This window comes from Arachis stenosperma, chromosome 1 (assembly GCF_014773155.1).
Source record: "Arachis stenosperma cultivar V10309 chromosome 1, arast.V10309.gnm1.PFL2, whole genome shotgun sequence".
Taxonomy (NCBI): domain Eukaryota; kingdom Viridiplantae; phylum Streptophyta; class Magnoliopsida; order Fabales; family Fabaceae; genus Arachis; species Arachis stenosperma.
The window spans coordinates 12,329,194-12,401,282 of NC_080377.1; the positions used below are offsets into that span (position 1 = coordinate 12,329,194).

Sequence of the window (72,089 nt, forward strand, 5' to 3'; positions counted from 1 at the left end):
CTACACTTTAAAACCGTTCTATTAGATGGTTTCAGACAACAGTTTTTACAGTGTTGCTGATAAAGTTCAATTTTTCATTACATTATAGCAACAAAATAAAACCGTTCTCTTTGACTATTTTAAAGAACGATTTTATAACCATTACAACAATTGTTTATCAAACAATAATTTTCTAATATTATATAAATAATTATACAAATTAAAAGATATATATAAAAATAATTATAAATAATCATACAAATTTAAACAATTTTTTCTATAAATACTAAATTTATAAAATACTTAAAAACTATTGTTATCAGTATATAACACATATTATTTTTAGAAAAAATAAAATTAAAATAAATTTTAACAAATATTATATATTCTTGTTATAAATATATAACGTAACATCTTGCATTTTTGAAAATCTAAATATGAATAAATTGGGATTTTATCTTATTAAATTTAAACTTTATAATTTTAGAAATTATTCTATTAGAAAATAATTAAAGAGATTCAGAGATAAATTCATTTTGAATAAATAAATATTCTTAAGTAATTTTATTATAATGGAATATTTTGTATAATTTTAATAATTGAAAAATAAAAAAGAATTGTACAATTTAATTTAAGTAACTTTTATTATGAAAAAGTTATGACTTATTATTAATTTGAACTCCTTATTTTATAAACTAATCTATTAAGAATAATTAAATTAGTTTTATTAATATTTGGAGTTAAGTTAATTAATATTTTTGTGTAATTTTTATTAATTGATTATTTCATATAACTTAAAATTAAAGTTCTAACGATAAAAAATGATGAAAGGTTATATTATTTAATTTAAATAATTAATATTTTTAAGTTTAAAATTATATTTTATAAAATGTGATTAATAATTTATTTTATAATTTAAATTAAAAATAATTATTTTAACTCATTAATATATTGATGAATAAACATTTTAAAAATTATTTTTACAATATTAAATTTAAATTCTAAATTATTATTTTATCTCAAATATTTTATAAAATTATTATATTACTCATATATATTTTATCATAATTCTAAAATTACCAAATAAAACCCTAATTTTAAAAAATTCCAAAATTTGTTACCGTGAATCCCTAAACACACATTAACAAAACGAAACAGAAGACGAAACAAAAAGAAAGGGGGAAAGAAAGAAAAGGAAAAAAAGAGAAGGGGGAATCAGGGATGAAGAAGGGAAGGAAAGGGAGAAGAGCGCGCCGTTGCTACGCCCTGCCCGCCTGTCGCCGCCGTTCCGTGGAGCAGCCGCCATCGTCGCGCGAAACGAAGGGTGTGGAGACGGAGAAGAATGCGCGCGAGAGAGGAGAAGTAGCCACCATCGTCGAAGACTCCATCACCGCCGCTGAAGGTCCTGACCGTCAAGCTCGTCGTCGCCGTTGCACCTCCCATCACTGCCGCCACTGAGGAGCTCGACGAGAGAGAAAGGGTTCACGCAGAGAGAGAAACACGATGAGGGAGGAGGAGGTTGCCTCTGTTGCTGCCAAGCCGTCACTGGCGGGGTTGGGTTCGCCGTTGCCATTGAGCTGTGTGCCGCCGTTGGTGTCTGGATCGCCACTCTGTTTCTGCTGCAACTCGCCACTGTCCTGGTGAGCTTTACCCTGCTAGTTTCTTTGTTGTCGCCTAATATTGATTTTAATGTTGATTTGGTATAATGCTGTTCTGATGTTGATTTGGTAACTGGTTATTTAGAAATGCTGTTGTGATTTTATTTTGATTTTAAGATTGATTTAGTATGTAACTGTTTCTCTGGTAATGCTGCTCTGATTTTGTTTCGATTCCAATTGCCCTCATACTCAATTTCACCAAACTAGACATATACTTACATTGAAGCAGCTTGGTCTGATCATTGGCAAAGGTCAGTTATTCATTATTATTGGTAGCTTGACAATGTGGTTTAGTTCTTTTACTTTCATATTCATTGCATAGGACAATAATTTGTGCATTTTTTCCTTTGAATCTACCGCTGCTTGTGCAATCTGATGATGAGAAGTTTTTTTAATGGTCAAGTATATGGCTAAATTCTTGCATAGGACAATAATTGGTTTCCATGTTGTGTTTGTAATTGAAACGTCCAAATTTAATTAAGTTTGTATCCTTGAAAGGCCAGCGTGGAAGGAAGCTTGTGCTACTCTTCAAAAGTTCCTTTCAGGTACAAGTTGCTCAATTTGTTCTTTTCTTTTACTTTGTTTCCACATTCTAATTCCTTAAACGCTACACTTTCACTCCCTTTCAGCCCAAAACCGCACTTCTCCGTCACTTGCTCTGCCTCTTCTTCCGGTACCACAGCTTTTCCTTCTTCTCATTATGCTCTTCATTTTGTTCAATTTAACTTCTTTTTCTTTTTTATTTTTCTTTCAGTTCATTTATTTTTTGAAGTGGTAATGTAGCTACTTTATCTGTGTGATAATAAAGGTGATGTTGCTGGTTTCTAATAGCATTCGGTTTTAACAAATTTGTTGCTTTAGATAGTGGTGCAAATTGTTATAGGGTTCTAGGAGAGGGTAATTCAGGTATTTTTGAGTCTTTTTCATTTAAGCAAGAGAAATTCATGATTTTTGTGGTGATTTTGTCTTCAGATCCTCTGCTGGTGAAGGCTGCTAGAGGAGAACCTGTTAGTCGGCCATCAGCATGGATGATGCGCCAGGCGGGAAGGTACATGGCTGTTTACAGAAAGCTTGCTGAGAAATATCCATCCTTTCGAGAGAGGTCGAAGACAACTGATCTCATAGTGGAAATTTCTTTGCAGCCTTGGAATGCCTTTAGGCCTGATGGAGTGATCATTTTCTCTGACATCCGTACGCCTCTTCCTGCATTTGGGGTCGAATTCGACATTGAAGACGTAAGGGGTCCTGTTATTAGTCCCCAATACGTTCTAAGGAGGGACTAAAGGCTCTGCATCCAATTGACCTGGAAAAGCTCAGTTTTATTGGAGATTCACTCAAGATACTGCGCAAGGAGGTAAACCTAGTTGCATTACCGCTTCTATATATCATGGCTATCCTTCAAAGGAGCCGTTTTCCTTACTTATTGCTTTTTACTTAGGTTGGTGGTGATGCTTCCGTTTTAGGTTTCATGGGAGCACCTTGGACAATAGCAACATATATAGTGGAAGGGGGTACAACACGCACCTATACAACCATTAAGAGTATGTGCCATACAGCACCACATTTATTGCAGACTCTGCTCTCTCATTTGGCGCAAGCAATAGCAGATTATGTTGTTTTCCATGTGGAGTCTGGGGCTCACTGCATACAAATATTTGATTCATGGGGTGGACAACTACCACCTGATATGTGGGAACGCTGGTCAAATGCTTATATCAAAGAGGTAATATAGAAATAGTTCCCATTTATTTTCATCTTATTGAAATTGTGTTCTAATTTTTCAAACTATTCTATTTGGGATCCATGTCATAGCAAGCTTAAGTGTATGTATTTCAACTTTTGCTTATTTGTTTAGTTGAATCTTTGAACTAGACAAACCATGTGTCGCTTTCAAAGGTTTGCAATGATTACAGGTTTTGTTTTATGTTAATTATTGTTTTGTTCCAAGCTCTCATGATTGTCATTTGGTTGGTAAATAATAAGATGAGCTAAGAGCTTGTAATTTGTAAGCATCGAGTGGTAAATAAGCTCACTGGATGTTGATCTTGGTCTTCTGAATTTCGGAGAGAAAGTCCAAATCAGAGGCTACACCTACAAACTTTTTTATTTAATTGAAACTATGTTGCTGTTAGTGCATCATCATAATTTATGAAACATAAAATATTTGCGAATTGAACGTTGGGCGCAAGATGCTATTGTTCCATATTTTTTCCTCTTTTGCCATGTACTGATTTCTAAACATCCAGATTGTAGATTTGGTCAAGAAAAGATGCCCTGAGACACCGATTGTTCTTTATATAAATGGAAATGGTGGCCTTCTTGAGCGTATGAAAGATACTGGAGTTGATGTTATTGGGCTGGACTGGACTGTGGATATGGCAGATCGAAGATCAGATTTAAGATTTTTTCTAGTTCTTTATGTGGAGCAGTTGCCATTGAAGCCAAGAGAGTCCACTCAAGCTGAGTTACCACACCAACTTTGTTGAAGAAAAATGAAAAAATTGCTACCCTTAGGTTATAGTATTATGGTATTTTGAAAAATGATGATGATATAAGTAAAAGTAGTTATGACCTAGATTAGTATTATGTTATTTTGCAATGATATATAATGTGATTGTGGATCTTACAACAATTTTTGTAAGTCAAATTTGATGATAAATGTTCAATTAGTTTTCTTTCGTAATTTCATTCAAATAGTTTAGGTTATTAATAATGCTAAATTAAAAAAAAAGTTGGAACTAATTTCATTATTCATGAGAAAATTCTTGTAAATAAAGAATTATATTACAAAAAACCGTTGTCAAAAGTAACAAAAGGCAATGGTGTTAAAACCGTTGTCAAAGACAACTATAAAATGGCAATAGTATTAAAACCGTTGCCAAAAAATAACACTAATGGCAACGCTTTAAAACCGTTGGCTTAGTGAATGATAAAACTACAACAGTTTAAAACCATTGCCTATCCAGTTATGGTTTTAAACCGTTACATCATGAAAGAGAACGGTTTTAAACCGTTGCCTATCTAGTAACGGTTTTAAATCGTTCTTTAAAAATTGTTGTCAAAACCGTTGTCTATACCAGTAACTTTGGCAACGGTTTTTTTGTTATCGTTGCCTTAGGTAAAAAACCGTTGCCTTTGAGCATTGGCAACGGCCGCATATACCACAGGTCAAAAACCGTTGCCTAAAGTTTTGGGAACGATTTTTCAATCTACGGCAACAGTTTTTGACCGTTGCGAAAACCCTTATTTGTTGTAGTGAAAGTTTAATAAAAAACTCAAAGCAGAGGTCTTACAATCAAGTTTGGTTTGGGAAACCCTCTTCATCATTCGTGAGTAGAGCCTTTCGAGCTGTGGAATGCTGTAACCGTCACTGCGCTCGACAAAAAGCTGCTTAATAGACTGCAATCTTGTTGAAAGTTCAGTATCTAATATCGTGGCAATCTTCAAGACTGCTACCATGAACACTTTCATTTGTACCCGTTCCATGCAAATTCCCATCAGTTGATTGGGTTTGACTCTTGGATGGTAAAGGATCTTGTCCTGACTTATCTTTTGCTATTTAAACCCAATTTTGAAAACTTCATATGATCAGTATTTGATTAAAGGAAAACAGTGAACGATCAATTGATAATTTGCAACCAAGCAACACGGAACCCAGCGTATTTATACGCATGCATACAGAAGTGGTAACCAAATACTAAAAGGGAGTAAATGGAATCCAGAAGTTCTATAGATTCGTCACTGATGTAACATTCATGATTATCATGCCTCAGGTCCACTCATGATGGCTAAAACACCATTAATATTAGGTACAATTCGAATGATTTCCAGATATTATAATTTATTAATTTTACATTGGAACATAAATAACAAGCATACTGTAAATGAATCTATCCATACCTCCACGTGCAACATCAGAACTCTTCTTAGTGTGCTTCAATGCTTCATAGCTCTGATCCACACTAACCTCTGGTTCGACATTACGAAGTCGAGCACTCAATCTAGTGGCAGTTCCCAGTTGTACAACGGGAGTAGCAGGGAATGTAGACCCCCTTAATTCATTAGACAAATGCACCGGGCCACCTTGGGCAGCAATCTTGTCACAGTATGCAACTAATGCTGGATCCATCTGTGAGATCATCCCATGCACCTGACAAATGTAAAGAGGAGAAAAAAAGAAGCAAGGTGAGTCCACAACTGAACATTTATAGACACTAGTCATCAGCACAAAAGCTCCAGCTCAAAACTAATCATAAAAGGAAGTTCATTTATACCACATCACCGAGCTAACAAGCTCTACTCACAATCCGAGCACCGTTGTAACCCTCTCCATTGTAAACCTGTGTGGAAAATAAAAAAGATCAATTTCAGATAATAAAGCACTCTCAATCATTTTCAACTATGTCACATCACAAGAATGGACATTGGATAGGACCCAGCCAAGTTAAAGGCCACATGATGCATACCTTTGCATTGGAAACAATAAGATCAATGTCCTGCAGGAATGCAGAATGTGTAATATACCAGCCATTATCAACACGCTGTAACATGGTTACCATGTCCATCGGGTTCTGGATAATTGAGTGATAGTTAGGAGCATCTTCGTCTGAGACTGGATAATGGAAGAGATTATATCGCTTGTCATATAATATCCTGCCACAGAAACAGAAGAGACAAAATCAGAGAGCCAGAGAGAGAAGCTTTATGTGTTCAATTAAATATGACAATGGCCCAAGTGAAGCCAAGAATTCATGAATTTAGAACATATCAGTTGCACTTGCTTACTTGCAATGCTTATTCGTCACATACTCACATTAGTTATATCAATTTAAAACAATTTATAGATATTTTGGTTGGTGTATTTTAGATAGCATTTAGAGCTTGGTTAATAAAACAAAACCCATTAAGGACTTTAGGATCATTCTGCAACAATGTCATTAGAAGTTTAAGACATCAATCAGACCAAGAACATGCCAAAAGGTTAAGAAAAAAATGTTTTGAGAATTGCATAGATCTAGTAACAAATCTGGCATACTAAAGCATCCACAAGTATGTTAACCTAAGAATCGTTTAGGAGTCATGTAATTTATTTACTTAAAGGAATCACACAAGCTAGTGTTAACCAAAACATCACCAATCATGTTCTTGTCACTCCTTTTAAAGACATAAGCATGAGCCCACAAACCCAAAGACAAAGCACCCAATCCAGCACAGGAACTAATCACACTTTGCATGGTGTAACCGTCAGGATCATGAATCATCTGCATCTCACAAAACATTCTCAATGCAGTGTCATACTCACCAGCACTTGCATAAGAGTCAATCATGATGTTCCATGAAACCTCATTTCTTTCGGACATTTTCTCGAACACCTTGTGTGCCAAGTCTAGAAACCCACAAGTTGCATAAAAATGAATCAAATTGTTACAAATATGAGTATCCGATTCAAACCCAAGTTTCAATACATGAGCATTCACCTATTTTCCTTCAGAAAGAGAGAACAAGTAAGCACATGCCTTTAATACAAAAGGGTATGTGTAATTATCAGGAATAACCGCTGCACTTTGTTGTTCTCGTTCCATCATTAACATTACTTTGTAAAGTTCTATGGACTTGTGTTTTTGGTCTGCGGTTCTAGCATAGGCTCTTATGAGTGTGTTCCACGTGAAGGAAAAAGGAAGAGAGATAGCGTCAGTGACGATGAAACAGAGCTGCGCAACGGAAAAAGGAAGCAAGCCTGGCGACGATCAAACCGAGCTGCGCGACGGTGCTTTCAAAGCTGAAACAGTAGCTGCACGATGGTGGAACAGAGCTGCACGATAACGATGGTGGCTTCGAAGCTCGTTTTGGCGACGGCGGCTGGAGATGGACGGAGGTGAGGGAGTGAGATCGATGACGGAGAGAGGAAGGAGGAGCTCAGGGTGATGGGAAGGATGGGTTCGCGTTTAGCCATTGTGTGGAGCTAAGGTTGCTGGGTTGGGTAATTGGCTAGGGCATCCCAGTAAAACGATGGTGTCTTGCTTGCGACGTACAGTGAGACAGATGAGAGAGATCGAGGAGCAGAGAGAGACAGAGAGAGAGGATAGGAAGAGGAAAGAAGAAGATGAAGAAGACGGAAATCTCTATAGGCATGAAGGAGAAGGTTTCTGAACTCGGATGAAGAACAATTTTGGTTTTTTGTTTTTTTAATATGTTTAACACAAATGAAAAATAATTTTGATTTTTTGTTTTTTTAATATATTTTTGTTTTGTTGTTTCAATTATTTTAAACTATAAAATTAGAATTAATTGAATTCTAAAATTTGATTAATTTAAAAGGGTATTTTTGTCTAATCAAATAAATAAAGAATGTTTAAGTCTTTTTATAAAATTAAATAAATAAATGTTTTTTATTTTTATTTAATTAAAAGGGTATATTAGTAAAAGTGCTGATATAATATATATTTAAAAAAGAAAAAATTAAATGCTGATGTAGAAAAAAAATGTCACATAATTTATTACTATTTATCCATATTTTAAACGTATCGGTATGTATGAATTTATCATCGTACCGTAACAAACACCTTATTATTAATTGTGTTTGTCACTGTCTACAAGTTAAATAATTGTGTTTTAATTAGCATAATGTTATTAGAAAAATTCCATGTCACTTTAATAAGCATGCTCTAATTGACTTCTAAATCAATTTTATGAATCAATTGTATTACTTTCGTTGAATATGATTGTGGCTGATTATTCCTTCAAGGTCCATTCATCATGATGAAATGCCTTTGATTAATTAAGAATAGCGTGCGTGGTCGTTAATTATATTATTAGAAGACTAATATCAAGTAAATGCTTGAAAGAATATTAGAATATAGATTGCATCGACCCCCCAAAAAATTACTCTACCTGTCCCTGGATATTTAAACATCTACTTTTGTTTCTAGAATTACAAGTTGGCCATTTTAATACAAAAAATAGTCTCAAGAGATATATTTTTTATTTTTATATGTCCCAAATACCCTATAAAAGAAATTAGATTTCAGTTTCTTGATTTGAACAAAACAAAGATCAATTCCTCAAAGAATTCCAATTTTTTTAAATAGCCCAAAAATAAATATACTTATGCTAAAAACTAAATTCAATAATTTCATCTTTTTGTGTTCCTTTTTGTCAATTAATAAACATTTATTTGTAGGTATATAAATAACACAACTTTATATAAGTGATGAATGCGGCCAACATGCTTTATTTGAACAAAAATAAAAAAGAATGACTTATTTTAGTTGAGGTCGTTATTCATTCTCCGGTATTAACAAATCTCTAAATTAAAGTGACAATACCAAAAGCTAAAAAAGGTGTCTTAAAAGAAAGTAACTACATGTCTACATGGTGAAAGATTTATTATTTAGCTTGGTTCAGTCAATAACTTTTTAATATTTTATTCCCATTCTTCTTGAATAATCTCATATATGTCCCTCTACAGTCCTCCACCATTGTCTCTAATTTTTCCACTATTCTGGCTTAAATTATTCTAGCTGTCTCTAAAATGTTACTCAATTTTCAGTTAAATTTTATATTTATTTAAAATTTTCCTATTATATTTTTATAATCTAAGTATTTCTAATTAGTTAACATATAATCAACCAAGTTTCTTTAATAATTATTTAAATTATAGGTAAATACCAAATTGTTCTAAAGAATTTCAAATCAAATATCTTAATTTCTAATAAAATTTTATTATTCCAAAAATTTTCAAAAATTACTCCTAGATAAATTAGTACTTTTTTATTTTACTTTAATAAATTTTTTAATATATATGTTAGCTAGTCAAATAAATTTCTAATAAATTTTATTATAAAAATATTAAATCTTAAAAATATTATTATAAAACAAAATAATTCTTTTACCGAAAGACAAATCCATCTTAAAAATTTTCTAAAATAATAAAAATTTGTTAAAAAACTAAAATTTCTCAATTTAAATTCTTTAAAAACCAAAATTACTCTATTTTTATAAAGATTTAAAGTATAGAAAACTGACTTTTAGTTAGTCAATACTAAATAACTTTAGAGTTTATGATTTATAATTTAGGATGCAAGACTAAGAGTTTATTATTTAAGATTTAGAAATTAAGATAAACAAAATCATTTTAAAAAAATTAACTAACGTTAGCTATAAAAATTGATTCCCTAACTTATATTACTCTTTTATATTATTAATTAGGATTATTTAAAATTTAGAATATAAGATTTATTGTCTAAAGTTTAACCAACTCTATTTTTTTAATAAAAAATATTATTTGCACACTAAAATTAACTATTAAAATTAATCATCATATATTTATATATAAATATATAGTTTAATTTATTTTTAATATATAGTTTATATTCTAATGTATATCCTATTTTAATTAGTGACTAATTTTAATATATATCTAATATGATTATTTTTTTAATACTATGTATAAAAATATATTTATTGGCCAAAAATAAAAATATTATTTATATATTAAAATTAACTATTAAAATAAATTATTATATATTTATATATATATATAATTTAACTTGTTTTAATATATATATATATATATATATATATATATATATATATATATATATATTAATGATTGTTTTTAGTAGTTAGTATTAATGTACAACTAATAGCGACAAATATTGGCTCAAAAAGATAAGTTTTTTGGGTTAGGTAGCATTCTAAAATTTGCTTAAAGAATCCATATTGACATAAACATAGTAGACCGTGTACGCTGATTAACTCTTCTATTCACACGCACTAATTTAAATATAGAATTTAATCGCATGCAAATGGTCAATAAGTAATGCATGTTTGACCCACTGTTAATAACTTAAAGCATCTACACCAATTGAATTATAGATACCCTCTTTTGTCTTCTTTAATTTTCATGCTTCATTCTATCACGAGCTTCAATATAATTTTTCTTCTTCTAAACTCTACTTTGAGTTTTAATTTCATTGCTAGGTTAATAAGTGATGGCACCAGTTCTCTTGCATGGAGACATCGACGTAACCGTTTCCGAGGTTCATCATCCCCACGCCCTTAAATCGGTTTGTCCTGTTTCTATGGATCCTTAGCTCTATACCTCTCTCAGTTTATTTTCTTTTCTTTGCATTAATCTCATTCATATATAGTATATGGGAAATGTTTGATTGTTTTACTGATTTTAAATTTCATTGCTATTTTAAATGTGGAACTACAATAAATTAGTTTGAGGTCATACTTACGAAATAGTCAACACATTTATTTGCTGGTATTTTCATATCTAATAGATAGATCAAAATAAAATTATGTTAAAAATGAAATACCAGTGACCCTTCATGCAATGTTAATAATTCCATGCACGTTGTTGTTCAATTCCAGGTGCACCTAAGCGTTTATTTGGATAATGTAAAAATGGAAGAGAGGCGTATAAAAAACCCCTCTAATAATCCCAAATTAGAAGAGTCATTTCACATTCGGTGTGCCCATATGACATCAAATATCATATTCAGATTGGAACGCCAAAGCAGGTCCAAAACTGCCATTGGACAAGCATATGTGCCTGTTAACGATATCATAGATGGTGCTCTATTTCAAAAAGAGGTTGAAATGGTAGAGGATAAGGCCCAAAAGCCCATAGCTGGAGGTCCAATGATCCGTCTGAAGCTACAATTTTCTGATGCTAAACTACATCAAAACTGGGCTCAAGGTATCAAGGTTCCTGGTTTTTCTGGAGTTCCTCGTACTTTCTCCTCACAACAAAAGGGATGCAAGGTATATAACTACTATAGGAAAATATTGAATGAGAAAGTTGATAGAGAATAATTGATTTTGTTGGTAAAATTTAGATGTGATATATTTTAGTCTCTGCTGTCAGTTTGTTTGGTTAGATGCTAATGTGACAAGTCAACATGTTGAAACGTATCAACATTATAAAAAGTTAACCCAGATTAAAAATTTAAAATAACAAAATTTATTATTTTTTACTAATATTTAATCAATTTTAATAATATAAAAATAAAATATTAATTTTAAATATGAATCAATATTAGTAAAAAATATTGACTGCTTAATATTTCTCAAAAGTTAATACCATAATTTCCTTAACTATGATCATTATATGTATAATAAATTTTATTATTTATGTTAAGTATACTAAAATCAACAATTAAAATCAGTTATTAGTATAAAATTAAAATATTATTTATATATTAAAGTTAGTCATTATATATTTATGTATAATACATATATTATTTAGCCTATTTTTAATATATATTTTATATTAATAACTGATTTTAATAACTAATTTTAATTAATATTCACATAACTTAGTTGATATAAAATATACGCTGTAATACAAAATATAGTATTAAAAATGAATTAGATAACATATATTTATATACAGATACATAAAAGTTGATTTTGACTACTGATTTTAAAGACTTTTAAAATTCTATAGTAAACTAATGTTTATTATGTAAAATATTTTCAGGTTACTCTTTACCAAGACGCTCATGTCCCAAATGATTTTGCCCCGGAAATATTGCTTGATCAAGATAAGACTTACGAGGCTCAAAGATGCTGGGAAGACATGTTTGATGCAATCAGTGAAGCAAAACACTTTATATACATCGCTGGTTGGTCTCTTTACACTGAGATTTCTCTTATAAGGGATCCAAATAGGCCAAAACCCGAAGGACAAGTAACACTTGGCAAGCTGCTCAAGAAAAAAGCAAAGGAAGATGGAGTAAGGGTTGTGCTGCTTCTTTGGAAAGATGGAGTTCCAATTCCATTCATTGGAAAATTCCTTTCAAATTTCATGGGAATCATGGGTACTCATGATAAAGAAACCCAAGCCTATCTTAAAGGCAAAAATGGTATACATTGCCTTTTACGCACTCGTGATAGTGATAAATTCAGTCATCACCAAAAGATTGTGGTGGTGGATGCTAATATTAAGCTGCCAAATGGAGAGGAGTCAGATCAAAGAAGAATTGTGAGTTTCATTGGAGGTATTGATCTCTGTAATGGAAGATAGGATACTCCAACCCATTCACTCTTTCGAACCTTGGACGCGGAACACAGTGAAGATTTCCATCAACCAAGTATTCCTGGCTCCACAATCAAGAAGGGTGGTCCCAGAGAGCCATGGCATGACGTGCATTGTAAGCTTGAAGGGCCTATTGCATGGGATGTTTATGACAATTTTGTGCAGAGATTTCACAAACAGGGCATAGAGGGCGTGCTTCTTTCAGAGGAAGAGCTTACAAAGTTCAACATTAAACGATCTGAATCTCAAGTAATGGACCCTAATGATCGTGACACGTGGAATGTTCAGTTATTCAGATCCATAGATGACACAGCTACTCTTGGATTTCCAGAACCTGCTAAAAAAGCGTTTGAAGCTGGGCGTGTCAGTGGGAAGAATAAGATGATAGATCGGGGGATTCAAGATGCTTATATTCAAGCAATTCGGCGAGCAAAGAATTTCATCTATATTGAGAGTCAATATTTCATAGGAAGTGAATTTGATTGGAGTCTTGATGTGAATGACACTGTTAATGGGGCTTTGAATCTGATCCCAATTGAGCTTTCACTTAAAATTGTTAGCAAGATTAAAAAGGGGGACAAATTTGTTGTGTACGTTGTGATTCCGATGTGGCCGGAGGGTCACCCAAATGGCAGAAAGGGAGACGTTCAGACCATGTTGTATTTTCAGAGGAGGACCATAGAGATGATGTACAGACGCATTGTTCAAGCACTTAAGGAAAAGGGGAATGCAGCGGATAATAAGAAAATTAAAGAAGAAGCCCGGAAATATTTGTCATTCTTTTGCCTCGCCAATCGAGAGGTAAACAAGGGTGGAGAATATGTGCCTCCACAAAGCCCAACACCAGGTTCTGATTACCACAAAGCCCAAGAGGCCAGACGCTTCATGATTTATGTACATTCCAAGATGATGATAGGTAAGTCAATCAGAAACTAAACAAAACTTTGGTTTGCTGAGTTGAAGTTGTGATGCTTGATATGGAATTTTCCCCCCCTTTGTTTCTTATTTAACAGTTGATGATGAATACATAATTGTTGGATCTGCTAACATCAACGAGAGGTCAATGGATGGTGGAAGAGACACCGAGATTGCCATGGGAGCTTATCAACCGCACCATTTGGTTACGAGCGAGGGTGGTGCGAGGGGTCAAATCCATGGCTTCCGCATGTCCCTATGGTACGAGCACCTCGGCATGCTTGAACACACCTTCCTCTTCCCTGAAAGTGAAGAATGCATTAACAGGGTGAATGATCTTGCTCAACGCACCTGGAACTTGTATTCTGCAAAACCGAATGATGACCTTCCCCGCCATCTGCTCCGCTATCCTTTTGACATTTCTGATGATGGAACACTCACAAACCTCTCAGGATTCCAATTCTTCCCGGACACTAGTGCTCCTATTCTAGGCCAATACAAGCCTACTGTGATTTCTCGCTTCGTTCCACGTATGGTGTTTGAGAAAGCATAGTAAAGATTGCATCCGGTCCTATTCATTATTCCCAAGGATAAAACAATTTCTATCCAAGAAAATGGAAATAGTCAGGACCAAATTGGGTTTTTATTCAAAAAAAAAAATAAGATTTTTCCAGGTTCAAAGATTGGGTCTTTATTGTAAAGAAAAGGTGACGTTATTTATTATGGAAGTCGTAAAAATACTTTTTCAGTGAAGTTTATCCATGTTATTCAAACTCTTCACAATGAATCCATTTTCGTGGTTTATATATTTTACATAGTAATTTTGCACGACTTAATTGTTTATTGTAAATTTTAATTAATGGACCTATAATAAAAACAAAAAACTACATGCAAGGAGGAACTTGTTAAATGAAAAAGTATCAGGAGGAGAAACGAATCCAGGACTTTGACGATCAATGGAGAGGCCAAAAATTAAAATCTTATATAATCAAATATAATGTTATATATTTGATAATAGATATAATTATAATTAATTTTTTAATTAAAAAATTAATAAATATTTATCAAATATAAAAATTATCTCAATTTTTATAATTTTTCATGATTTTATATCTAATAAAATATAAAATTATCTATTTTTAAATATCTTGTTAATTAATTTACTTTAGTAAGTATTTATGTGCAGCAAGTTAAATTTTTATGTTTTATATCATTATAAAATATGACTAAATAATATAAATTAATTTCACTAACAATTTTGTTATGTAACCTTAAAATATATTAAAGTATTTTTATATAATAATAGCGATAAAAATTAATAGAAAAACAATAAAAAATAATAACTAAATTGCCAATTAACAAAAGAACAATATAATTATAAATAATATTAAAATATTTTTTATATGATTATAGATATTAAAATTAATTTTTAAAAAATAAATATAAAAAAATTTTAAATCAAATAAAAAAATATAAATAATATAATTATATGTGAAGAAATTTAAAATCTAATACATAAAAAATAGGGTAAAAAACTCAAATGAGCCAAGGAGAGCTCAAAATTACCTAATTAAGCCAAATGAAAAATCAATACGTGAATCAACCAGGACGAATTACTATATAATTCGAATCAATATGATTCGAATTTGATTTGCATGTAATTCGAATTGATATGATTCGAATTACTAGGAAGCCAACAACTGAATGAAGTTCGAAACAACTTGTTTCGAATTACACCAAGATAATTCGAATTAAGTTAATTCGAATTACTAGGAGAAGTGGCTATTAGAGGGGTTCGAATCAAGTTGATTCGAATTAGGTGAAATTGGAGTTGCATAGTAATTCGAATCAAGTTGATTCGAATTACAAGGGATTCGGCTATAAAAGGAGTTCGAGCCAACTTCATTCGAATCACTTTCTCATTCTCCAACCCCACCAAATCCCAGAGAAAAAGACCAACGTTCAGTACGAGTGCGACCAGAGCGGCTGTTTCTGTCGATGGGGGACGATCCGGGAAGGCTTTATCGTTTGGATGGAGTAGCTCATATCGCCGGTGTGATCAATGACGAGGTTAGTGGTTTATGTAAGCGGCTTATGATAACGGTATTTGTTAATGGTTTTTTATAATGGTTTATGTTACTGTTAGTGGTTTAGGATAGTGGTTTAGGAAAGTAGTGTAGGGTAGTGGTTTTTGTTGATGGTTTTTGTTAATGGTTTTTGTTAATGGTTTTGTTTTAGCGGTTTATTGTTAATGGTTTTTGTTAATGGTTTAGGAAAATAGTGTAGGCTAGTGGTTTTTGTTGATGGTTTTTGTTAATGGTTTTTGTTAATGGTTTTGTTTTAGCGGTTTATTGTTAGTGGTTTTTGTTAATTGTTTAGGAAAATAGTGTAGGCTAGTGGTTTTTGTTGATGGTTTTTGTTAATGGTTTTTGTTAATGGTTTTGTTTTAGCGGTTTATTGTTAATGGTTTTTGTTAATGGTTTTTGTTAATGGTTTATTGTTGATGGTTTTTGTTAATGGTTTTTGTGAATGGTTTTGTTTTAGCGGTTTATTGTTAATGGTTTTTGTTAATTTAGTGGTTTGTGCATCTGTTCTAATTATGCGGTTTATGTACTGGCCAGCCTATGAAAATAAACCTGAGAATCGTCAACCTGTCCCCCAACTCGAACAGGGCAAGTCCTGAGGACGGCTACAGTGCCAGGCATCGTCAGCTGAACTCCTAAAACCCACCTAGGGAGCTCATTGTACGACTCGTCCCAGTCCCCATATATCACGGCAACGGCCTTCTGCTTCGCCATCCATACCCTCCTGTACGTAGGCCTGAACCCAAAGTGTGCGGCCGTGGCATTTTGGAGCACCTTGATGTTCACACCTGCATCAGCCCTAACCATCGGCATAACGAAGGTGGATATGACATGGTAATCCAGACTCCTATGGTCGCTGGAGATGGAGCTGGCAAGACATGTATGCGGTCCGTTGTATCGCTTCACTTCCCAGATACCATTCCGCTGTCGGAGACTCAACCAAATTAGCCATGTGCACCCATTTCCAAACTCAGAACACTTTCCCACATACCTGCGGTAGTCAGACTCAACGACCTTGTACTGGACCCCTTGGCGGATACTGTACGTCTTCACACTCAACAGCGCCTCATCTTTATCCTGAAATTGTTGGCCAACCTGGAACTCGTTCATACCGGCAGACCCCTCGGTATCTCTAGCACCAAATCCTGAGGCCTGCAGAGCATTGTCGTCCTGCCGCATGGCATCCAGGTCCAATAAGGAAAAATGGGGTGGATACTGCTGTGTGCCAGAACTAGATCCACCTGTAGCCCTTGTCGGAACAGTAGTTCCAACATCATCGCCGCTTTCATCAGCGATCATATCCGGCTCCACGTCATCGTCATCTGGATCATCAAACAAACCATCACCAACACCAGCCGGTGTGGGACAATGTACCTCGGTGGGAATATGTTCCCCATACCGAACCTCGTCTCCAACATTGCCGCTCAGATCAACGGCAAACGAAGGGGACGCAACAGGCTGCATCGGTGGCTCATACACAGGAGCAGAGGATGAAGCAACAGCAGGTCTCGAGCTCGAGCCGGCAACCGCGGCTATCGTAGTGGCATTCCGGTTCGAACCACCCGAGCTAGATACCACATCAACCAACTTTGCCAACAGCTCTGGTGTCCTTACCTCGGGAAACTGCCTACGAGAAAGAAACATAACCTGCAAGTCCTCGTCACTACCGATTGTGAAACAATCAAACTTCACGGTGTCATGGAGCACCGCTGTTGGAATGCGGTAGAAAAACTTCTTGACCCTTTTAACGCCTTCAACACCCAGCTTCTCCAGCACAGAGCTAACAAGTGCATCGCAGGTGGTTGTCGGCGTCACGATAATACATAGGGGATCCTTATCAGTGAAATTCACGCCGGACCGAGTTTTTCTCTTAATCGACCCTCTGTAATGTACCAGAACTAGGAAACTCTCCTCACTAGCCATCTCACCGCTTTGTTGAGAGCAACATGAGTTCACAGCATATATATACAGACCTGGCTCGCACTATATATACATAATTCGAATCTATATGTTTCGAATTATGTAGTGTCACAACCTAACCTAGTAATTCGAATTAACTAGATTCGAATTATTTAAGTGTAATTCGAAACAACTTGATTCGAATTACTTAACAATGTGCCTTCATAGTAATTCGAATTAACTTAATTCGAATTATCTTGGTGTAATTCGAAACAAGTTGTTTCGAACTTCATTCAGTTGTCGGCTTCCTAGTAATTCGAATCATATCAATTTGAATTACATGCAAATCAAATTCGAATCATATTGATTCGAATTATATAATAATTCGTCCTGGTTGATTCACGTATTGATTTTTCATTTGGCTGAATTAGGTAATTTTGAGCTCTCCTTGGCTCATTTGGGTTTTTTACCCTAAAAAATACTAATTCTTTTTATTATTACTATGCTATTAAATTTTACTCTATATAATACATCTATTATAATAATATATGAGTTTAAAATTTGTTGAGAAACTAAAGACACTACATTCTCTTTGAGTCTATTCCTGTGACAAAAGCCAATATTTTTATTAAAATTTAGTCCATATTTAATTATTAAAAAATATATAATTTTATATTATTAAAAATATTAATAATAACTAATTGGTAACTACAACTTATAAAATATGCTAATTTTCTAACATACATTACTGTTTGTTAAATATCTTCTACATTTGGGAAAAGTACGTACATGAAGTTAAGTAATCCACTGAGTTAATAAGTCACCATGTCGTATTGGATCATGCATTTTAAGCAACTGTACTAGATAATATTATAGAAGAGTTGCACCCAAAGAGGAAAAAATAATATATAAAATTAAAATTAAAATTTAAAAAATAATTATAGAAGAGTATCTCCACTTTCCAGAGCCATCTCCACAAACAGAAAAAGAAATAGACATGATGACAAAATTACAGAAAAGAATGCCACAAATAGAGAGCACGACGCAGTGAGAATCATGACACAGTGAGGTGTGACGATGCGGTAAAAAGGGAGAGCGGCGAGAGGGTGGCTGCAAAGAGGTTGGATAGAGTATGAACAGCGTTAGGATTAGGAGTTTTAGGTTTCTATATATATATATATGTGTGCGTGTGTGTGAAATGACTAAAAACATATAAGAGAAATAAACTATTAAGGACAATTCAATAAATTTATGAACTTTGGGGATTAGCGGGGATGGACGGGGATCACTACTCGGGTTTCTGCGCCTGCCTCGAGAGAATTTTGTCCCCTATCTCCATCTCCACGGAAAAAATTTTCCATAGTCGGATTCCTATTCGAAGCAGTCTCGGGGAATTTTGTCATCCCTAATATCAAACACGGTAGAAATTGACCCCAAAAATCTACAAATATCTCGCTACATCCAAATTACAATAATTATGACTGAAACGGTTTCGATTAGGAAAAAGATTCAGAGATTGGAGGACTAGAGGAAGTTAGATCTTTTAAAATGAAAAAATTAGTAAAGTAATATTAATTATTTTTAAATTAAAATAACAAAACACACTTTTTTATAAAAAACATTATAAATTTAATGGTGATTAAATTTTTATTTTATTATTTTACTAATTTTTTATTTTAAAAAATATAAATTCTATACATGTAAATCTTAATCTTCGAGAAATGAATTGCGACCGTTGTTGTACATTCACTGAAATTGAAGACAGCGAAATATGTGACTGGAAAAAAATACAAAATAATAGTTGGTGATGTTGGTTTGACAGAACTGTAGAAGAGAGAAAGAAATGGTAGATTTGGAAGAAAGATCACTGACTGTTAACTCATGATTTTAACAAGAAGACAAAATTGAATTAGTTTTAAAACATTTTAAACTTAGATAATTCTTAGACAAAAAAATTTGTATAAAGAAAATAAAGAGAAGTATATATAATTTACTTTAAAAGATTAATAAATATAAAATAACACGTTTTTTTAAATAGATATCTAACTATTTATCAAAGTAAATATTTATTTTTTTATTATTTTCCTCTTCAACATACCATACACCTTTAAACTTTGGGCGATAAAATTAAAATTTTGAATAAATATAACATTCATATTTTTACCTATTAATTATTATTATTTTTAGGTAATTCTGTCTATACTACATCCACGATACATAGTCAATTTCAAGCTCCGAAGAAAGAGAAAGATTTTATAAACTTAGTCAAATCTTTATGATATGGATTAAAAATGTTATTGTGTTAAAGTTAGGTCGTTGTCCAGAAATAAGGTGTTGTATGATTCGTATGTAATATCAAATGAGTAAGAGCCACTGCATCGGTATTCAGGTATAGTGTTAAATGAGTAAGGGCTCCCGTATTTTCATAAACAGACAAGGGTAAATAATCTAATTTACAAAGAAAAAAGTAAAGGTACAGGTCAAAGTAACAGAAAGTTGAGATTTGAGAAATGAAACATAGACACTCTAACAGAAAAATCTATGAAGGTAGTGGATACCATGACAAAGAGAAAAATTAATATCATGTAATATGTGCCTACAAGAAACAAAATGGGTCGACACAAAGGTTAGGGAGTTAGATACCTCTAGATTCAAACTTTGGCATACAAAAAAGGTGAATAGTAGGAATGAGATAGGTATTATCGTAGATAAGTAGCAGAAGAAGGACGTAGTGGATATCAAGAGGGTGGGTGATCGAATCATCTCTATCAAACTTATGGTGGAAGGAGATACTTTTCATGTGAATAACATCTATGCACTGCAAATGGGTTCAGACAAGGAATGTAAGATAATGTTTTGAGAGGATCTAAAGAGTTTAGACCAAGACATACTTTTGGGAGATAAGATTTTCTTAGGAGGAGATTTAAAAGACCACATTGAAAGAGAAGTGATTGGGTATCAAAATATTTACGGAGGTCATAGTTTTGGGGTGGTCAATACCGAAGATAAAACTATTTTGGTCTTTTTCTCAACCTTTGACATTCTCATCGTAAATACATATTTTAAAAAGAAAGACAAACATCTTATAACCTATAGGAGTGGCATGACAAGCTCTCAAATTGACTTCTTCTTGTTGAGGAGAGTCAACTGAAATTTTTGCATTAATTGTAAAATTATTCCGAGAAAGAGTTTAACAACACTACATAAGATGCTCATTATGAATTTTCACATTGAGTAAAAGTTGAGAAAAAGACATCATAGAAAAAACCCAATGACGAAGTGGTGGCAGATGAAAAAGAAGTTTTACAAGACGGGTAAGAAAAAAGGCAAAGTGGGAAGGGGATAGAAGCACAGAAGAGATGTGAAAGGAGATGACAAAAGTTGTTAGAAGAACAGCAAAAGAAAAATTTTTGTTATCTAGAGAGATAGGACCAAGAGACAAGAAGTTCTATGGTGGTAGAATGCGAATGTATAAGAAAAGATAAAGACAAAAATGTAGTGCTTTAAAGAGTGGTATTTGTGCCATAATGTAGATAATTGGAAAAAATATAAGGCGACTAAGAAAGAGATAAAAGTGACTGTAAGTGAAGTAAGAACAAGAGCATATAAGAGTCTCTACTAGTCTTTAGATACGAAAGAAAGAAAAAAGATATATATATATATATATATATATATATATATATATATATATATATATATATATATAGCCGTGAAAAAAAAACGAGAGACTTTGATTAAGTTAAGTGCATAAAGAATAAAGACGAAAAAATTTTAGCTCAAAATAAAAAGATTAATGAAAAGTAAAATAGTTACTTTTACGAATTATTTAATAAAAAACAAAAAAAAAACTCTTTCAAATTTTGGTTGATTATGTACGAAAAAAATCAAACTTTCAACTCTTCATGATTTTTGTAAATTCCAAGATGATGATAAGTAAATAAGAAACTAAACAAAACTTTCGTTCGCTTTAGCATTAAATTTTTTCACTCTCAAAGTCTCGCTCTCTGTTTATTAGCATATAATCATGGAACAAAAAAATGAAAAGAAATGCGTTTTTTCAATCAAAAAGTTTTTTTTTTTTAAATTATATTAAGTATACACTAGATAAGGATAGAGAGGTGTTGGATCAAGAGGAGAAGATTAATGAAAGGTAAAAGAGCTATTTCTACGAATTATTTAATGAGGGACAGAAGACTCTTCCGAACCTTGGTCGGTTATGCAAAAGGGAAGAAGATCAAAACTTTAACTACTATCGAAAGATTCGAAACTTCGATGTAAAAGAGGCTCTAAAACAGATGAAAAATGGCAGGACAGTAGAACCTGATAATATCCCGACTGAGGTTTGGAAGGACCTTGGAGAAAAAAATATCAACTGGTTAACCAAGCTTTTTAATGAGATTTTAAGGTCAAAGAAGATGCCTGGTGAGTGGAAAAATAGCACATTGGTACCTATCTACAAGAATAAGGGAGATATACAAAGTTGCGGAAACTGTAGAGGGATAAAACTCATGAGTCATACCATGAAGTTATGGGAAAGGGTGATAGAACGGAGGTTGAGAAAAGAGACACAAGTAACAGAGAACCAATTTGAATTTATGCCAGACAGATCTACCACTGAAGTGATATACCTATTAAGAAAGATGATGGAAAGGTATTGTAGTAATAAAAATGATCTACATATGGTGTTTATTGATTTGGAAAAAGCATATGATAGAGTGCCAAGCGATGTCTTATAGAAGGTTTTAGAAAAGAGGAGAGTAAGGATCACATATATGTGCAATTAAAGACATGTATGATGAGACCACAACTAGTGTGAAGACTCAAAGTGGTGTGACAGAGGAATTTCCTATTGGTATAGGATTACACCAAGGATCATCCTTAAGTCCATACCTTTTCACATTAGTCTTGAAAGTACTCACAAAGCACATCCAAGAGCCTGTGCCATAGTGCATGCTTTTTGGCCGATGATATCGTCCTTATAGGAGAGTCAAGGGAAGACCTAAATAAGAAGTTTGACTTATGGAGAGAAGCTCTAGAAGTGTATGGTTTGCGCATAAGCCGTAGTAAGACGGAATATATGGAATGTAAGTTCAGTTTGAGAAGGAAAAACCCTAATATAGAGGTGAAGATTGGAGAAAACATCTTACGAAAAGTTAAAAGTTTTAAGTATCTTGGTGTATCATATAGTGGAGAGATTGAACATGATGTAAATCATAAGATCCAAGCTGGTTGGTCAAAATGGCGGAGTGCATTTGGTTTTATATGCGACCAAAAAGTGTCTTTAAAACTTAAAGGTAAATTCTATCACACCGCTATAAGACCGGCTATGCTTTATGGTACGGAGTGTTGGGCGGCCAAAGGGGAGCACGAACATAAGCTAAGTGTGGCAGAGATGAAGATGTTGAGATGGATGAGTGGTCATACGCGATTAGATAAAATAAGGAACGGAGATATAAGAGAGAGAGTTGGAGTAGCACCCATTGTGGAAAAGATGGTTGAATCGCGTCTCAGGTGGTTTGGACATATGAGAAGAAGACCGATAAAACACCCAGTTAGGATAGTGGATGAGATGGAAAATGGACAAGGAGCGAAAGGAAGAAGAAGACCTAAGAAGATCATCGATGAGGTGGTCAAACAAGATCTACATGTAAACGATCTCTGTGTAGACATGATACATGACAGAGCACAATGACGTCATTTGATTCATGTAACCAACCCCACCTGGTGGGATAAAACTTTGTTATTGTTGTTGTATATTAAATATACACTAAAATTAATCACTAATATAAAATATACATTAAAAATAATTAAATTATACATATATTTATATATAAATATATACCAACTACTTTGGTAATTAATTTTTTATATGCACACAATATTTTTGTATCTTTTTATATCCTCCATTTTTATAAAAAAGATCATGGATAAAAAGTAAGATAGGATAAAAATTTGCTTCTTGTGTCAAAAAATTTAAAAACAATTATGCATTAAGTATTTGATTAGATGTGATTAAGTTGATAAAAATATTTTTTTATTAAAAAAATATCTTTTTTATTTTTTAATATATTTAAAAAAAATTTAATAATAAAAATTTTTAAAAAATATAATAAAAAAATATTTTTTTAAAAATTCACACAAATAAAAAAACTTATCCAAACACTAAAATTAATGCAAATATCATGTCTCTATTAAATAAATTCCCGGTATATTTTTGTAAATTCTAAACTTTCAACATGGACTTTTTTTTTTTCTTTGCTTCTTATGTAACAATTATAGAACATGCTATGGCATTGCAAATATGAAAAGATGCATCCAAATATGTGTTTTGGGACCGTTATCACCCTACTGAAAAAACTAAGAGCATTCATCAATTTATCTGAAAATTACTTTCCAACAATTATAGAGAATGCTGTAATTAATTAATGAATGATGCATACATATTCTTGTACCAAGCTAGGACCTCATTAAGATTTGTTATTAATTGTATTTGTCACTGTCTACAAGTTAAATAAGTATGTTTTAATTAACTTGGTGTTTATTAGAAAATTTCCCTGTCACTTTAACAAGCATGCTCTAATTGACTTCTAAATCAACTTTATGACTCAATTGTATTACTTTCGTTGAATATGATTTTGGCTGATTCCTTCATGGCCCATTCATCAAGATGAAATGCTTTTGATTAATTAAGAATAGTGTGGTCGTTAATTATATTATTAGAAAGCTAGTATCAAGTAAATGCTTGAAAAGAATATTGGAAAAACTACTCCACCTGCTCCTGGATATTTGAACATCTACTTTTGTTTCTAGAATTACAAGTTGGCCATTTTATATTATCTGATATAGAATATTCTCAAGGGATATCATTTTTGTTTATATGTTATTCCAAATACCCTATAAAAAAATTAGTTTTCGATGTCTTTTTTTTTTTTTTTGTGACTATTCGATGTCTTGATTTGAAATTAAATAACAATACATTGAAAATTCAATTCCTCAAAGAATTCCACTTTTTAAAATAACCCAAAAGTAAATTTACTTATTTCCGTATATTAAAACTTAAATTCTAAATCTTCATCTTTGTGTTTTTCTTTTTGTCAATTAATTTATTCACAACCTTTTTTCTTTTTCAAAGAAATAAGACAATTTTATACAAGTGAATAGGTATGGGGAAAACTGTTTGATGGGCCTTTTCCAATGAGGCCGACATGCTTTATTTGAAGAAAAATAAAAAAGAAAGACCTAGGTGAGGTCGTTATTCTCCCGTATTTAACAAATGTCTTAATTAATTTGGGTTGATCGAATAGATTACTCATTTGTCTACTTAAATAAATATTAAAAATTTAAATTTCATATTATATATACAATAACTCATAGTTATTAATAAATTCTTAAATAGAGCTCAAATATATAATAAATTAATCTTTGACTTGTCAAAATAAAAAATACTATTAAAAAAAATTAAACAATACCTAAAGCTAAAATGGTGTGTTAATTAAGAGAAAGGGACTACATGGTAAAAGATTAATTATTAACTTAGTACCCTGTTGCAGCTTAGCTTGATTCAGTTAATAATTTTATTAATATTCTATTCCCATTCTTCTAGAATAATTTTATTGCTGATTGATTAATCTTCATTGTAGGACTCATTTGGTTTGGTATTTGTTACGATGGGTAACCGGAGATTAATAAGATGGATGGCTTTGGTTGGCCCAATCGTCCGCGTATGGTGGCTTCCGAGCTGGTTTGCACGTTGGAGCCTCCTTCCGACTTGTGCTCGTGAGTGAATGGGGGGGTGGTACCTGCAAAGACACTCCGATGCCTAAGTTAGCAAGGGTGTGAGCAGGTCTAGAGAGTATTGGGCTTAGAGATACCTGGGAGGTGTCAGTGTATTTGTAGTGGTGAGCCAATAACCACCGTTGGAGTAGTGCCATATTTTTAGGGTGTTAACCGTCCCATTATCTTAGGGAGGTTAAGATATGGCTTGATTAAAGTAGTTGGAGAGATTTTAGGGGCAGTTACTCATTTGAATGAGTGCTTATCTGCCAGCTATTCTCCGTCCCGACTTCTTGGGAGTAAGTCGGGTTTGACACCGACTTCTAAGTGTGAAGGTTGGTGTTTAGTAAGGCTCGATCCTCTGGACTAGGCCTCTTATTTGGACCTGGGCCTTTATTATTGGGCCAAGGTAGGAACAGTGCCCCTACTTGAGCCCAAGATCTTTATAGGACTTGGGTTCAAGTATTTTACTCGAGATCGTAGTCGACTTGTTGGAGGACCGATGTGATTTTCTGAAACCGACGTGACTTTCCGTGTCTCTTCGGTTCTGACGGTTACGTCTAATCAAGCGTCGTGTCCGTTAGGGATGTGCGTAGACTTTGGTAACGGTGCATTCTCATTAATGACTGCCCCGCTTTTACCATTATGCCCCTTAGTATGTTTATAAATACTTTCCCTCTCTTTCATTTTTTCGTTTCTGCAATTTTTCAAATTTCTTCTTGCTTTGTTCGTGCTTCATTCTTGCATTCGGAGACCTCTGCTTCTTTCAACCTTCGGTTTCGGATAAAGGTTAGCGTTTTACTTTTATGACATGCTTTGTGATTGCATGCTTTTATTTTCTTTAGAGAGGGAGAAGTGACGTTGTAGGCTTTCGTATCCCTTTAGGGACTCTCGTTTTTTATTCTTTTTCCTTTTTCCTTTGTAGGTTTTCGTCGTGTTTTTAGAAAATGTCTTCTGTAGAGGCTCTTTCTCAATGGGTTGATGTCACAGTCCTAGGAGAGGAACCTTTGGTTGATGCGGAGTTTATTACTCGTCTTCGTACTCACCACAGGATTTGTGTTTCTGAGGATGACGAGCCGAAGTATGAGTTGGTAGTCCTGGGTCCAGAAGACCGGGTTTGCTTTGGGAGGGCTAATGAGACGTCTTCTCATTTCTTCTTTATGTATGAATGTATGATCACCCGTCTGGGTGTCTTCCTTCCTTTTTCGGATTTTGAAATGTCTGTTTTGCACCACTGTCGAGTTGCCCCTACCCAACTTCACCCCAACTCTTGGGGTTTTCTGAAAATTTATCAATTTATTAGTCAAGCTTTGGACTTCCCGACTTCTTTGAGGATTTTCTTTTTTCTTTTCCACATGACTAAGCCCTTTAGTGGGCTAAACAACAAACAGCAATGGGTGTCCTTCCGAGCCATACAAGGTCGGAGGATTTTCACCCTTTTTGACGAATCCTTCCATGACTTCAAAAATTATTTTTTCAAAGTGCAAGCTGTAGAGGGTCACTACCCCTTTTTTCTGGATGATAACTCTTCTCCTCGCTTTCCCTTATATTGGCTGGAGGCCTCCCCTTGTGAGAAATATGGTCTGGACGACCTGGATGAAGTAGAGGTTGCCATTGTGGGGTTCCTCCGAGAAGTGTGGGGGAGGGCCCCATATTTGGATACTAAGAAGTTTCTCCAAGGGTCTCCGACCTTTGTCCAGGCGCAGCTAGGTAGCTTTTTCTTGTTTTTAAATTTCCGACTTATCAACTGATCATTCCGACTTGTTTGATTCTTTAGCTATTGTTTTTCTTTTTCAGAAATGGCTAAAACAAATGCTCAAGAATCTTTCCAAAGAGTCCAGGAGGCCAAGGCCAAGTCTCGCGCTCGGGCCGGTGGTGCCAGGGTTATCTCTCCTCCTCCTCCTCCTCGGAATGTTGGGACTCTTTCCAAGCCTATCGTAATTTCTTCTTCAGCTCCCCCTCAGTCGCTCCCCGTTGTCCGACCCTCCCCTGATCCAAAGAAGCGCAAGACTTTGGAGTCTGGTGCTTCTGGTGAGGTTAAGGCGGATGCTATTGAGTTTGTCCGAAAGAATATCTATCCCCATGTTCGTATAGGCATGGATGATATGTCTGTTTGGGGCCACCTTACCACGATGGTCGAGGAGAGTCTCAAGGCGGCGGGGGTTTGTGGCAAGCTCTTGGATATCTTTGAGAAGGCTCCCCTCGGCTCTTTAGGGACGACCTCAAAGGTCGAGGAGCTAGAGGGAAGGCTTCGCTCATATCAGGAGCATGAGGGGGAGTTGAAGAAGGAGATTGCCAAGCTGAGGGAGGAGAGAGATACCTTCCGGGAGAAAGGGAAGGCTTTGCAGGCCCAGTATAACATGGAGATGGAGTTGAGGAAGACGGCGCAGGCTAGCTATCAAAGCTTATTCAAGGATCTTGTGTCTGTGAAGAATGATCTGCTGAATTCCCGGAAGGCATATGATGAGTTGGAGAACTCAATTGCTGATGGCGCCGAGGAGTCTTGGAGGATTTTCTTGGAGCAAGTCAGGGTGATTGCTCCCGACTTGGATCTTTCTCTTTTACATCCTGACAAAGTTGTTATTGATGGTGCCATCGTGGATCCTCCTGCCCCCGTAATTGTTTCCGAGTCAGAATTGAAGACTCGGGGGCAGAGGATTATTGAGTCTCCTCCTCATTCCAAAGACGCTCCGGGTTCTTCAGCAGTTCCTCCGATCTCTTCCTCTCCCATGGATACCTCTGGTGGCGCTCCTCCTGATTCCGGTGGTGGTGATCTTTCTAAAAAATGACTTGTGGCTATTTGGGGTCCGGCCTGTGGGCCCCCGTTTTTTAAACTCTTTATTTATCTCTGGTTTGAACAATTTTCTTTGGCCCTTTGAGGCCGTAAACAAAATATTTTATGCGTGCCCTTTTTGATAAGGGTTTTAACTTAACAAAATAAATACCCTTTTTTGGATAAGGGTTTAAGTTACCTTATGCGTGTATGATTTTCTGAATTCCCCTTTACCTTTTCTTGAAAAACCTTTCTTTTTGCTTGTTTGTTTTTCTGAGTTTTTTTGTTTAAGGGCTTTTGGGACAGCCTTTAAACTTCTTCCTAGGTTTTCCTATCTCTTTTCGTTATCCCTCATACTCAACTTAGTTTTGGTGAGTTCTTATGACTTAGGTTATTTTTGCGATGCGTTTTTCTTCTACTCGGTCCTTCATTCCGATTTATGGATCGAAGTATTTCCGAGCTTTTCTACTCGGGATCTCGTTTCGACTTATGAGTCGGATTTGTTCCCGAGTTTTTACGATCGACTTCTTATAACCTCTTTACGCCGACTTGTACCTCGTCGTTTTATCCTGACGACCTTTTAGGTCGGTTCATGGAATTTTCACGTTTTGTCGAGCTTAAGTCGGCGCGTTTCGTAGAAAGACTTAAAAATAAAAAATGAAAAGGATTTTATAAGAGATATCGTAGATGAAAAAAGATCTTTATTAATCGGGGAGGTACCTTTTTTGCTACTAAAGGTCTTGATAATTTATTTCCCTTAGCCTCTACTATGATGCCTCGTTAAAAACCCTTCTCCAGAAAAAACCCTTTTGGGAAAAAATCATGAAGTTGGGAAAAGAGTACATCAGGGAGTAGAGTTCGCTTTTAACTATAGTACCTTTTTATGTTACAAGCATGCCACGACCTCGGGAGCTCAGTGCCGTTCAGGTCGATTATTTTATAATAACCTTTTCCTAAAACTTCATTGACTTTGTATGGTCCCTTCCAATTTGCGGCGAGCTTTCCTTCTCCTGATTTGTTGACTCCAATGTCGTTTCTGATTAAGATCAAATCATCTGGAGCAAATGTTCTTCGAATGACTTTTTTGTTGTACTTTGTAGTCATCCTTTGCTTCAACGCTGCTTCTCTTATCTGGGCATCTTCTCGGACTTCGGGGAGCAGGTCGAGCTCCTCTTTTTGCCCCTGTATGTTTCCGATCTCGTCGTGGAGAATTACCCTTGGGCTTTGCTCATTGATTTCTATTGGTATCATTGCCTCCACACCATAGACTAGTCGGAAGGGTGTTTCTCCAGTGGCGGATTAGGGTGTTGTCCTGTAAGCCCATAGCACTTGAGGGAGCTCTTCAGCCCAAGCCCCTTTTGCTTCTTGCAGTCTCTTCTTTAGTCCTGCCAGTATGATTTTGTTGGCTGCCTCGGCTTGCCCATTGGCTTGTGGGTGCTCCACCGAGGTGAACTGATGTTTGATTTTCATACTGGCTACTAAGCTTCTGAAGGTAGCATCGGTGAATTGGGTTCCATTATCCGTAGTGATGGAATAAGGTATCCCATATCTTGTGATGATATTTTTGTAGAGGAACCTGCGACTTCTTTGAGCGGTGATGGTGGCCAATGTTTCTGCTTCTATCCATTTTGTGAAATAATCTATTCCCACGATCAGGTATTTGACTTGTCCAGGTGCTTGGGGAAAAGGACCTAACAAATCCATTCCCCATTTTGCAAAAGGCCATGGAGAAGTGATACTGATAAGCTCTTCTGGTGGAGCCACGTGGAAATTTGCATGCATTTGACATGGTTGACATTTTTTCACAAATTCTGTGGCATCTTTCTGCAAGGTCGGCCAATAGAATCCGGCTCGGATTACTTTCCTGGCTAGTGACCTTGCTCCGAGATGGTTTCCGCAGATCCCACTATGTACTTCCTCCAGTACCTCGGTGGTTCTTGAGGTCGGTACACACTTTAACAATGGTGTTGATATCCCCCTTCTGTAGAGGATATTTCTCACCAAGGTGTAGTGTTGTGCTTCCCTTCGGATCTTTTTAGCTTCTTTCTCCTCGTTAGGGAGCATGTCGAATTTCATGTATTCAACTAAGGGGTTCATCCATCCGAGGTTTAAACCGACTACCTCAAGTACTTCTTGTTTATCTTTTATTACTGAGGGTTCCTGGAGGGTTTCTTGGATCAGACTTCTGTTGTTCCCTCCTGGTTTGGTACTTGCTAACTTGGATAGGGCGTCTGCTCTGCTGTTCAGATCCCGAGTTATGTGTTTGACCTCGGTTTCTGCAAAGCGCCCAAGGTATTTCAAAGTTTTTTCCAAGTACCTCTTCATATTTGGGTCTTTTGCCTGATACTCTCCACTTATTTGGGAGGTCACCACTTGCGAGTCGCTGTATATCATCACCTTTGTAGCACCGACTTCTTCTGCTAGTTTTAGCCCCGCAATCAAGGCTTCATATTCTACCTGATTATTTGAGGCTGGGAATTTAAATTTTAGAGAAACCTCTATCTGGGTTCCTCTTTCATCTACCAATATTATGCCTGCGCCGCTTCCCGTTTTGTTGGAGGATCCATCTACATAGAGTTCCCATGTAATTGGTTTTTCCTCTTGATCCCCTGCGTATTCTGCAACGAAGTCGGCGAGGCATTGAGCTTTGATCGCTGTCCGAGTTTCATATCTTAAGTCGAACTCGGAGAGCTCTATCGCCCATTGAACCATTCTCCCTGCAACATCCGTTTTTTGGAGGATTTGCTTCATGGGTTGGTTCGTACGGACTCTTATGGTGTGAGCTTGAAAGTAAGGCCGTAACCTTCGCGAGGCTACTACCAAGGAGTAAGCAAACTTTTCTAGTTTGTGGTACCTTAGTTCGGGGCCTTGTAGAACTTTACTGATGAAGTAGACTGGATGTTGTCCGACCTCGTCTTCTTTTATCAGGGCTGACGAGACAGCCTTGTTTGCTACGGACAAGTATAGGACGAGGTCTTTCCCAGGTACGGGTCGGGTTAGAATAGGAGGTTGGCTTAAAAACTTTTTGAACTCCTGGAATGCCTCCTCGCATTCAGGAGTCCATTCGAACTGGCATCCCTTCCTTAATAAGGAAAATAGTGGAAGGGATTTCAGTGCTGATCCTGACAGGAATTTGGAGAGGGCTGCAAGTCGGCCATTTAACTGTTGGACTTCTCTCAAACAAGTCGGACTTTTCATTTCTAGGATGGCTCTGCACTTGTCGGGATTGGCTTCGATCCCTCTTTGTGTTAGCATAAATCCTAGAAATTTCCCTGCTTCCACTGCGAAGGCGCACTTTGCGGGATTTAGTCTCATCCCGTGCAACCTTATAGTGTCGAAGACTTGCGAGAGGTCTGTCAAAAGGTCGTCTTCTTTCTTTGTTTTTACCAGCATGTCGTCGACGTATACTTCCATTAGACTCCCCAGGTGAGGGGAAAACACTTTATTCATCAACCTTTGATATGTGGCCCCTGCATTCTTTAATCCGAATGGCATGACCACGTAGCAGAAATTAGCTCTGGGTGTGATGAATGATGTTTTCTCTTGGTCTGGCTCATACATTGGGATTTGATTATATCCCGAGTAGGCGTCCATAAATGATAAGTATTGGTACCCCGAGCTAGAGTCTACTAGGGTATCAATACTTGGCAAGGGATAAGGGTCCTTAGGACATGCCTTATTTAAGTCGGTGTAGTCGACACACATTCTCCATTTGCCATTCTGTTTTTTGACTAGCACTACATTGGCTAGCCATGTTGGGTACTTAACTTCTCTGATGAAGCTAGCTTCCAGGAGCGCCTGTACTTGTTCTTCCACTATTAGGGCTCGTTCTGGGCCGAGCTTGCGTCTTCTTTGTTGTACAGGTCGGGATCCTGGATAAACCGAGAGCTTGTGGGACATGAGCTCGGGGTCAATCCCAGGCATGTCAGAGGCCTTCCAGGCGAAGAGGTCGAAATTATCTCTTAGGAGCCTAGTCAACCCTTGTTTTAGAGTTTCCCCTAGGTTGGCTCCTATATGAGTGTTCTTCCCTTCCTCTTTACCAACCTGTATCTCCTCGGTTTTTCCTCCTGGTTGTGGTCGTAGCTCTTCTTTGGCCCTTGCGCCACCGAGCTCTATTGTGTTAACTTCTCTGCCCTTTCCCCTTAGGTTTAGGCTTTCATTGTAGCACTTCCTTGCCAACTTTTGATCTCCCCTTACCGTTGCTATTCCCGCTGAGGTCGGGAATTTCATGCAGAGGTGAGGAGTAAATACCACTGCTCCGAGTCGATTGAGGGTAGCTCTGCCGATTAGAGCATTATATGCTGACCCCACATCGATGACTATGAAGTCTATACTCAGAGTCTTTGATTTTTCCCCTTTTCCAAAAGTAGTGTGAAGGGGCAAAAATCCTAGTGGTTTTATTGGCGTGTCCCCTAATCCATATAGGGTGTCGGGGTAAGCTCTTAATTCTTTCTCATCTAACCCTAGCTTGTTGAAGGCGGGCTTAAAAAGGATGTCCGCCGAGCTTCCTTGGTCCACCAGGGTTCTGTGGAGATGGGCATTTGCTAGGATCATGGTTATCACTACTGGATCATCATGTCCAGGGATTATTCATCGCCCATCTTCTTTTGTGAATGAAATGGTAGAGAGGTCGGATGGCTCTTCCCCAACTTGATAGACTCTTTTGAGATGTCTTTTGCGAGAGGATTTGGTGAGTCCTCCTCCCGCGAACCCTCCTGAGATCATGTGTATATGTCTCTCTAGTGTCTGCGGTGGTGGGTCTCTTCTATCCATGTCGTCTCGCTTTCTCTTTCCGTGGCCGTCTGACCTTTCTATGAGATATCTATCAAGCCGGCATTCTCTAGCCAGCTTTTCTATCACATTTTTAAGGTCGTAACAGTCGTTTGTGGAGTGACCATATATCTTATGGTACTCGCAGTAATCGTTGCGGCTTCCCCCTTTTTTTATTTTTAATGGGTCTAGGGGGTGGCAATCTCTCAGTGTTACAAATCTCTCTGTATACGTCCACTATAGAGACTTTCAGAGGAGTATAAGAGTGATATTTTCTCGGCCTTTCGAGACCGAGTTCTTCTTTTTTCTTGGCTTCCCTTTCCCTCTCTTTTGTTGAGGGAGGGGGTCCGGGTCGCCAACTCAGGTCTCTTAATTTGGCATTTTCCTCCATGTTGATGTACTTTTCAGCTCTTTCCTGTACATCACTCAAGGAGGTGGGGTGTCTTTTGGATATGGACTGCGAGAAAGGACCTTCCCTAAGTCCATTGACTAAACCCATTATTACTGCTTCGGTGGGTAGGTCTTGAATCTCCAAACATGCTTTGTTGAACCTTTCCATATAGGTTCGTAAAGATTCTCCGACCTCCTGCTTTATTCCCAGGAGGCTCGGTGCATGTTTCACTTTGTCTTTCTGGATTGAGAACCTCATCAAAAACTTCCTCGAGAGGTCTTCAAAACTAGTAACCGACCTCGGGGGGAGGCTATCGAACCACTTCATCGCTGCTTTCGATAGAGTGGTCGGGAAGGCCTTGCATCGTGTAGCGTCGAAAGCGTCAGCTAGGTACATCCGACTTTTGAAGTTGCTCAGGTGATGCTTCGGATCCGTGGTCCGGTCATAGAGGTCCATGTCAGGGCTTTTGAAGTTTCTCGGAACTTTAGCCCTCATGATGTCCTCGCTGAAGGGATCCTCCCTACCTAAAGGTGGTTCTTCGTGTTCATCGCGGGAGTTGCGACTTTTGAGGGAGGATTCCAACTGTAAGAGCTTTCTTTCTAACTCTTTTCGTCGTTCCATCTCCTCTTTTAGGCTCTTTTCAGTTTTCTTTTGTCGCTCTCGCTCCTGCTCTAATTGCTCCAGGCGGCTGTGGACTAATCCCATGAGTTCAGTTACATGGGGTGGTCCTTCTTTTTCTGATTCGCGCCCTTCTGAGGAGTTCACCTTCAGATTCTTTATTCCGGAAGTGCCTTCCCTGTGTTGATTATCGATTTCTTGGTGGAGGGTGAGGTCCACATCATTGTTGCCTGTGTCCAGATTCTCTTGTTCAGAATCTGTCTCCACATGGCCTTCTTCGTGGGATCTAGCTGCCATCGTTGGATGATCTTTCAGGTCCCCGGCAACGGCGCCAATGTTACGATGGGTAACCGGAGATTAATAAGATGGATGGCTTTGGTTGGCCCAATCGTCCGCGTATGGTGGCTTCCGAGCTGGTTTGCACGTTGGAGCCTCCTTCCGACTTGTGCTCGTGAGTGAATGGGGGGGTGGTACCTGCAAAGACACTCCGATGCCTAAGTTAGCAAGGGTGTGAGCAGGTCTAGAGAGTATTGGGCTTAGAGATACCTGGGGGGTGTCAGTGTATTTGTAGTGGTGAGCCAATAACCACCGTTGGAGTAGTGCCATATTTTTAGGGTGTTAACCGTCCCATTATCTTAGGGAGGTTAAGATATGGCTTGATTAAAGTAGTTGGAGAGATTTTAGGGGCAGTTACTCATTTGAATGAGTGCTTATCTGCCAGCTATTCTCCGTCCCCACTTCTTGGGAGTAAGTCGGGTTTGACACCGACTTCTAAGTGTGAAGGTTGGTGTTTAGTAAGGCTCGATCCTCTGGACTAGGCCTCTTATTTGGACCTGGACCTTTATTATTGGGCCAGGGTAGGAACAGTATTTCTATCAGATACAGACTAATAATATTAGGGCCGAAGTAATTTGGATAGATTGTCCCAAGAGTTTATAATTACCGTAAATGTTGGAAATTGAGAGATTATGTATATGTATTTTGAACTCAACTTTTTATTAATAAAACTAAAAATAAATAAATATCAATTAATTTCATATTTATGATTATTACACATTTATTAAATAAAATTATAAATTAATAGTCACATTAAAAATTATTAATTTACAATATTATATAAATTTCATGTAACGTTATATAAGATATTAAATTTAAATAATATTATATGATTAGTAAATATAATTATTTTTTACTAATATTTCACCAATAATGATTTGTCTCATATTTATAAAAAATTCACAAAATAATATATAGTTTATAATACTTATATTTTTGAATTTTACATATATAAAATAATATAATTTATATTTATATTTTTTAAAATATACACACATAAATTAAAAAATTATTTATTAAAAATAATTTAATATTTATATTAATCAAATAATAACAAAAATTATTAAAAATTACTAGCTCAAGAATTTTTTGATAAATTTTGTATTTTATATAATGTTTTATATATAGTATTTGATCTCGAATTTACTTAACAGTCAATATTAAAAATAGATCCTCTTTATTTTTTGTCAGTTAAAAAGAGTAAATTATAATTTTTAATCTTTTAATATTTTTTTCTCTTATATTTGAGTTAATACTCAAAATAGCCCTGAAATTTGGATACAGACTCAATTTGACTCCCAAAATTTTAATTGACTCAATTTGAACCCCCAAATTTGAATATGTGACTCACGTTAGCCCTTCTGTTAATCTTCGTTAACGACACGCTTATCTGGAACGTTAAGTGACACATGGAGTTGACAGGTGGCCTTATTAAACGTTGATGACATAGGAAAAAAATTTTTAGACTCAATTTAGCCCCCATTTTAATGAATATAAAACTCTAACAAGTGCCAAATTCCCAAATTGATATCGTTGTTTAGGTGTTGGAGAAGATGATGAGGAGCACCAGCCAAGGTTCCGGAAGCTGCAACAGATCTCATTCACATGGAAGTTTGGAAAGGAATCCAAATCGAGCTAGATCTAGAAAGGTTCCACACTGGTGTGGTTGTGGAATGCGTCCTGTTCTTCGTTGGTCTGGAACATAAGCGAATCCAGAAAGACCATTTTTTGGATGTCCAAATTATAATGTGATTTCTTGAATTGCTTTCTTCTTGAATTTACTTCTTCTTTTTGTAATACATGCATAATTTATTTTGTGGTTATTGTGATAGACATTTGGAAATAGATGGTGTGGACTTTTTGTGTGGGCAAATGGCGTGGAAGAAGAAGACATGATTGGTAGACATAAAACTGAAAATAGCATTGAGTATTGGAAGATGAACGTGGGTTGGAAGATTAGTGCAATAGAAGCTGAAATTCATTAGTGGAGGTGGAGGTGGAGGCACCTACATGTAATTAGAAATATTTGATAGATGATGAATAAACACATAAAATATTTCTAAATATAATTAATTAATGTGTTATATATTGGTACATGCTCTATAATTTGTGGCTGTGAAATAGTGGGTTGGGTGATGTCAATCTCCGAAACTTGTGGAGCATCCACAGTTTGTATACCAGTAGTTGTCGCAGCATCATCGGGTGCATTTGCATTAGCTCCATCTTGGGATTTGGATTTAGCTACAACAGCTGCTGCTGCAGCAGCAAGAGCACTTGCAATATCATCAGCTTTTCTATGAGCACAACTTCTTTTAGTGTGTCCTTTAACACCGCAGTAGGTACAAGTAAATTCTTTGTAGATTCTCTTTAACTTTGTTGCAGTTTTAGACTTCTTACTGCTCGAAGGCTCCTCATCAGCGTCCTTTCTCCTTTTCTTCTTAAAGTTTCCTGGCCTTCTCCTAGTTTTAGGTGCTTGAGGTCTGTTGTATTCAGATTTTTCCCACAGTTCCTCACTCGGTATTGGATTTAGGGAATGCATGTATGTAGCCCTATATGCCTCCATAGTCAACCAATGATGACAAAAGTTTTCAGGATTTTTATTTATCCTTGAAATTGCTGCACATGCATGGACACACGGCATGCCTACAGATTCAAATTTTAAACTACACTGCCATCATTCTTTGTAACAAAGCTGCCTCCATGATGATAGACAATGGTTATCAAATCATCCATCTACAAATATAATTCAAACAATTAACAAATTAACTTCAACATCCAAGGCCTTTCATATCATGCATCAGATGATTCTACATTAACATGCCAATCAATATTTTTTCAGAACAGAAAATATAAAAATTCATATATAAAATTTATCCGTGTAACAACAGCTACACAATTTTTTGTTGTCCATAATTAACAGCTCTGCATTATTACATTGACAAGTATAATCTATTTACTCATTCATGAATTTTTCATTTTATATTTTCAAAAAATAACTCAGCTATTGAATCATTTAGAAGAGTTGAAGTAAAATGCTAACAGACATCTCAAATTGAAACAAGTTGAATTTGTACTCTATATGTACTCTATAGTACATAATTTCAACACTAAGTGCCAGTACTCATAACTCTCCTTACTAGCATGTTTAGTATAAATATGTCAGAAACAAATGATTCAACTCTTCTAAAAATGATTCAACTCTAATTTATATGTCCTTTCTTCTCTATAACACAGTTAACGTTAATCATAATTAGTCTTTTAAAAGAAAAAAAACCCTAACAGAAAAGGATCAATAACTAAAACTATCTTCTTTCACAATGGACCCAATCCATTTGAGTATCAAATAGAGCACAAATTAATGGCCTGTAAACCCCAACTAAGAGAAAACAGAAAACTTAACATTGAACCCAAATATAGAATGCTTGCGTTACTAACCTTTTTTGGAGAAACAGTGGTGCGCAACTTCTTCTTTCTCGTGCTAGCAAACGAGAACGTGTGTGACAAAGCGAGAACCCTACACTAGCAGCAACATTGATCTATCCACAGTATGTTGCATGCGAGAGAATGAAGAAGAAGAAGAAGAGTTTCCCTATTTTGACTGGTTTGATCGTTGGTGTTGTTGAATTTTAACCTCAGCATAGAAAACGCTGTCGTTTGAGGAGAGATTACCCGCCAAGGACAAAACGACATCGTTTAATAAGCCCACCTGTCAAGCCCACGTGTCACTTAACGTTCCAGGTAAGTGTGCCGTTAACGGAGATTAACAGAAGGGCTAACGTGAGTCACTTATTCAAATTTGGGGGTTCAAATTGAGTCAATTAAAATTTCGGGGGTCAAATTGAGTCTGTATCCAAATTTCATGGGCCATTTTGAGTATTAACTCCTTATATTTTTCTCTTGATCCTAGTTACAAATAGGGGTGGCAATAGGTAGGGTAGGGTAGGGTTTGGAGCTAACCCTAACCCTATCCGCGAGTTGAGATTTTTATATAAACTCAACCCCACCCTAACCACGGGTTGAGAATATCTCAACCCTAACCCTGCCCGCTCTTAACCTGCGAGTATCCAACCCTACCCGTGGGTTACAAAAAAAGATGTAATATTATTATATAACTTTATGATAAGTTAAAATAGAATTGATTTTTATGTAAAAAAAGTTTATTAAATTATCAATTAATAATCTTCTTTTAATGACTAAAAATCTTTTACATTTAATGAGAGGTCTTTAGTTCAATGTCCATTTAAAATATATTTTTATATAAGTATATAACATATACATATATAAGGTGCGGATTAGTCGAATATAATTGAGACTCAACCCACACTCTATCCGACCCACACGAAAACCCTACCCACACCCTAATTTTACTTGCAGGTTTAGTGATGGAACCCCAGCTGCTACATGGGACTATAAACGCAACCATTATTCTTTCGGGGTTCCAAAATATGGAGATCAGAGGCTTATCATGGTTTGCCGTATTTCTAATATGCTCCTATATGGTTTTTTTTTTTTTGTATTAAAACTATAATTATTTATGTATTTTTTATATTAATTTAAATTTTTTTAAAAAAGTAATACAAAGATATGATATTTATTAGTACTTTTATATAAAAGTTTGAAGTTCAATTTAAATTGATTTCTAAAAAAATAATTTAGGATAAAAGAAATAAATAAATAAAATAAATAATTATTTTTTATTATAAAAAATTTAGACGTTAACAAAAATTAATCATCAAAATTTAAAATTAATATTATACCTATCAAAAATTAGTTTCATTTGACAAAATTAACTAATCATTAATTTTTTATTGATTCCATTCAAAAATTAATTAAAATACTTAAACTACGTACACCAATATATTTTATTATCTTCAACTTTTTAAATCATTTATTTATTTATTAAAATTCCGAACGATACTAATTTATACCATCACCATCATACTACCACCATATTTAGTTTATCCTAGTATAGCCATAGTTTACAAATGTAAGGCACATTTTGTCCGCATTATACCTAGACTAATTTTACGATATTTTTTGTTTGGTATTTAATTTTCGTCTAATTTATATTTATAATAAATTTTAAATATTTAAAATTTTTTAATTTTTATATTTTTATATTTAAAATAAATTATTTAACTTTTTTTAATAATAATAAAAATTTAAATATAATTAACTTTATATAAAATTAATAACTAAAATCTATTAAATATTTAATTAATTTAATTAAGTTTTTATTTAACAAATTTTAATTATCAAATTTACATAGAAATTAAAATTTTTATCTTAATCTATATCTTAGAAGTTTCCTCCTATTTAATGTTATATATATAGGGTTTGATGATCTCGAGTTCAATCAGCACCAATCCGGTCGTAAGTCAAGTCAGAACTCTCTCTCTCTCTCTCTATTTTACCGTGAATTTCTCTTGCAGGTTGAGTCATGGAAATGGAACCGCAGCTGCTACATGGGACTATCGAAGCAGCCATTTCTAAATTCCAAAATATTGAGTCCCTTTTAACCCGTCTCTCGGTTTGTCCTATTTCTCTATATATGCTCCTATTTCGTTTGTTCTTATAAAATCACTTATATATTCTGATTATATAATGGTCTTATACTTGCTTTTGTTCATAATTGGAGTATTCACACTTTAGCTAATTCTATACACATTTCGATGGACATGGACTATATATCTTATTTTGCTAAAAGGAGATCATTCTAGCTGATATAATAGTAAGGAGAAATGGAGCGAGATAGAAGGAGATATTTTATTGATTTCGGAAAAAATATTTTGTTTTAATTACAATTAACATGATATAAAATACATTTTTATTATTAAATTAGTTAATAATACACCATATATAAAATCAAACAATGATAATCGTTATACATACACAATAGGCTATCTTTGTTCTATGTCTAGAGTGGCTATAGGTGGTTGACAACTAAAAACTAAACATGTGAAGGATAGAATTTCAATTGATCACAATATTGACCAAGTCAAAAGCATGGTAAATTTGCCAATCTTGCAGAGTAAATGTTTTAGAGAGTTTAAATTACAAGTTTTTTTTTTTTTGGCCATTGAATTTTATTACTTGGATCCCAGGCGAGTACAAGGGATAATAAACATCTTCTCGAAAAATTAGTTTAATTTTTGGGTTCACCAAGGATCGAACTTTTGACCTTTTGGATCTAGTGCTTTAATACCATGTCATGATACCACTCATCCCAAAAGTTTCAGCTAATAGGAAAATGTAACACTAATAATTATATCTCTAATACTCTATAAATTTCCATTGTACACATTGTATAAATATCTCCTCATACTTTCCCTTATTACTTATGTAGTAGTTTTCGTGTTTGAGAGAAGGAAAATGGAATATTTTGCTCAAGGTGTTTGCTCCAAGTACCATAGCTAATTAATACATACCAGTACCATAGAAATGAAGATGATACGTGAGTCATATTAATTATCTACATCATCTTTTATTTTTATTTACTTTTTAAATATATATCATATAATAATTTATACTAAAATTTCCTTGCTATTAATTACGAAATAACTAAAATATCATTTGACTAGTTTTATAATAAAAATAAAAAGTTTGTTTTATAAAAACTCTTTTAGTTTATTTTATAAAAATAGTCTTTTAGTTACTTTTTAAAACTAAAATAATCTTTTAAGATAAATTTTGCTCAATTATATTATAAACCAAAATTTTAATCTAAAAATAATTAAAATATCCTTTTAGTTAATTCTAATACAAAATTACTTCTTTAAGGATAAAATTAAAAAAAACTGAAATAACTTTTTATGATTAATTTTACTTACTTTATTATAAATAAATTTGAATTTAATTTTAAAAAATTAAAAAACTCCTTTTAGATTAAAGTTCTTTAATGGTATTGAAAATTAAAATTTGACAATAAAAGACTACTTTTTGTAACGGAATAAATTATCAATTTTATGGCCAATGTTTGGGATAAGTTTTAAAATTGTCCCTAATATTTAAATTATCTTATTTAAGTTCCTAATGCTTTAAAATCATCTCAATAATGTCTTATCGTTAGTGACCTATTAAGTATTAACAGAATTGATGGTAAGACAAAATCGAGACGATTTTGGGTAAACAGTTTAATTAAGCTTCTTTTAGAAAAAACCTAAATAATAAATACTTATATTAAAAGTAGCTTATAAATAAGTTATTTTGTATTTAGTTTTTAGTCTTAAAAGTATTTATTTTCAAATAAGAGTGATAAAAAAATTTTATTATAAGAGAAGTCATTTTTTTAACTTTTTCATAAATATTTAAATAAATTTTTAGAAAATTACAATTTTATTTTAAAAATTGCACCAAACATTAATGTTATAAATTTTCAGAAGTTAAAAGTTAAAAAAAGTTACTTATAGACCTATCCAAACAGACCCTTAAATAGAACAAAAATGTTAGGAACAAAAATAATACATTTCTTTTAGAAGAATTACTAAATCAAGTAAAATAAAAGTAAATTTTAATGATTTTATTAAGAATTTAAAATTTTTACTCATCATAAAATATTTATAAAATCACTAGTAGATAAATTTTAGAAAAAAAAAGAGTATGATACATATATAATAAAGTATAAATTATATCTTTTTGTCTTTAATGTATCTAATTTTTTTAATGTTTAATTTAAATGAACTTTATTTTTAACTTTAAAATAAATTTTAATTTTTTCTTTCAATAATATTAATTTTTTATAGTGCATAATTATTCAATTATTTTTAATTACATCTAAATAAATTACTACTCTTAATCAGATTATTTTCAATATATGTAAATTTATTTATTTTTTATTTTACTCTTAAATATTTTTACTCATCATGAAATATTTGTAGAGTAACTAGTACATAAACTTGTAAAAAAAAAAAGAACATAATACATATACAATAAAATATAAATTATATCTTTTTGTCACTAACATACCAAAATTTTATGTTTAATTTAGATAAACTTTATTTTTAATTTTTAAATAAATTTTAATTTTGTCATTCAATAATATTAATTTTTATCGTAGATAATTACTTAATTATTTTTTAATTATATCTAATTTAAGTAAATTACTCTTACGCACATTACTTTCATTCTAAATAAATTTATTCTTAATCACATTACTTTCATTCTAAATAAATTATTAAGACTAAAATAAAAAAATAAATTAAATAATTATCTATCATAAAAATATTAAAATAATTAAAGAAAAAAACTAAATTTTATTTAAAAGTTAAAAATAAATTTTAATTAAATCAAACATTAAATAAGTTCGATATATTAAAAACAAAAAGGTATAATTATACTTTATTGTATATGTATCGTGATTTTTTTTCTTTTTCTTTTTCCAGAAGTTTATATACTAGCTAATTTATAAGTATAAGTAAAAATATTGAATTTGTAATGTAATTCGTTCTCTTAAAACTCACTATCATTTTCTATAAAAAATATTAATTTTAATCGATTCAAAATCCAATTTACTAATTTTTCAATCGAACCTATTTGTTGAGTATAATTTTGACAAAAATAACACAGTTTAACTAACTACATATGTTAAAGTGTAATCGATAAAAAAAAATTTTATAAAAAAAATACCTTTAAGCATCTTTTATGTGAATGATGAGTAGCTCCCTTCTTAAAAATAGGCGAACAAAGGGTAATTCACTTGTGGTTTTACCTTTTAAGTATGTATTCCTCGTAATATTTTTATTTTTTTATTTTTTTATTTTTTTCTCTATTAGAAAACAAATAATTTTCATTCTCCTCTCGCTTTTGAGTAAATCCCCATAATAGTCCCTGAGATTCGGGTCGTTACCCAATGTGATCCCTAAGATCCCAATTGCACCATTATAATCCTCCAGATACGGCTCCGGGCACCATAATAGTCCCTGGACAGTTTTCCGGTGATGAGTCATCACCGACGATCTGATGTGTCACGAAGTTGCCACGTTGGATTAAGCCAAAACGCAGCGTTTTGGGTTGGCGCCCCAACTTGACAAAAACGTTGTCGTTTGGCCCAAAAAAAATATGAAACGCGCTATATCAAAAACACACTATCTCCTCAGTTGTCTTCTCCACTTCCACCCTCTGTCTTCTTCTTTTCTTCTTCTTCTTCCTCCTCTCTTCATGAATGCCATTACGTTAAGGTTCCTTTCTTGAGATTGAAATTCTTGCAATCAGAAGACATCAAAATCAAGTTTCATTCCATCATTTGTTTCCTCCTTCGTCAGAAACAAGAGGTTCTGCTATTTGTAAAGGTAATTTTTTTTATTCTTTTTTTTGCAATGCATGATGATTTTTGTATAACTTGTGTTGTTAGTATGGTTGGAATTATGATTTTTTTTGTTCTGTTACTATGGTTCTAGGGTTTGATTAGGTTGGGGTTTTCATGGGATGATCAATTTGATTATGGTCATGCTCTGTTTGAAAATAATGCTCTTTTACTTCTTTAGGGTTCCTTTGGTGAGGTTGAAATTCTTGCAGTTAGAAGACATCAAAATCAAGTTTCACTCCATCATTTGTTTCCTCCTGCGTCAGAAACAAGAAGTTCTGCCGTTTGTAAAGGTAAATTTTTTTTCTTTTTTTGCAATGCATGATGATTTCTGTACATGCTTGTGTTGTGAGTGTGGTTGGAATTTTGGTTTTTTTTTCTGTTACTATGGTTCTATGGTTTGATTAGGTTGGGGTTTCATGAGAAGCTCTGTTTGATTATGGTCATGCTCTATTTGAGAATAATGTTCTGTTTTATAGTCATAAGTGTTCTGTTTGATAAAACTTTTATCTATTGATGTCTAATATCTGTTTGATAAAACTCTTATCAGTTCTTATGTATAATGATGAGAATTTTTAAAAGATCTATTTAACTTAAGCCATTTTAATTTTATTAGAAGATTGAAAATAAATAGCAACATATTACTAGAAAAGTATACTCTTTATTAAGTATGTAGAAGATGTGAAGGAACTTGAAACATACATATTCAAATAAAAATTCCATGTCTAGCTATGAGTCAATATTATATTTGTTACATACTTATTATGGGATTGCCAACTTGCTACCAGAGGACAAAATACAAACTGACTCTTAAGTTAGGCCTATCTATATATGGTTATGCACGTTTGTTTTCAATTTTGTTTTTTGTTTTTTAGATAAGTAAGAAAAATGAAAATAAGTGGAAACAATCTTATTTAGTTTTTCAAAACATGTTTCAATTTAAAATATGATTTATTGTCACAAAAATTGAAACAGACACATACAGAGTACAGCACATAAAACTGAACTTTGTTATTCAATTATTTAATTTATATATAATACATATTAAAAAAATAAAGAGTACATACAGAGTACATACATACAAATATATTTGTATAGCTGATTTTTGTGTATTTAAAAAAAAAATAAACCTCACAATTATGAACTTACGTTTAAAGGTTTAATTAAACAACAATATTATATTTATCTTGTACTAAATAAAGTAACTATATCCGGCAAATAATTATGTAAATAAGACACTAAAATCTGTTTGTGTACATGTATTTTTCTTTTTTTTTTTATTCAGTAGTTAGTGTAAATAGGACAGAAAAATTTATTTGTGTTTATCTTGATTGTCAAGTAATGGATTTTGAAAACTTTTTTTTTAGATGGAAGAGATGTTGGATATTATGTTTCATCACGGGGGTGATTTCAAAGAAGATCAAGAAGGAACAATGGTATATTATCCGGATAATAAGGCTTGTTTAGGTGACCTAGATGTGGATACGTTAGACGTCTTCTATCTAAGGAACTACCATAAAAAGCTTGGTTATGATGGGGAGGGTGAGTTTATGTTAGGGACTGTTATGGTGATCGACCATGATTGGTAGGGACTAATACACTTTGTGTTATTAAATGACCATGACTGGCAGGGACTAATATCAGCAGTGCAAGAAGTGATGCCCAATGTGCACCATCGTTTTTGCGTCTGGCATTTGTGGAGAAATTTTAACAAGAGTTGGAAGGATTTACAACTAAGGGGGCTTTTGTGGGAATGTGCAAGGGCAACAACTCATCAAGAGTTCAGGGATGGAATGGACAAGATAAAAAGACTAAATGAAGATGCATGGGCATATTTTGTAATGCGGACCATAGCCAAGAACAAGGTGAAACTAAACAATCACACTGGAGTGCTCACACCGGTTATAAAGAGTCGACTGGAGAAAGTTAGAAAAGAATCTAAGAATTGGAAGCCTATTTGGACAGGGGACAACGGATATGAAAAGTTTGAGGTGCATGGACACCCAACTAATCACGTGGTGGACTTAGGAAAAAGACTATGCACTTGCCAATTTTGGATGCTTACAGGTTATTTGCATTGCTGTAATAATTTTTTTTGTGCTATAGTTGTAATCTGACTAATGGTATATGACTGAAACCCATGGTTGTTGTGGCTGTTGTCTGTGTGCAGGTATTCCTTGTGTGCATGCATGTGCTGCACTGTCTCGGGTTAACAAGCCACCAGAAGACTTTTGTCACCGCTTGCTAACAATGGAGTCATACAGGGAAACATATAATTATCATATTAATCCAATACCTGGACAACCATTATGGGAGCATGCAGAAGAATGTAACAGGCCACATGCACCAAAAATAAAGAGGAAACCTGGAAAACTACAGATGAAAAGACGGATGGATGCTGATGAGAAGGGTGGTGGAGGATCTAAAAAATCTAAAGCTGATCCCAAGCCTCAAAGTAACAATGGAGATAATGTTCATCTAAAGAGGCAGTTGGGCCCCTTTACTTGCAGTTTCTGTGGTGATAAAGGACATACAAAGAGAGGTTGTAAGAAGAAGAGAGCTTGTGATGCTGCTGCAGCTGCTGCAGTTGCTGCTGCTGCTGCTGAGGCTAATAAGAAGAAGAAAAATGAAGGAGGTGCCCCTACATCTGAGCAGCAACTTCAGCAGCCTCAAGATGATGGTAACCAACATGATGGAGAAGATAATCCTGTTGTGCAGTCTACTGAGATTGGCCAAGCCACTTCTGATGCACAACCTGTAGAAATAGATATATCTCAGCCAACTATTTCTGATGTAGAAGATTCTCAAAAGGTAACTTCCTATTTACATTTCTTAATTTTTTTCTGATTCAAGTGAATCATCATTTATGTGTAATGTAAATAATTTCTATCTAGGATCATGGAATAAAAAGGCCTTCAAAATTATCACCAAGGAGAAGATCCTCTCCACTAGCAACTTCTGTCCCAGTGAATCCCATGCAGGGTGCTAGTTCAGGAACTGCAACAAGACTTGTCAATTACATGAAGTTCATCCCAACTCCAGGATTTAAGGCTCCAAGAAAGAAGAATTGAAGACTTTAGCTTAATATGTATAGGGCTATCTGTTTTGATGTTAATACTTTTTGCTAGACAAAGACTACACAAGGAAAAAACAATCCTTTATGTTTTGCTGTAAAGTCCTCCCTTTTGAGGCAACTTTGTTTAACATGCTCATGTTAGATGGCTGTCCTTTGTGTTATGTGACTAACTGTGTTAAGTTGAACCATTATCTTAATACAATTATCTTTTAAGTTTGAACCATTATCTTAATTCAGTGTTGGCTAGTTTTCAATCACTTATGCTGCCTTCTTTAGCATAATACTGTTTTAATTAATTGAGTTATCCAAGTTTATATTCCATCAACAAACACTATTCAACAGTTTCTAATACCATAATCATGTTATTATTTTTTACATATTGTTCATTCAATGAATACAGGGTACACACTACCAACTCTTTTAACTCAGGCTTTACAATACAGGATAACAATTAACACAATCAATACAGGCACAACTAATACCAACAATTGGTTAACCAATTTTTGATTCCGGACATCTTCTTCTAATCTCCCAAGCCTCCAATCAAAGTTCATCTTCACTTCATGATTATCTCCATAAGATTCTGGTTTCTCAACTGCTTCATCCTGTGCAGTATCTGCCCACACAAAAAGCCCACACCATCTCTTTCCACTTGTCTGTAATCAAGCAAACATGTAACATGCTCAAACTTCAGGGAAGAAGAACAAGAGAAGAACAGTCAGGTAGGAAGGAACAATCATAACAACACAAGTAATACTGATAACTCACATTATAATTGGGACAACCAAAAAATGGTTTATTTGGGTTTGAATCTGTCCCAGACCACCTGAGAACTGGCCGGCAGCCGCAACCGCACCATTCCGGCACCCCGGATCTTCTGCTCCTGCTTTGCGTTCTCGTCCGAAGGCCACTGCACGGTGAACTAATAGAGCTTCCAACTCTAGTGCTTCCACCACCCATCATGGATATTCACTTCCAGCTCCAGGAACAACAGCAACAACAAAAATGGAAAAAGAACGATGAAGAAGAAGAAGAAATTAACTTACTGAACATTTGGAAATTTAGGGTTAAATATAGGGGGAGGGACCACATTGGGTATAAATTGAAACTATGCCAGCTCAACTAGCCGTTGGCACCATCCAGCGTGGCAAAACGAGGCCACGTCAGCTACTTGTTGATGACTCATCACCGGAAAACTGTCCAAGGACTATTATGGTGCCCGGAGCCCTATCTGGAGGATTATAATGGTGCAATTGGGATCTCAGGGATCACATTGGGTAACGACCCGAATCTCAGGGACTATTATGGGGATTTACTCCTCGCTTTTGGGACAAATGTGAATGTCGCGGAATAACCTCGACATCAAAGTCGGGATTATTAATTAAGAAAGTTTAGGGGTCAATTTTATTAAAATTTGATTAGTATTTAACTAGTAAAAAAAATTAAGTAATTTTATATAATTAGATATAATTTCACATTAATAAAATATTAATAATAATTAATTAATTATTACAAATTACAAAATTGGTTGGATCCCTAACAATCCTCTTATTAATTTATTATTGACTACTACTGAAATTATAATTCTAATTCCATTTACATTGTTTTGCTTCAGCTGGAGGAATTCATGGAAGCAGAGTGTGGTAATAATGAAGGAAATAAAATACTCTATGCAACCGTTTATCTGGATGAAGTAAAAATGGAAAGCAAGCCTATAACAATAAAGGACCTCCAGAACACTAATACATGGGAAATGAAGTTTAAATTTCATTGTGCCCAAAAGGCATCACATGTCATATTCAGCATCCACTTTGGCAAGGCGCTTAACGGTCGGCGAAATTCAATTTTGGAAGCAAAAGTGCCAGTTGGGGATATCGTCGACAATGATGGAGATGGTCGATATGGATATCCAGTCGATTTGATTGATCCACGTATGAACAATGATGACGTGGAAGATGGCGAAGATGATGCGGAAGATGGCGAAGATGAAGAAGATGACGAAGATACAAATTTAGATTCAGATCTACTGGGGCGCATCCACGTGAACCTGAAATTCACTGAAGCTAAACTGCAAGTAGGCATCGGAAGTCCCGATTTTGAAGGAGTTCCTGGGACTTGCTTTGCACTGAGAAAAGGATGCAAGGTTACTCTTTACCAAGATGCTCATATCCCAGCTGATTATGTCAATGAAATGACCCAGGCCGGACTCGTGAATTATGAGCCGAAGCGATGCTGGGAGGACATATTTGATGCAATCAAGAAAGCAGAGAAGTTCGTATACATTGCTGGCTGGTCTCTTTACACTGAAATAACCCTCTTAAGGGATCCAATAAGGAGGGCGGTGGAAGAGAGAAAAACTAAACTTGGAGAGCTGCTCAAGAGAAAGGCTGAGGATGGTGTCAAGGTCGTCCTGCTTCTTTGGGATAATCAAGCAAGAAACTGGCCGATTCCGTCAGCAATACTTGAATACTTTGGATCCGTCAACACTCACCATAATGAAACGCGAGATTATTTTCAATACACTCGTGTGTCTTGCGTTTTAAGTACTAGGAGCACTGCGTACAGTCATCACCAGAAATTTGTGGTGGTGGACAAGGAGTTGGAGTTGCCTAGTGGTGAGTCAAAGAAGGGGAGGAGAATAGTGAGTTTTCTTGGGGGGTTTGATCTCTGTGATGGTAGATATGATACACCAAGGCATCCACTCTTTTGGACCCTGAATGTGGGTGGAGAACACAATAAAGACTTTCATCAACCCAGCATTAAAGGCGCTAAGATTGAAAAAGGTGGTCCTAGGGAGCCGTGGCATGATGTGCACTGTCAGCTTGAAGGGCCTGTTGCATTGGATGTTTATGAGACTTTTGTGAAAAGATGTGAGAAGGAAGGTAAACAACATTTACTTGTTCCAGAGGCTGACATTAAAGGACTCATCCATGAGGCGTCTTCAGAGGAAAACCATGAGTCCTGGAATGTTCAGTTATTTAGATCTATTGATGACAGAGCTGTTTCTGGGTTATTAGAAACTGCTTACAGAGATGGAGATTTCAAAATAGATCGTAGCATCCAACATGCCTATATTGAAGCTATTCGGCGTGCAAAGAATTTCATCTACATTGAGAATCAATACTTCATAGGAAGCAGCTTTGACTGGCCTGCCCATAAGTTAAACCCTAAGACACTTGGTTGTTTGAATCTAATCCCAAAGGAGCTTTCTCTTAAAATTGTTAGCAAGATTGAAGCTGGGGAAAGTTTCACCGTTTATGTTGTGATTCCAATGTGGCCAGAGGGTCTCCCTCCTAGCCCTCTAGTTCAGCTGATGTTGGATTTCCAGAGGAGGACCATAGAAATGATGTACAAGGACATTATTGCTGCACTCAGGAGAAAGAGGCCTGGAGTAGATCATAAAGAAATCGTAAACGAGGCTCGAAATTATTTGGCAATAGGGAAAAAGAAACACATGAGCATAAAGCAAAACCAAAATCAGGTTCTCATTACATGAAGGCCCAAAGAGCTGGTCGATTTATGATTTATGTGCATTCCAAGATGATGATAGGTAAGTTTGGAACTAACTTGGAATATTTTGTTTATATAATCTAATCTTTTTTTAAATGATATCCATTGACCAACTTTTTATCTGCCCTCACGTTAAGTTCAAAGTTGTAATATATGTTTGAAATTGAAGTGAGATTTTGATATGCCCTGTTACGACCAAGTGATAAGTATTATTCTTTTGTTTTTGGGCAGTGGATGATGAATACATAATCATTGGATCTGCTAATATCAACGAGAGATCAATGAATGGTGGCAGAGACACTGAAATTGCTATGGGAGCTTATCAACCCTCCTATTTGGCAACCAATAAAGATGGTGCAAGGGGCCAGATCCATCGCTTTCGCTTGTCCTTGTGGTACGAGCATCTTGGCATATATGAAAAAGACACTTTCGTCAACCCTAAACTTGAACGTTGTATTAGGAGGGTCCATGAGCTTGCTCAAAACAATTGGAACAACTATAGAGGACAACCATTTAGAGCTTGTGGCCACCTCCTGCGCTATCCCATTGACATTTCTCCTGATGGAAGTATCACACATGATCCTGAAATATTCCCCGACACCCATGCAAGAATTCGAGGTAGTCAAGACTTAGATCGTTGGGTGGTTCGCAAGATAAAGTGGCTGCGGGACATACTGGAGAAGGCCTAGAATGACCCAAGAATTGCTTAGCGAAATTCCGCTTTGTACCTGCTGTCTCCCAAGAATGTGGGGTGGGTTTCGACTTAGATATCGTTGGTTTGTTCACTCGGCTTGGTTTGTTTCTTGTTTTCGTCATGGTTATTGGTGTCCGGTTCAGCCAGCTTTAGTGCCTTCCTAAATCTTAAGTTTCCTAATAACTTTTGTAAGGGTGTTAACAGTTGTTTACCTTACAAAAACATTTCCGTTTTTTGTATGTGTGCTTACTCTATTGTCATCATCATTACCATGTAATTTAAGCAACTACGATGTTTGTGTGTGGAAATTAAATTAAAGCAGGGTTTTTAGTGAGATCAATGAAGCGTTCAATGAATTTGACTCATGGTTAGTGTTTATGACCCGTGAAGCACGAGATAAACTCCGCATATAATTTTACATCGCACAAATTAATTTTAAACAAAAAATTTGACAAATCAAATTTGTCTTTAATATTTTACAATATATCTATGAAATTAGTCCGTAGTATTTTTAATTTTATTTTTTTTAAATGATTTCATAGAGAGACTGAATTAGTTGAAATTTTGAAAGATAAAAGTCATGTTCTAATAATAATATTCTGATCAATTTATTTTATTTTTTGTGAATAATTAATTTTCCTTATATTTGGGGAGAGAAGACTGATTATTGTTTCTTTTTGTTAAGAACTAATTATTTGATAGAAAAAAAATTATAAGAAATATTTGAAAATCTATTAACACCTGTTAGCCGAAATAATTACTTTCGAAAGTTAAGCCAATTCAAAACGTTGGTAAAGTGTCAAAATGGAAGCAGAGATTAAAAGAGATACACGTGCAAGCATTAAGTGGAAATTGTTTGGCACGGATTCGATAGAAATTGAGTTAAGGATTTGTTAGTAACGTTTTTGGGCAAAAGAGCGAGAAAGGTTACCCAAAATTTCACACACAAGGCGGTATTATGTCATTAATGGTCGGTTATGGAAATGGATTATAAATATTAGAAAGTCTTAGAAAATCGGGGTTGGAACTTTTCTCCAGAAATACACTCAAACACACTCATATCTCAGCAAATTCTTGAGTCAGCATTCGAGTTCGATTTCTGTAGGTTCCTTCCATATCTTTATTTATTTTTTCAATTTACAATTTTAGCAAACTTTATTTTTCTTATTGAATTTACCTTTCAAGTAATGTTTAATTTCTTTGCCCAATTTAAGTTCCAGTATCTTTAATCTTCATGTCATAAGTCCTTTGATTCAATTGAAGGCATTTTTATGCTTTATTTAAATTCATTGCAAACCTTTTTATTTTCGATTTCAGCCAGTTTATTTTTCGAAAATCTTATTTTACACCTTTTGAACCTTTTACTTTTCGAAATGCTCATCTAATTCAAGGATCTTTGATGCACTTATAAAAGAAACTGATACCTGCAAAAAAGAGTAGGTTTCGCTACCAAACCATTAGAATCGAACCACCATTGATTTGTTAAAAATCGACAAAATAACAACATTTCATTTAAGTTATAAAGTAATATCAATTAAATAAGCTAATTGATTCCCATAAAATATACCCCTTTTTTGTTTTGGTTTTTATATGAGAAAACGAGATTTTTTTTTCATTATTCCAAAATGTTATGCGACACAAAAATCATCAAATAAGTTACTATATGTATTGTTTAACTCTTTTTCAATGTGTATTTTATATTTCAATATATATTTTATACGAGGAAGAGGAGGAGAACGAGGTGGAAGAAGAGACAGAGACCGAGGAGCAGGAGGAGTAAGAAGAGGAGAAGAATAAAGATAATGATTACATGAAGGCGCAAAAAGCTAGGCGATTCATGATTTATGTGCATTCAAAGATGATGATAGGTATGTCAAACATTAAGCAATTTTACAAATTAAACTGTCAAATGATTGTGAAATACAAAATTTCATGTTGGGATGGCTGATTTTTAAGCTGTTTGATGTATGTCTGAAGTCTAAACAGATCCTGGTTTTGCTAAAATGCTTCTGCACTACAAAACATGACAGTTTCAAGCACAATATCTCAAGCTTTGATTTGAAATTTTGCAATTTTTACAAAACTGTATCATTATTATTCAGGGAAAGGTTGTTACCTTCATTGGATTTTCTTCTTATAGAGTTTTATGAGATAGCGTTTATATAAACTACTCTAGGTGGTTTGTTACTGTCGTTAAATATTTATACAAGTTTATTCAGTGATGATAACTTATTGTTTTGGACAGTGCATGATAAATACATAATCATTGGATCTGCTGATATGAACGAGAGGTCAATAAATGGTGGTAGAGACACCGAAATTGCTAATGGAGCTTATCAAGAATTCAAGATATAAGCGGGGTTATGAACTTATGATAGTCTTTTCATTCGGTATTCTCTTTGCTGTTTTTGTTTTCGTCTCTGGATTTTCACAACAATCAAAGTATTTAAACTGCAGCAAAGTTATTCGTGTTTGTTTCTCTTTCTTTTAAGTTTTGTCTTACTAACATTTTGTACGAGTTTTTCTATCTTTAGCTTAATAACGTTTAATCTAAAATACATAATATATTTGCCTTTTTCGTTATTTAATTTTAAAAAACATTTATTTTATCATTAACTATGTTATTTCAAGCACTACAAACTACATTTTCATATGCTAAAAGAAAGAAAGAAATGGTTGATTTCAAAGAAAAAATGTTGACTAACAAGAACAATTGACTCTTAATGATTTTAACCGCAGGACAAAATTGAATTAGTTTTGAAACATTTTAAATTTCAGGTGATAAAATCCTAAAATAAAAAATATGAATAACATAACATTCAGATTTTATCCAAATATGATTATTTTTAGGTCAAAAACTCCTTTTTCTCATGTTTGCCGAACATTTTGTCCATAAAATGTATCTATAGCATTAATACCTGACAAAAGCGCTTTGTTGTTCTCAACTGTAATACCAGACATAAATTAAACTAAATCGTAGCAACTTAAACTGACATAATGACCAACTGCATCTCCACTTCAGCAAAACCCTCTTTGAAATCATGTAATCAAATTACAGAACACAGCCTTTTATACTAATGTAGAAGACCATTCATTGTTTCTGAAAGAAACCCCCAATTGTTTCACCCATACAAAACATATACATGTATAATATTATTCCACCAATCTTTCACACTTGCGTTGACATCCGTCCGAAATATCCACACAGCTAAACTGCCACAAGACAGACTACAAAATTGCATCCTTACTACTCTAACATCCTTACTATACACAGTAGAGAATCACCGAGCCAGTGACGAAGAAAAAAGAAAAGCAAACAACCAACCTAGAGAAGTTTGTTCTGAGCAACAGCCTGGCATAGTTCGTCCTCATAGAAGAGAACTCTATTAGAAGCCAAGGACTTGCATAGGGGCTTTGCTATAACTGAAGGCACCAAACAACGAGAAGGGAAAGCTGGTTCCTTTCCCTTCTCCCGGAAAAGAACAGCAGCAACCTGTCGCATCTCAGAAAGTCTAAGGCGAGATAGTGGTCGGGGCCCATGTCTTGGTGCTTTAGGTGTATGTGGGCTTGCAATCCTCACTCCCTTCCCATCAACCTTGCTGAAAATATCATGGAACTATGAACAAGACGGGCATAAAATATTTCAAGAAAATAGCATGTTGTTAAAAGTACATACCACAGAAAAGGCCAATGCTCAATAGGACGGGGAGTCATGGTACTTAACATCTCTTGCCGAGAGCGATCTGGTGTAGTATAATTGAAGTAAAACTGTCTTGCAATCACAACCTAATAACATTCAGAAGTTTCCCATTAAACAAAAAACTGAACCATGCAGGCTAGTCATAAGCAAACAGTAAAGTTATATACACAGCAGAGACAAAACTCACCGCTTTTCTAATTCTCCGAGAAACATGGAAGACAGCCCTCAGCTGGTCATGATGCAGGTTGCATAGTATTTTAACCTCAAATTTATAAAAGAGGGTCAACACCACAGATGAAATAGAAAGCTCAACAAAACAAGAGACCCAGACTTATGTATTTTAGAATGTGCATGCATGTGCATTTAGCTGTGCAGTTTTCTAAATCTTTACTAAATTCAACAAAGCCAATTAACTCCTGATAACATTTCACAAGCAGTTAACACCTCCAGACAAATACACACACGCAAAAATAAAAAATAAAAGAGAATTATAAACAAAGCATCAAGTTACATTAAATAGAAAATCCCAGCATCATCTATAGTCTTCAGCATCAATACAAATCACAAAATCAGCCAAAAAGAAGCAATCCACATCATCAATATCAAACGAGCTAGATATTAGTGTCTCATTACTTACAAATATAGACAAATCAGAAACTGAAACCCAACAGATACAAATACATATAAGACATTAGTGGTAGAAGTAATAAAACTAAAAACTACGCTAAATATTTGATGGAATATAACAAATTTTGATATTTTTACATTATGCTATACTCCTAAATCTCCAAAACCAACTAGACTCAATATAAATAAGAAATAAACATTAAGCCAAAAAGAAAAACGTGAGTAGAATTATACCAACAAATCCATGGGAAGACCCTCAAGGCGAGACTCTGATAAGCAATCCTCAATGCGAGGAGTCTTTGGTGTTCCCAGGAAACCACTCTGCTTAACCGAATTCACAGGGGACAGCATCTGGGGACTTTTATCAAACACCTTGCCCTCATTCCCCACATCACCTCCAATCTGCGCCTTCCTTGAACTCAACACCGCCACCCTCTTCTTCCCAAGATCAGTGCAGCCATTTGCAGCACTGGAGGCTGACGACGACGACACCAACGTTGAAGAGGACTTATTGATCCGAAGCTGAGCTAGAGTTCCTGGCTTCAGGTACTTGTTCCCCGAGCTCCTCAACTGCCTCTTCCCTTTATTAGCCTTCCAATTCCTCTCCTTCGGAGATGCCTTTCCCATAACTTCTTATTCTCCTGATATCTAAACCCCAAATCTACAATCTTGAATCCAACTACCTCGAATCAACCGTCGATTGATTCAATTCAACCTGCAAAAAAAGTCAACAAAGGAACAAACTTCAAGTTAGGTTATTAACCAGCTGAATCGAAACAAGTGAAAAAAAAAACGAGAAATTCGAAACCGGAATCAGAGATAATGAAAATGATAGAAACTTACATGAATATAAATAAGAGTACGAAGGATCGCACAGCCAAAAAGGGAAAAAATTATGCTTCCCGGAAATGAATTGAGAAATGTAGATTGAAAACCTAATTGAGGAACAGCAGCAGAAGCTATCGAAGCTAATCAAACGAAGCAGAATAGTTAGGAAGCTAAGGCTTTCGGAGTAGGCGGAATCGGAATTGGGAATTGACGGAGCAGAGAGAAAAGGTTAGAGAGAGAAAGAGAGAGAGAGGGAACGAAGTGAATTGGGGCCGCTAGGGTTTTAGTTTTGAATTTGCTTAATGTGCCCGCCAAATTTTCGTTGAACAGTTCCACGTTATGGAAAATGGAAAATTATTCTAAAAATGATTAATTTATGTAATATTTAAAGAGAAGAATTCAATTTTATTTAAATAGAAAAATAAATGTTTAGATTATTTTTTATTTATTTATTTTTTCCTAAACATGTTTTGTTTCTAATAGAATGTGAATATGATATTCAATTAGAAGAGAAAAACATGTTTACAGAAAAATAATAATTTAAAAATATGTTTATCTATTTACAAAAAGAATTTGGTGTGTTTTCTGAATATTGTATAATTTAATTCTTCTTAATACTTTCGGTACAAAAATTTCTCTTTTATAGTTAACTTCTCCTAAAATTTTATAGAATAATTTTCCCTCCACTTTATAATTAATGATTAATAATAAGATAAATTAAGTAATTTCTAGTGATTTTAGATTCGAGTTATAAAATCTTAGTTAGTTGAGTTAGGTAAGTTGGATACCTAATAATACTATAATAGTATAAGAATGATGCTGTTTTAATCAAAATAAAAAAAAAGTATTAGTTAAAAAGCTAGAAGAAAAAAATACTTAGATCATTCTAGACAATAATTTTCATTCCTTAAAGTAGTACGCATACTTAAATTTAAAAAATATTAAGACAATAATTTTATGTTTGGATATAAAATATAAAAATTGTTTTTCTAATAATAATTTTTAAATTTTCTTTTTTAAAAACCAATATATTGTTAACTTAAATTAAAACAACTTTTTGCCTATTTAAATTAAAATATTAAAAAAATATATCTAAACACCCTTGTAGTTATATAGAATGATTTTCATTAATAAAAAGAATATTATTCTCCTTAGAAAAACAATTCCAAACTGCCACTAAAATATTTTGGACGATATATTTGGGATTTTGAGGGGGAAAAAATGAGAAAGAAAAAGAGAAGTTAATTGAATGATTTTACCATTGATGATGTGAATGCTGAGTGCATGAAATTATGGAATCACCATTAACCAGCTTTATGGTTTCAGAAGCCACACGTGAGTCGCGCGCATTGGAAAATATAACTTAGAAAAATCATAAATTCATAATCCACTTAGATACCAGTAATAATTATTGAACACTGCTCAATGCACTCACGTTTACGCAATATTTCTGTCATTTTTTGTTATTAACAATTCGTCACAATTTATTTAATTTAATAGTTATTTTTATCTATATTTGAATTTAAAATTGCGTGTTTGATTTACATTTCTCTCTTCTTACTATATCCATTATATATATCAAATTTTGAAACTAAAAATTGACAAATAGCATTTTTTATTGTACCTAAATTAAAAATATTTCTCGTTTTTTTACTTCAATTTCAATATTCTGAAAAATATTTTTCACTTCTTTACTCCAATTACAATTCCCAATTGCAAATTGAGATTAGGTGCTTAACAAAAAATTTTTTCCAATTTTAACCCTCTTTCATCTTTAAAGTTTCTATGCGTTGTTCCGCTTAAACTTTCGTTTTCAACAACTTTCGCAACTTTCAGAGAATGCTGCCTCAAGAGTCACTTCATTGGGTCTTTTTTTTCGATTTCCATCGCAACGACGCCCTCTACCACCAACTGAGTCGCTCAATCATCTGCTCTATATCACTGTTGACGATTCAATTCACCACGTTACCACTGTATCAGCTACTTCAGTTTCATGTGAGCAACTGTGTAATCCTTTTTACTCTTACCTGGATCCTAATATGATTGGAGAGTGGGTTTGTTCATAACTCTATATCCATTATATATATCTAATTTTGAAGTCAAAAATTGACAAATGGCATTTTCTCATTGTACTTAAATTAAAAATATTTTTCGCCTTTTTATTCCAACTGCAAATATCCTGGGAAATGTTTCTCACTTCTTTACTCCAATTACAATCCCTAATTGCAAATTGAGATTAAGTGCTTAACAAAAATCTTCTTCCAATTTTAACCCTCTTTCACCTTTGAAGTTCCTATGCGCTGTTCCGCCTGAACCTTCGTTTCCAACAGCTTCCGCAACCTTCAGAGAATACTGCCTCAAGTGTCACTTCACTATGTCTTCTTTTTCGATTTCCATCGCAACGACGCCCTCTACCACCAACTGAGTCGCTCAATCATCTGCTCTCTATCACTGTTGACGATTCAATTCACCACGTTACCACTGTATCAGCTACTTCAATTTCATGTGAGCAACTGTGTAATCCTTTTTACTCATACCTTGATCCTAATATGATTGGAGAGTGGGTTTGTTCATAACTCTATATCCATTATATATATCTAATTTTGAAGCCAGAAATTGACTAATGGCATCTCCTCATTGTACCTAAATTAAAAATATTTCCTTCCTTTTTACTCCAACTGCAAATATTCTGGAAAATATTTTCCACTTCTTTACTCCAATTACAATCCTCAATTGCAAATTGAGATTAAGTGCTTAACAAAAATCTTCTTCCAATTTCAACCCTCTTTCACCTTTGAAGTTTCTATGCGCTGTTCCGCCTAAACCTTCATTTCCAACAGCTTCCGCAACCTTCAGAGAATGCTGCCTCAAGAGTCACTTCATTGGGTCTTCTTTTTTTATTTCCATCGCAACGACGCCCTCTACCACCAACTGAGTCATTCAATCATCTGCTCTCTCTCACGGTTGACGATTCAACTCACCACGTTATCACTGTATCAGCTACTTCAGTTTCATGTGAGCAATTGTGTAATCCTTTTTACCCTTACCTTGATCCTAATATGATTGGAGAGTGGGTTTGTTCATAACTCTATATCTATTATATATATCTAATTTTGATGTCAAAAATTGACAAATGGCATCTCCTCATTGTACCTAAATTAAATATATTTCCCTCTTTTTTACTCCAACTGCAAATATCCGGGAAAATATTTCCCAATTCTTTACTCCAATTACAATCCCCAATTGCAAATTGAGATTAAGTGCTTAAAAAAATCTTCTTCCAATTTTAACCCTCTTTCACGTTTGAAGTTCCTATGCGCTATTCCGCCTGAACCTTCGTTTCCAACAGCTTTCGCAACCATCAGAGAATGCTGCCTCAAGTGTCACTTCACTAGGTCTTCTTTTTCGATTTTCTTCGCAACGACGCCTCTACCACCAACTGAGTCGCTTAATCATCTGCTCTCTATCACTGTTGAAGATTCAATTCACCACGATACCACTGTATCAGCTACTTCAGTTTCATGTGAGCAACTGTGTAATCCTTTTTACTCTTACCTTGATCCTAATATGATTGGAGAGTGAGTTTGTTCATAACTCTATATCCATTATATATATCTAATTTTGAAGCCAAAAATTGACAAATGGCATCTACTCATTGTACTTAAATTAAAAATATTTTCCACCTTTTTACTCCAACTGCAAATATCCTGGGAAATGTTTCTCACTTCTTTACTCCAATTACAATCCCCAATTGCAAATTGAGATTAAGTGCTTAACAAAAATCTTCTTCCAATTTTAACCCTCTTTCACCTTTGAAGTTCCTATGCGTTGTTCCGCGTGAACCTTCGTTTTCAACAGTTTCCGCAACCTTCAGAGAATGCTGCCTCAAGAGCAACTTCACTGGGTCTTCTTTTTCGATTTCCATCGTAACGATGCCCTCTACCACCAATTGAGTCGCTCAATCATCTGCTCTCTATCACTGTTGACGATTCAATTCACCACGTTACCACTGTATCAGCTACTTCAGTTTAATGTGAGAAACTGTGTAATCCTTTTTACTCTTACCTTGATCCTAATATGTTTGGAGAGTGGGTTTGTTCATAACTCTATATCCATTATATATATCTAATTTTGAAGCCAAAAATTGACAAATGGCATATCCTCATTGTACTTAAATTAAAAATATTTTTCGCCTTTTTACTCCAACTACAAATATCCTGGAAAATGTTTCTCACTTCTTTACTCCAATTACAATCCCAATTGCAAATTGAGAATAAGTGCTTAACAAAAATCTTCTTCCAATTTTAACTCTCTTTCACCTTTGAAGTTCCTATGCGCTGTTCCGCCTGAACCTTCGTTTCCAACAGCTTCCGCAACCTTCAGAGAATGCTGCGTCAAATGTCACTTTACTGGGTCTTCTTTTTCGATTTCCATCGCAACGGCGCCCTCTACCACCAACTGAGTCGCTCAATCATCTGCTCTCAATCACGGTTGACGATTCAATTCACCACGTTACCACTGTATCAGCTACTTCAGTTGCATGTGAGCAACTGTGTAATCCTTTTTACTCTTACTTTGATCCTAATATGATTGGAGAGTGGGTTTGTTCATAACTCTATATCCATTATATATATCTAATTTTGAAGCCAAAAATTGACAAATGGCATATCCTCATTGTACTTAAATTAAAAATATTTTTCGCCTTTTTACTCCAACTGCAAATATCCTAGGTAATGTTTCCCACTTCTTTACTCCAATTACAATTCCCAATTGCAAATTGAGATTAAGTGCTTAACAAAAATCTTCTTCCAATTTTAACCCTCTTTCACCTTTGAAGTTCCTATGCGTTGTTTCGTGTGAACTTTCGTTTTCAACAGTTTTCGCAACCTTCAGAGAATGCTGCCTCAAGAGTAACTTCACTGGGTCTTCTTTTTCGATTTTCATCGCAACGACGCCCTCTAACACCAACTGAGTCGCTCAATCATCTGCTCTCTATCACTATTGAGGATTTAATTCACCACGTTACCACTGTATCAGCCAATTCAGTTTAATGTGAGCAACTATGTAATCCTTTTTACTCTTACCTTGATCCTAATAAGATTGGAGAGTGGGTTTGTTCATAACTCTATATCCATTATATATATCTAATTTTGAAGCCAAAAATTGACAAATGGCATATCCTCATTGTACTTAAATTAAAAATATTTTCTGCCGTTTTACTCCAACTGCAAATATCCTTGGAAATGTTTCTCACTTCTTTACTCCAATTACAATCCCAATTGCAAATTGAGAATAAGTGCTTAACAAAAATCTTCTTCCAATTTTAACCCTCTTTTACCTTTGAAGTTCCTATGCGCTGTTCCGCCTGAACCTTCGTTTCCAACAACTTCCGCAACCTTCAGAGAATGCTGCCTCAAGTGTCACTTCACTGGGTCTTCTTTTTCTATTTCCATCGCAACGACGCTCTCTACCACCAACTGAGTCGCTCAATCATCTGCTCTCTATCACGGTTGACGATTCAATTCACCACGTTACCACTGTATCAGCTACTTCAGTTTCATGTGAGCAACTGTGTAATCCTTTTTACTCTTACCTTGATCCTAATAGGATTGGAGAGTGGGTTTGTTCATAACTCTATATCCATTATATATATATATATAATTTTGAAGCCAAAATTTGATAAATGGCATCTCCTCATTGTACTTAAATTAAAAATATTTTCCGCCTTTTTACTCCAACTGCAAATATCCTGGAAAATGTTTCTCACTTCTTTACTCCAATTACAATCCCCAATTGCAAATTGAGATTAAGTGCTCAACAAAAATCTTCTTCCAATTTTAACCTTCTTTCATCTTTGAAGTTCCTATGCGTTGTTTCGCCTGAACCTTCGCTTCCAACAGTTTTCGCAACCTTCAGAGAATGCTGCCTCAAGAGTCACTTCATTGGGTCTTCTTTTTCGATTTCTATCGCAACGACGCCCTCTACCACCAATTGAGTCGCTCAATCATCTGCTCTCTATCACTGTTGACGATTCAATTCACCACGTTACCACTGTATCAGCTACTTCAGTTTCATGTGAGCAACTGTGTAATCTTTTTTACTCTTACCTTGGTCCTAATATGATTGGAGAGTGGGTTTGTTCATAACTCTATATCCATTATATATATATATATATATATATATATATATATATATATATATATATATATATATATATATATATATATATCTAATTTTGAAGCCAAAAATTGGCAAATGGGATCTCTTCATTGTACTTAAATTAAAAATATCTTCTGCCTTTTTACTCCAACTGCAAATATCCTGGAAAATGTTTCTCACTTCTTTACTCCAATTACAATCCCCAATTGCAAATTGAGATTAAGTGCTTAACAAAAATCTTCTTCCAATTTTAACCCTCTTTCACCTTTGAAGTTTCTATGCGCTATTCCGCCTGAACCTTCGTTTCCAACAGCTTCCGCAACCTTCAGAGAATGATGCCTCAAGTGTCACTTCACTGGGTCTTCTTTTTCGATTTCCATCGCAATGACGCCCTCTACCACCAATTGAGTCGCTCAATCATCTGCTATCTATCACTGTTGACGATTCAATTCACCACATTACCACTGTATCAGCTACTTCAATTTCATGTGAGCAACTATGTAATCCTTTTTACTCTTACCTTAATCCTAATATGATTGGAGAGTGGGTTTGTTCATAACACTATATCCATTTTATATATCTAATTTTGAAGTCAAAAATTGACAAATGACATCTCCTCATTGTACCTAAATTAAAAATATTTTTCTCCTTTTTACTCCAACTGCAAATATCCTGGAAAATATTTCCCACTTCTTTACTCCAATTAAAATTCCCATTCACAAATTGAGATTAAGTGCTTAACAAAAATCTTCTTCCAATTCTAACCCTCTTTCACCTTCAAAGTTTCTTTGCGCTGTTCCGCCTGAAGCTTCGTTTCCAACAGCTTCCGCAATCTTTAGAGAACATTGTCTCAAGAGTCACTTCACTGGGTCTTCTTTTGCAACGACGCCCTCTACTACCAACTGAGTCGCTCAATCATCTGCTCTCTATCACTATTGACGATTCAATTCACCACGTTACCACTGTATCAACTACTTCAGTTTCATGTGAACAACTGTGTAATCTTTTTTACTCTTACCTTGATCCTAATATGATCGGAGAGTGGGTTTGTTCATAACTCTATACTTATATTCAAGCAAGAGATTGGTCAATTGCTTTACTTTCTTTCACGGCATAATATATGTTTGATGAATTTGAACTTAATAATCGGTGAATAACTTTACTTCCTTTTTCTTGCACATTACATGTTTGTTGAATTGCTTCGCCTAAACTTAGTTGCTGATTTTTTTATAGCATTGATTCCTTGCACATTACATGTTTGATGAATTGCGTTGTATTATAAATATTAGGTAGTAGAACTTAATAATCAGTGAATTGCATCACTTTCGTTCTCTTGCACATTACATGTTTGTTGAATTGCTAGGCCTAAATTTAGTTGCTGATTTTTTATAGCATTTCTTCCTTGCACATTACATGTTGATGAATTGTTTTGTATTATAAATATTAGATAGCAAAATTTAATACTCGGTGAATTGCATGACTTTCTTTTTCTTGCACGTTACATGTTGGTTGAATTGCTAAACCTAAACTTAGTTGCTGATTTTACAAGTGGTAATGGGCAAGTCTATTCATTGGAGTTTTTATGTTTGTAGGAAAAATTCAAAAACCTTGATGATTGTTAATGTCTGACCAAATTTTTTAAATTTATCTGAGACTTTATCATCTCTCAATCCATCATACACATTATTATTTATGATACTACCCTCACAATTCAATCCATCATACATATTAAGGCACAAAAAATTCATGTGTTCTTGGAGAAGGATCAAAGAATTCTTTTTATCTACTCTAACATGATCGTATACAATTTAAAATATATGTGAGTTGCAAATTTTATATTCTTATAAGCACACTATAATATATTAATTCAGATTAAATTTTATGTGAACTTAACCATTGTGGTGTATTACATTACATGATATAAATTGAAGTTTTAATTATCACATGAACCTCATTTCAATCTATTATACATGTTATCATTCTTATTTCAATTACATATGGCATTTAACTTGAATTTATACATAGATTGTTTATACATATCTAAGTAATACTTATTCATTAGTTTGTATAAATTTTATTAGACATCTTTAATTTAAATTGTTTTTTATTTTAAATTATTATATTATGATTTAGTATTTGATATTAGAATTTCTTAATTTATTTTGTTGTAATTTTTGCAGTTATTATTAGAAAGAAAAGAATGAATTCTACTAAAGATGAGTGCAGAAAGGCTAGATTAAGAAGAAAATCAATATTATTATTGAAAATAGAGGACGACAAAAAAAAACTGATGACTCTCAAATTGATGAAAGAAATATGAAAAATTTAGGAAAAAGAAAAGTGTTAGCTGAAATCACTAATAGAGAGTTAAAAAAGAAAAAGATTTTTATTAGTATTGGTGAAAATTAAAAAAAAAATTGCAAAGATAGAGAGTTTGTTGCAAGTACTTCATACCTACCAGCACATTTGTTGATTGGTAAACTTGAAAGACTAGAGTCTTTTACACAAATACTTTTTAATCCAAATGTATTTTAATATAAAGATTTTGCTGGTCAAGATTATTCAAATACAAAGAAATCTATGACACATCCAAATTGTCATTTATCTTCTGAATGACATGTGATCAATGGGATGAAATTTTTTTTCTCAAAATTCTGAATTTGATATTTTAGAAGATGGATTAGTTTTTGTTAGAGTTGATTATTATTTCAACTATGATGATATTTCTGGTGAGTTTGCTATAATAAATTAATTTTTTTATGCTATTAGTACTGTTACCCATTCTTTGAGTTAGTTCGGTGTTTAACTTTTTTATTTTATATGATACCATTAACGGTGCATGAGAATTCTGTATGTAATATCAAACAAAATAGTAAACTAGTTGAGTTGTTAAAGCAAACAAAGCTTATTATATGGGATGAAACGTTTATAATTCATAGATATAGTGTTGAGGCAGTTGATTAAAATTTAAGAGACATTATATCATCTACAGATAATAATAATGCTAATTTGCCTTTTGGTGGGAAGGTAGCAGTTTTTGGTGGAGATTTTAGACAAATTTTTCTTGTCATTCCTGGAGGTGGCAGGACAGAAATTGTTAATGCAAGCATATGTTCCTCTTACATATGGGACTATGGTAGTGTTTTGAGACTTACAAAAACTATGAGATTAGAAGAATCTTCATATACTGATAATGATGAATTGGCTTTGTTTTCACAATGGATCTTAAATGTTAGAGATGTCAATATGGGTGGGCCTAATGATATCATCTCTGAGCTTATGATTCCTACTGAGTTGCTCATATCAAATTTTGAAGATCCTCATAGTTCTATTGTGGATTGTATATATCCAAATCTTTTTTAAAATCACTTGGATTCTAATTGGTTGCATTCACAGCAATTCTTTGTTCTATGCTTGATGTCGTTGATAAGGTAAATCAATATGTTATCATGAAAATTAGGAGATAAAAAAATTTACTTGAGTTTAGATAGTGTTGACAAATCTTATGGAACCGGACAGTATGCTACTGAAACACTTACTCCAGAATTTTTAAATAGCCTCCAATGTTCAGGATTACCTCATCATGCTTTGAAGTTGAAGGTTGAATTCCTATAATGCTTTTAAGAAATCTAGACCAATTTGCAGGTTTATGTAGTGACACCAAGCTAATTATAACAAGGTTATCTAATCATGTTATATAAGCAGAAGTATTAGTTGGAAGCTATCTTGCCAAAAAGGTCTTAATCCCAGGCATGTGCATGTCTCCTTCTCAATCACCATAGCCTTTTAAATTGGATAGGAGACAATTTTCTATTGTTGTCTCATATGCCATGACCATTAATAAAAGTTAAGGACAATCTCTTAACAATGTTGGAGTGTATCTTCCTAAATCCGTGTTTAGTCACGAATAACTTTATGTTGCTATATCTCATGTTCGAAGTAAAAAGGGGTTGAAAATCCTTATTCATAACAAAGAAGGACATACTTTAAGTAGCACAACAAATATTATATTTAAAGAAATTTTTTCAAATTTAAAATAGCATGTTATTTTTTTATTACTACTATTTGTTATTTTTTTATTATTATTTTTATTATACATTACAATTAAATATTTTAGATATTTTTATTATATTTTATCATAATTAATTTTAGTCTAAATATACCTGTAATTTTTCACGATAAAAATACTAGTATGGTATAAAAAATCACTTTTAAGATATGGGAAATTAAGTTTAACAGTAGAAAATTAAGTTTAATAGTAGTGTTAAAAAGGTAAAAAGCAAAAAAATTTTTTTTTAATAATATTAAATACATAAAAGAATTAAAATTTTTAATTATTTTTATTAAACAAACAAGAGAAAAAACTAGCATGAAAATATAGAGATTTGAATAAAAGGACAAGAGAAAATGATAAATAGGTCCCTGACAATTGAAAAATACTTTTAAATTTCTGACCTTCACAAAATTTGGACAGATCAGTCCCTCCGTCCAAATGCCTCAGTCAGGGACTGATCCGTCCAAATGTTTCGGTCAGAAACTGATCCGTCCAAATTTTGTGAAGGTCAGAGACTTAAAAGTATTTTTCAATGGTCAAGAACAAAAATATCCGCAGAGCAAAAGGTCATGGACCTATTTGTCTTTTTTTCAGAGAACAAAAGTCAACAAATGTATAAAAAAATTCTAAAGGTCTTTTTTTATGTTTTCATCTCCTGTTTTTATTTTTTTTATAAAATTTAAAAAAGAAAAAATATTAAAAATAAAAATAAAAAATAAAAAGGCAAACTAAATGCATTGCATCTTATGCTTCAATGCTTTTCTAAAATCATAATGGATTATTATATTAGTATTATTGTGTTACACATCGTGCATCACACTTTTCATTCTGTTTGTTAGTGTAATTATTTAATTTAATGATTAATCATGGCAGCATATATAATAGGATCCTGACATTTGTTAATGAATAAATAATTCCATGGTTCATCATTGTTGACCCCCATTTCTAATTTCAGAGACGGCGCAATTGTAATTTGTAGGTCCTTGTTAGTTGTTACAATAATTGTTCTCACAAACTCTATTATATATTATCATAATTGAAAATTTGGTGTACAAATCTTCATAGTTTATATATATATATATATATATATATATATATATATATATATATATATATATATGTGTGTGTGTGTGTGTGTGTGTGTGTGAGTGTGTGTGTTTTTCATTTTAATAAAAATTGAATCCAAAATTTGTTAGTTATAGTGTAAGGTATTTATCATCTTAATTAATTTTATATTTATTATTTTTATATACATTTATTAATGAAAGAAAATTAATCCACTAATATATATGTATTATATAATAGAAATATGAAAAAGGTTCATGCATAATTTTTTTTAAATATTATTCATTATATATAATTTAATAAAAATATTTGTTTTGCCATTTTTAATATTTGAACCTAAAACTTCTTAATTAAGTTATAAGTGGCTTAATTATCATCTCAACTAATTTCACTTTTATTACTTTTACCCAACACGTTAGTAATACATGCATTAGTATAATATAATGAGATTAACATCACATTAATTAGTAACAAAATAAAATATATAACAAATTAGTGTATCTATTTATGCGATGTACAAAAATATCTTTTTTTGTATTTATGTCTAAATAAAATATATATATTTTTAAAATAGGTTATTTATAAATATATTTAACTTATTATACAAAATAATTTCATATATTTTTGTTATCTTTACTAATAACAAACAATCTATAAAATAAACAAATTCACAAAATACTTATATTTATTAAAGAAAAGATATAGTACATAATAAACAAATAACTCAATGTCTATAAGAAAAAATAAACTAAATGTTGTCAAATTAATAATAATCATAAAATATTAATTTGAATAGTAAAAAATAATAATATATTATTAAAAAATATTAACAAATAATTCTCTGAACTCTGATTATTTAAATAAATTTAGTAGACAAAAATAAAGAATATACAATAAGAAATTTTATATATAAAAAATAAAAAATTATTAAAAAAAATATATAATACTCATAGAGGTATAAGAAATCAGAATAATTGTTAAAAAAATATGATATACAATTTTATAATTATTGATAAATTTTAGCATAATTGATTATTAAATATTAACAAATCTAATTATTTAATACATAATCTTTTTTAAAAATAGCATCGACACATAGATTAACACAAAAATGCACCATATCAATATATTTGACTCTAAAATTTATGTTTATAAATGGTAAAACGAAACACTACTATATATAATATTCACATAAATATAAGAATGAATTGTGATAATTTTAAAAAAATATAAAATAAAATATTAGAATTATTAATTCACAAAAATATAAAAAAATATTATGATGATTAATAAAAAAATAAAATAAAATATTATAAATATTAACATAATTAATGATCAAATATTAATTTGTGTATAATTAATTACATGGTTAAAAAGAGCGAGGTATACAAATTGATATAAGAAAATGTCACGAAAATGTCACATCAGCATATTTAGCATTAGACTGTAATCCGTTTTAAAATTAAAATTATTGATTATTGATTATTGATTTATAAAAATATAGTAAAAAATATAATAATAATTACTAAAAAGAAATAAAATAAAATATTAAAATTATTAACAAATCTTAATATAAACAATTATTAGATATCAATTAGTGTATGATTACATAATATTTTTTTAACAAATAATTAAAAAATATGTAAATTAATACCAAAATACACAACACTAATATATTTGGCATCAGAACACCTAGAAAGGGAGCTCGGTTAACTACTCGTCGGTGGCTCACTGGCTCTATATAGCTAAGCAATAATTGCACGCGACAAAATTTTGATTATATTTGTAATTAAAATGATTGTGACATGAAAAAGCATTTTATTTATTTATTTATTAGTATTGGTTAGACTTTGAAAAGCTTTAGAGAAAGAGACTATTAGATTAAAACGACAACTTGTTAATATTTGAAAATGTAGCCAGTAGAAAGAGACTATAGAATTCTTATCTTACACTCGAATTTTACCAAACAAGCTATGAATAATTATGGATAAATTTGAATTTTCTATCTATATTATGTCTCTTCTGTTCGGATCATGAGATATGTTTTCATTTTTGAGATGTTTAGTTCAGTCATTGATAATGAATAATTGGTCAAATAATTGCATAGCTAAAAAATTATGATGTATGAACATTGATATGAATACGGCAAATAATACGACATAGAATACATCGACATACAAATTTTAAAATTTTATAAGACACGAGTAGATACATATATATGTAAAACATAAAGTATTTTTTAGATAAATCGTAATGATATTTTGATATTTTATTAATATTAAAATATAAATTAATTTTTTAATTATTTTTAATATTTTATTTTAATTATATAAAGTATTAAAATATTTTTTGTTTTAATAAATAATAATAATATATACTATTTTTAAATTTAATTTATTTCAAGAATAGATATTAAAAATAATAATGGACATGCTAATACGTGATAGTATTTAGGTGTGTCCAAATATGTTAAGAGAAGAATTTTTTATTTTTTTATTAAGACACAGTTAGACACAACAGACACGCATATCGAACGAATATCAATAAATATCGTGTCCAAAATATATTCAACACTTAGACACAACAATTCAATAAAATATCCATGTTTCATAGTTAATGAATTAATCTATGGTGCAATTGTTAGTCGTCACAATGCAATTATCATCATTAAAACAAAAACCATAACATATAGATTATTAGTTTTCCAAAAGGTCAATATATATTGGGCATGAGATATAAGTAGTGAATTATTATTACTTTATGTTATTAAAATAAAAATTTAAAATATATGTATCCATCATTCCATCAAAAGTGTAAAAAGAATATAATAAAATACAATATACAATCTAATTGTACACTATCACATTAGTCAATTGTTGTTAATCATTTTCATTAACTATTCAAAATAATTATTGTATTCTATCATAATATGCAAGCTAGTTAAACTTTTAAAATAAAAATTTATGATCGAAAATTGTTGATTAAAAATTTTAAATTAACTTGCATGAACTAAAATCTTTTTGAAACATGGTTAAAGAATTGAAGAAGCAAATTTTGAATTGAAAATAATAATCATTAGAAGATGTTAAAAATTTGAAGAATTACCAAGAATGTTCAAGAGTGGATGACAAAGCATGCAAACTCTCTAAACTTCATGATTATTACCAATGTAGTCTTAATTGTTAAGAAAAATAAATTATTATTTTATTAAGAAGTTTAGTTTATATAAAGTTATACATGCTTTGTGTATCATGTTAGTTCCTTGAAATGAAAAAATATGTTTATGTGATTGAGTGATTTTGGGGCCAATTAAGTGTGGATATTTTACTAATATTTGGTATTAGAGCTAGTTAATCCAGTGTCTAGTGTTTGAGAATTTGTGAGGTGTGAGAAAGTTCTCACATAGTTATTTATTCATAGAGTTGATATGACAAATGATAATCTACTATTTTACAGTTTATTTTGTATTGAATTGAGTGGATTTTATCAGCTATTCTCACACTTATTCATATAAATTGTATGTTTTTAAGTTTCCTTTCTAATTTTGTGCTATGATTGAAAACATGCTTCTTTGACCTTAAATTTGCTAATTTTAATCCTCTCTTATTACCACTCGATGCCGTGATATATTTATTAAGTGTTTTCAGGGTTTATAGGGCAGGAATGGCTTAGAGGATGGAAAAGAAGCATGCAAAAATAGAAGGAACACAAGGAATTAAGGATTTCAGAATCTGGTAGCGACGCGCAAGCATGGACGACACATAAGCGTGACTGGTACAGCAGACAAATGATGCGCACACGTGGCCGACGCCTACGCATGGCCAGTGAAAAGTCCAGCAACGCGTACGCGTGACGAACGTCACGTGCTGCAATTAACAGAAAACGTTGGGGGCGATTTTTGGGCTGCTTTTGGCCAAATTTCAAACCCGAAAATGAAGATCAGAGGCTGTAGAGTGGGACGAATCACATTCACTTTTCATTCAAACACATTATATTTTAGATGTAGAATTCTAGAGAAAGATGCTCTCTCCTCTCTCTAGATTTAGGGTTTCTTCTTCCAATTTCTCCTTAAGTTTAGGTTTCAGTGTTATTTCAATTCAGTTTTCTCTTACTTTCATCTGTTCTAGCACTTTAGTTATCTAGTTCTCTTATTGATTCCTTTATTTTGCTAATTTAGTTTATGAATTCATGTGTTACTCTCAATTCTCATTAATGCAATTTATGTTTCATGTTTCTTATTGTTCAATTGCTTTGTTATGGTTATTTTTTTGCTTTGGTTGGTCTTAGAATTTCCTATGTCTTGTCAATTTTCTATGTTTTTATTTTATGCCTTCCAAGTATTTGATAAAATATTTGGGTGAATTTTAATTTGGATTTTTATGTTCTTGACTTAAATTGATTAATTAGAAACTCTTAAGTTATCAAAATTCTTTTGTTGATTGGTGATTGAAAGTTGCTAGTTGACTTGAGCCTCACTAAATATAGTCTTTGATTAGGACTTGTGAACTTAAGTCGATTTTGCTCGCTTGACTTTCCTTCATTTGTTAGAGGATAACTAAGTGAAAGCAATTTACATTGACCATCACAATTGACGATGATAATGAGGATATGACTTCTAATTCTCTTTTCTGGTTAAGAGCTTTCTTAGTTATTAGTTTATTTTCTTGCCATTTTACTTTCTTGTTTCTTATTACAAAACCCAAAAATATACCTTTCCATAGCCAATAATAAACATACTTCCCTGCAATTTCTTGAGAGACGATCCGAGATTTAAATACTTCGGTTAATTTTATTGGGTTTGCTTAAGTGACAAACATTCTAAACGTTGA

At 33.5% G+C, this 72,089-nt stretch overlaps 4 protein-coding genes and 3 pseudogenes across 5 annotated transcripts; 4 read left to right on the forward strand and 3 right to left on the reverse strand.

The window, feature by feature from the left end:
• The first annotated feature begins 2,273 nt into the window (after positions 1–2,273).
• LOC130975344 (uroporphyrinogen decarboxylase 1, chloroplastic-like) lies at positions 2,274–4,123 on the forward strand (annotated as a pseudogene).
• Positions 4,124–10,498: 6,375 nt separating this feature from the next.
• On the forward strand, positions 10,499–13,671 carry LOC130935747 (phospholipase D alpha 1-like; annotated as a pseudogene).
• Positions 13,672–16,208: 2,537 nt separating this feature from the next.
• On the reverse strand, positions 16,209–17,609 carry LOC130975351 (uncharacterized). The gene has a single exon (XM_057900162.1). The coding sequence runs from the start codon at positions 17,607–17,609 to the stop codon at positions 16,209–16,211; it is 1,401 nt and encodes a 466-aa protein (XP_057756145.1).
• A 22,000-nt stretch (positions 17,610–39,609) lies between these two features.
• Positions 39,610–46,803, forward strand: LOC130963032 (uncharacterized). Of its 2 annotated transcripts, none has more exons than XM_057889187.1 (7): positions 39,610–39,776; positions 43,457–43,533; positions 43,729–43,840; positions 44,915–45,089; positions 45,179–45,614; positions 45,718–46,358; positions 46,442–46,803. In XM_057889187.1, exons 4-7 carry the CDS (start codon positions 45,078–45,080, stop codon positions 46,616–46,618), a joined length of 1,266 nt encoding a protein of 421 aa, XP_057745170.1. In that variant the 5' UTR covers positions 39,610–39,776; positions 43,457–43,533; positions 43,729–43,840; positions 44,915–45,077; the 3' UTR covers positions 46,619–46,803. The 2 variants fall into 2 exon arrangements, with proteins under 2 accessions (XP_057745170.1, XP_057745167.1); XM_057889184.1 differs by having other exon boundaries at positions 44,915–44,983.
• Positions 46,804–47,048: 245 nt separating this feature from the next.
• LOC130975362 (uncharacterized) lies at positions 47,049–47,583 on the reverse strand. Its single transcript, XM_057900173.1, has 2 exons — positions 47,392–47,583; positions 47,049–47,279 (listed from the first exon to the last, which is right to left on the reverse strand). Exons 1-2 carry the CDS (start codon positions 47,581–47,583, stop codon positions 47,049–47,051), a joined length of 423 nt encoding a protein of 140 aa, XP_057756156.1.
• A 749-nt stretch (positions 47,584–48,332) lies between these two features.
• Positions 48,333–51,066, forward strand: LOC130940879 (phospholipase D alpha 1-like; annotated as a pseudogene).
• A 2,778-nt stretch (positions 51,067–53,844) lies between these two features.
• On the reverse strand, positions 53,845–56,260 carry LOC130937724 (F-box protein At4g35930). The gene is made up of 5 exons (XM_057867101.1): positions 55,998–56,260; positions 55,389–55,869; positions 54,715–54,789; positions 54,504–54,613; positions 53,845–54,426 (listed from the first exon to the last, which is right to left on the reverse strand). Exons 2-5 carry the CDS (start codon positions 55,779–55,781, stop codon positions 54,153–54,155), a joined length of 852 nt encoding a protein of 283 aa, XP_057723084.1. The 5' UTR covers positions 55,782–55,869; positions 55,998–56,260; the 3' UTR covers positions 53,845–54,152.
• Between the last annotated feature and the right edge of the window lie 15,829 nt (positions 56,261–72,089).

Excerpts from the sequence above, each read along its gene's own strand:
- LOC130975362 (XM_057900173.1), bottom strand. The coding sequence starts at position 47,583 with ATGGGTGGTGGAAGCACTAGAGTTGGAAGCTCTATTAGTTCACCGTGC. Across the intron at positions 47,280-47,391 it reads TTGGTTGTCCCAATTATAAT|ACAAGTGGAAAGAGATGGTG; the intron begins GTGAGTTATCAG and ends GCTTGATTACAG.
- LOC130975351 (XM_057900162.1), bottom strand. The coding sequence starts at position 17,609 with ATGGCTAGTGAGGAGAGTTTCCTAGTTCTGGTACATTACAGAGGGTCG.
- LOC130937724 (XM_057867101.1), bottom strand. The coding sequence starts at position 55,781 with ATGGGAAAGGCATCTCCGAAGGAGAGGAATTGGAAGGCTAATAAAGGG. Across the intron at positions 54,790-55,388 it reads GTCTTCCCATGGATTTGTTG|GTTAAAATACTATGCAACCT; the intron begins GTATAATTCTAC and ends TATAAATTTGAG. Across the intron at positions 54,614-54,714 it reads CTCGGAGAATTAGAAAAGCG|GTTGTGATTGCAAGACAGTT; the intron begins GTGAGTTTTGTC and ends GAATGTTATTAG.
- LOC130963032 (XM_057889184.1), top strand. The coding sequence starts at position 44,915 with ATGGAAGAGATGTTGGATATTATGTTTCATCACGGGGGTGATTTCAAA. Across the intron at positions 44,984-45,178 it reads AAGATCAAGAAGGAACAATG|GGACTAATATCAGCAGTGCA; the intron begins GTATATTATCCG and ends CATGACTGGCAG. Across the intron at positions 46,359-46,441 it reads ATGTAGAAGATTCTCAAAAG|GATCATGGAATAAAAAGGCC; the intron begins GTAACTTCCTAT and ends ATTTCTATCTAG.